Source organism: Chiloscyllium punctatum, chromosome 36 (assembly GCF_047496795.1).
Source record: "Chiloscyllium punctatum isolate Juve2018m chromosome 36, sChiPun1.3, whole genome shotgun sequence".
NCBI classification, from domain to species: Eukaryota; Metazoa; Chordata; class Chondrichthyes; order Orectolobiformes; family Hemiscylliidae; genus Chiloscyllium; species Chiloscyllium punctatum.
The window spans coordinates 42,064,981-42,137,069 of NC_092774.1; the positions used below are offsets into that span (position 1 = coordinate 42,064,981).

A 72,089-nucleotide genomic window follows, 5' to 3' on the forward strand; every position below is an offset into this window, starting at 1 on the left:
GTAATCGTGAAAGAGGGGCGGAAAATCAGGAACAGCGAGCCCCCCCTCTCTGGCCCACTGCCTGGCCCATCATTCCCAGGCCCGGGAGCAAAGCCACGAGAAGGCTTGTAGCCCTCCCCACAGTCAGCGACCTTCGATCTGGAGTACAGGGCTGAGGTGAAACCAAGCTTTTAACAGCAGCCCCTTCAAAACCAACCTAAAGAGGGGCTGCAGACCGACTCGCTCGACGTCGAAGTCCAGGCTGCAGAACGTGCATTTGGTCTGGCACCCGGTAACGTACTGAGATTCCCGAGGGGAGGGCCCTCTCCTGGGGATCTCCGCCAGCGGAGAGCAAAACATCATGGGGAGACCTGATGGCAGCTGAAAGCAAGGCAGTGAAGAGGGGGCAGCATCAACCTGTTAATAACACCTCGGTGCTATTCACAAGGGAACCGGGATGATAACCCTAAGTCTATTCAGATTGTGGGGCACCACATCACAGGGGAGCACCCACCGGGCCAGTGTCGAGCTCTAGGTGAATAGGAGCAGTTTGTCCAGAAGCCCATTGCACTCCAAAACAACCCTCGGCCAGCACCTTCTGTCCTGCATCCAATTGGCAAGCTCCCCCTGAATCCCATGTGGTCTAACTTTACTCATTAGTCTACCATACAGAACCTTGCCAAAAGCTTTACTGAAGTCCAAATAAACCATGTCTATCTATCGCTCTGCCCTCATCAATCTTTATGGCTAATTCATTAAAAAATTCAGTCAAGTTTGTGAGACACGACTGTCCTCTCACAAAAACGTACCGACTATCCCTAATCAATCCTTCCCTCTCCAAATACCCCATCTCCCAGTTGTAAATCCTATCTTCCACAGTCCCCTCTAACAACTTCCCCCACCATCGATGTCAGATTCACAGGCCTACAGTTTTCAGACTTCTCCTCCAGCCTTTCTTAAACAATAGATTAGATTACTTACAGTGTGGAAGCAGGCCCTTCGGCCCAACGAGTCCACACCGCCCCGCCGAAGCGCAACCCACCCATAACCCTACATCTACCCCTTACCTAACACTACGGGCAATTTAGCATGGCCAATTCACCTGACCTGCACATCTTTGGACTGTGGGCGGAAACCGGAGCACCCGGAGGAAACCCACGCAGACACGGGGAGAACGTGCAAACTCCACACAGTCAGTCACCTGAGGCGGGAATTGAACCCGGGTCTCTGGTGCTGTGAGGCAGCAGTGCTAACCACTGTGCCACCGTGCCGCCCACTAATAGCACAACCTTAGCCACCCGCCAGCCTTCCATCTTGATAGGTGATGCAGATATTTCTGCCCAGGGTTCTGCAGTTATCCTCCCTAACGTTCCCACAATTTCCTGAGATACACCTGATCAGGTCCTGGAGATTTATTGACCGTTATATTTCCTAAGATACTTCCAGCACTTCCTCTTCTTCTGTCATGTGAGCTATTTTTCAACATTAACGTCTATTTCCGAGTTCTCGAGCCTCCAGTTCTTTCTCAACAGTAAAAAACTGATGTAAAGTATCCACTTAATATCTCTCCCACCTCCTGAAGTTCAACACAAAGAGGACCTGGTTAATCGTTAAGGGGTCCTGCTCTCTCTTTCGTTGCTTGCTTGCTCATAACATATTAGTAGAATTATCTACAACCTTATCTGCCAAGGCTATCTCATAGTCCCTCTTTGCCTTCCTGATTTCCTCCTTAAGAATGTCCCTCTACTCGTTATACTCTTCAAGAGATTCTGTTGATCCCAGTTGGTCTGTATCCTGATTCTTCTATCTTCTTGACTAGAGCCCCAATATCTAAATTCATCCATTTTTCACTAATATTACAAGCCTGGCCTTTCACTGTAACAGGAGCACATTGCCTCTGAACTTTTGTTATCTGACTTTGAGGGCCTCCAACTTGTCAGCTGACAAGAGGAACCGGTGGATGTGATGTATTTGGATTTTCAGATTAGGTTTGACATGGGATATTAAGTTTAAAAAAAAATTTACAAAATGTTGGGTGTAGTGTACTGGCGTGGATCGAGTATTGAATAACAACTGAAACACTGAGAGCTGGAATAAATGGGTCCATCTGAGGCTGGGATCAGAAGGATCAGTGCTTGGTCCCCAGCTGTTCATGATGTACTCAATGATTCGAATGGGAGAGCCATTTGTAAAATTGCAAAATTTGCAGACGATTAAAAAAAACTCTCTCATTCCCACCAAGCTCTTGGTGAAGGATGAATCAAGGGGATTAAGACAGGCTGAATGAGTGGATTGTAATGTGGATAAGTGTGAGATTATCCACTTTGAGTATCGGAGGCTGAGGAGTGACCTTATAGAGGTTTACAAAATTATGAGGGGCATGGATAGGATAAACCGGCAAAGTCTTTTCCCTGGGGTGGGGGAGCCCAGAACTAGAGGGCATAGGTTTAGGGTGAGAGGGGAAAGATATAAAAGAGACCTCAGGGGCAACTTTTTCACACAGAGGGTGGTACGGGTATGGAATGAGCTGCCAGAGGAAGTGGTGGAGGCTGGTACAATTGTAACTTTTAAAAGGCATTTGGATGGGTATATGAATAGGAAGGGTTTGGAGGGATATGGGCCGGGTGCTGACAGGTGGGACTAGATTGAGTTGGGATATCTGGTCGGCATGGACGGGTTGGACTGAAGGGTCTGTTTCCATGCTGTACATCTCTATGACTCTAAACAGCAATGCAGGGTATTTTTCAAACAGTGAAAGATTGAAAAGTATTGATGTCCCAAGGGGCTGAGGTGACCTTGTTCTTAAGTCACTGAAAGCTGGCGTGTAAATGCAGCAAGCAATAAGGAAGGCAAATGGTATGTCAGTAATGCTTGAGCACAGGACAAACTAATCTTCCTTCAATAACACACAATACTGGTGAGACTACAGTTGATGTATGCAATTTCCGGTCCTCCCTGGGCAGGAATAAGGCCACCACTTACTCAGCCATTGAATGGCCGACAGACTCGATTGGCCAAATGGCCAGTTCCTACTTGTATTTCTAGCGATGTTTGTGAAGGCCTGGTTCAGCCTCAACATTAATTCAGGGGAACTGCATTTGAAGTAAAACACTGTGCATAAGAGAGATCAGGCTGAAACTTTTCAATTTGCACATGTCAGGACTGAAATGCAAGAAAGCCAGTTTCGAGAGAGGAACAGCTAGCTGTACTGCATGAGAGGGGGATGCTGATAGATTGGACCATAGTTGACCTGGAGTTACAACAGGAACTGTTAACTGTCGGTCTGACTGAACTCATAAACCCCGTACAGTACTGGAGTACAATTTGCCAGAAAAGTGCATCGTGATTGGTCAGGATGTTATTGTGGGGACTGTCTGTCTCCATAGCCTTCTTCTGAGTGGGAAAGGTGCAAAGTGCGGATATATTCCTTATTCCAACCAACCAAGATACACTCCTGTGTGTCTGAATGTATGTAGTAGTTAACACACATGGCAAGCTTCACTGATAATCCTAAATTGGTTCCGGGAGTAATTCATACCACAGTTGGGATTCTTGAACAGATGTCCTACAGCAAACTTTCTAATGTTGGATATGGAGATTTGCAAACACTGCTGTGTTGGGAGAACACTGTCCACTGTGGATAGCAGGAGGCACATGCTTCACTCAATGTTGGGGCCTGCGGCCTCCATACCCAGCAACACAACGGCACTGAAATCTAGATATCACATTACTCACTGGTTATGGGAACAAGGATGTTGAGACAGGATGGCCCCTCCTGGGCACTGGAACCAAAGCTGGGCACGGCTGACCCTGAGATCCCATTGACTGGCCCCACTAACAGTCGCACTGGAGAGGAGGTTCTGCTGAAAGGTTTTGAACAGTGAGGAGCTAAACTAAAATGCAGAACCTCCAATGTGGTAATCCCAGGATTACTTCCCCCCCAAATTGGGATTGGTGAATGAAATGAAGGAGTTAAATGTATGGTTTAAAGATTGGTGGAGGAGGACTGCATTTCATTTCATGGCATACTGGCAGTATGGGGGAGAAGTACTTGGTACTAGACCCCTCTTCAGTCACAGAACTTGAAATGTTAACTCTGAATTCTCTCCACAGACGCTACCAGACCTGAGTTTCTCCAGCAATTTCTGGTTTTGTTTGTTTCAGATCACCAACAGCCTTTCCTTGTTTAATTTAAAATCTTCGGGGGGACTTGACAGGATGGACGCAGAAAGGGTGTTCCTCTCGTGGGAGAGTCTAGGACCAGAGGGCACCATTTCAGAATAAGGGGTCGCTCATTGTGACAGGGAAGAGGAGGAAAGTCTTCTCTCGCAGGATAGTGAATCTATGGAATTCTTTACCCCAGAGGGCTGTAAAGGCTGGGTTGCTCAATATACTCAAGGTTCCACACACTGACAATTTTTAATCCGTTCGGGAATCAAGGGGTTATTGAAAAAAGGGCAGGGAGGTGGAGTTGAGGATGATTATGCTATTGGAGTTCCTCACTGGTGAGTGTTGGGACTTGCACGTTCTCCCCGTGTCTGCGTGGGTTTCCTCCGGGGGCTCTGGTTTTCTCCCACAGTCCAAAGATGTGCAGGTGAATTGGCCATGCTCAATTGCACATAGTGTTAGATGGATTAGTCATGGGTGGGTTGCACTTAGGAGGGTCGGTATGGACTTGTTGGGCCGAAGGGTCTGTTTCCACACTGTAGGGAATCTAATCTAATCTACAACTATTCATGTTATATATTAATGATCTAGACAAAGGAACTCAGGGCTGATTTGCCATGCTTGCAGACCACACAAAGATAGTGCAGGGACAGCTAGTGTTGAGCAACTGGGGAGTGGGAAGACTTTGGACAGGCGAGCAGAGGAGGCAAAGAAATGGCAGATATCATACAATGTGAGAACGAAAGAGATTAGGCAATTTGGTAGGAATAAAGGTAGAGACTAATTTCTAATTTGGAAAAGGCTTTTGAAATCTGAAGAACGAAGTACTTGGGAGTCCCAATACGGGATTCTCTTAAGGTTAGTATGCAGGTTCAGCTGGCAGTTAGGAAGGAAATCGTATTGTTAGCATTCTTTTCAAGAGGACTAGAATACAACAGGCAGGGATATATTGCTGAGGCTGTATAGGTGTCCCCCGCTATCCAAAAGTTGAGCGTTCCTATGAAACCTTTGGTAAGGTGAAATGGCGTAAAGCAAAGAAGCATTGATTTCTATGGGAAAAGCTTCACCTTTCTTCGTAAAAGCGAAAATCCTCTTTGGATTTCTTTCAGTTAGCAGAAACAGGTACTAATGTAGGTCTTCCATAAAAACGAAGTAGCGTAAAGTGAACTTTCGAAAAGCAGAGGATACCTGTATAAAACTCTCATCAGATGGTACTTGGAATATTGCGAGCGGTTTGGCACCCTGTCTGTAAGGAAGGCCTTGGAGGAAGTCCAGAGGAGGTTCACAAGGATGATCTTGGGGATAAAGGGTTTATCAGATGAGAAACAGTTGAGGACTCAGGGACTGTTCTCAATGAGTGTTTAGAAGGGTGAGGGCGGAATCACACCGAAACTTACTGAATACTGCGAGGCCTAGATACAGTGCACATAGAGGGATGGGTGGGATGGGGGGGGGGGGGGGGGGGGAGGGGGTGGGGGTCGGGGGCGGGGGTGCGCTGTGGGGGTGCGTGAGCTCACAATGTTTGTGTCTGGAAAACAAAATGACTAAAAGTAGATTCATTTCGAGTTTAAACCGATGAGCCTTTTCTCTCCCCTCCCCAGAAATCGTGGAGGGGAGTTCACGGTGATTGGAAAGCCAAAGCATTTTGACCTCTGCAAGTCACAATTGGCAACCAGTGCTTCATGGTGGCTCCATCACTGTTATGATGGAAAAAGGGGGTTGGTCTTGGAGTGGAGGGGCAGTGTCCCCACCTCTGTGCTACATGGTCTATGTTCAAATCCCACCCCAGTGTGGTGATCGTAACAAGGCTAGCCAAGTGAGGAGAGGACCGAGGGTGCTGGTACATAGTTCTAGTTTGCGTCACAGGGTGGTTAAAAAGGCACTTTAGCATGCTTGCTTTCACTGCACAGACCTTTGAGTGTAAGAGTCAGGCAGTCATGTTGAGGTTGTACAGGACGGTTTTGAGGCCTCTTCCAGAGGACTGTGTCCAGTTCTGGTCGCCCAGTTATAGGAAGGATATGATTAAGCTGGAGAGGGTTCAGATGAGATTTACCATCACGTTGCTGGATATGAAAGGTTTGAGTTACAAAGAAAGGCTGGATAGGCCTGGACGTTTTTCATTGGAGTGTAGGAGGTTGAAAGGAGACTTTATAGAGGCTTATAAAATCAAGAGGAGCATAGATAAGATGAATGGCAGGTGTCTTTTTCCTGGGGTAGGGGTTTTCAAAACTAGGGGGCACATCTTTAAGGTGAGGGGAGAAAGATTTAGAAAAGACATGAGGGGCTTTTATTTAGAGAGTGATTTGTGTGTGGAATGAACTTCTAGAGGAACTAGTGGATGTGGGTATAGTTAGGTTTAAAAGACATTTGGATAAGTACATGGAATAGGGAAAGATTTGGAGGGATATTGGCCAGGAGCAGGCAGGTGGGGTCTAGTTTAGTTTGAGATTATGTTTGACGTGGACTGGTTGGATGGAAGTGTCTGTTTCCATGCTGTGTGACTATGACTCGATGGGGCCTGTTAATCTGATCCAATGTGGGAGCCCTGGCTGACAGATATAAACAGGAGTCAGAAGGCAGGTAGCCGTCCTCAGCGCTGTCGCCCCAGGCAGGTATCGGGGCGGGCTGCCCCAGAGGTGGTCGAAAGGTGCTGAGGGTGGTTAGTGAAGCCGGAAGGTGGGTAGGCCGTCCTGACCGCTGTCACCCCAGGCGGGCACCAGGGCGGGCTGTCCTAGAGGTGGTTGAAAGGTGTGTCAGGGTGGACCGAGAGCTGGAAGGTAGGTAGGGGTGGGCAGCGTTAGAGTGGTCGGAAGGTGGGAGGGGCGGGGGCTTGCTGGGTCTGTATTGTCTGCACTTTTGTATGTAACTGGATTGTTTAATGTACAAATGTCATTGTTGTCTCTTTATATTTTTATATGTGAAACTGGGATTTGAGGTTTGTCCTCATGTCCCTGTAAACTGTTTTAATGGTAGGGTTTGGGGCCTGGCTTTGCTGTTCCTCTCCCTTGTAAAATTGCTGTCTCTTGTATGCAGCTGTAAATGTAACTGTTTGTTGTAAACTGTTTTTGTAATTTGTTTAATAAAATAAAAAAAAATAAACAGGAGTGTCCTGCCTTAGAGTGGCCGGAAGGTGGGAGGGATGGGGGCATGCCAGGTCTGTATCGTATGCACCGTTTATGTAACTGGATTGTCCTTTTATGTACAAATGTCATTGTCACTGTCTTCTATATGTGGAACTGGGATTTGAGGTTTGTCCTCATGTCCCTGTAAACTGGTTTGGGGCCTGGCTTTGCTGCTCCTCTCCCTTGTAAAATTGCTGTTGTATACAGCTGTAAATGTTAACTGTTTTTTACTAGTTGTTTTGTACCTGTTTAATAAAAAAAAACCCAGGAGAGTCAGGGTTCTGTTCACTCAGAGAGCTGGATTCATGTCAAGAATTCTCCATTTGGAGATGGTAGGTGACTTGGAGACGGGATACCAGCCTCCATTGAGTTATTTCACCCAAGGTGCAATGGTTGCGGAGCCACCCCGTCCAAACAGGTTGCTTTCTTCAAGTCCAGTGTCTGCACCTTTCACCTTGTAGAGGAATAAGATCATAAGACATAGGAGTGGAAGCAAGGCCATTCGGCCCATCGAGTTCACTCCACCATTTAATTATGGCTGTTGGGCGTTTCAGTTTCACTTACCCGCACTCTCCCTGTAGCCTTTGATTCCTTGTGAGATCAAGAATTTATCAATCTCTGCCTTGAAGACATTTAATGTCCCGGCCTCCACTGCACTCCATGGCAATGAAATCCACAGGCCCACCACTCTCTGGCTGAAGAAATCTCTCCTCATTCCTAAATTAACCCACTCTAATTTTAAGGCTGTGTCCTAGTCTCCCTGCCTAACGGAAACAACTTCCCAGCGTCCACCCTTTCTAAGCCATGCATGACCTTGTAAGTTTCTATTAGATCGCCCCTCAACCTTCTAAACTAGTGAACACAATCCCAGGATCCTCAGTCGATCATCACATGTTAGACCTACCCTTCCAGGGATCATCTGTGCGAATCTCTGCTGGACAGGCTCCAGTACCACTATGTCCTTATTGAGGTGTGGGGCCCAAATTTGGACACAGTATTCTAAATGGGGCCTAACTGGAGCTTTATAAAGTCTCAGAAGCACATCGCTGCTTTTATATCCCAACCCTCTTGAGATAAATTGGCAGTGTCCTAAACAGTATCGTGTGCTGCATGGCCCGCCTGGTAAAGGACAGGTGTGGGTGCAGACGTCTCTGAAATTGGCTGAGGGGACGGCAAGCTGGCCAAAAAAGAGGGGGGGGGGGAAATCAAATGCTCACATGAGGGTGGGGCAGGGTTGTGAGGTCCTGAGGGAAGTACAAGACAATGCTGCAAAGCCGCAGAGTAGGTGTGGGGGGGTGCTCAGTCAGTTGGATAGGAGAGTTCTCAAATTTGGGAGAGGTGGGCAGGAAGGTCGGGTGAACTTTGGGAAGATACTTCTGTTGGCTGGTGTGAATTACTTGCAGTTGGGAAACTCAGACCAAATATTGGGCTATGATCTGAGGAGGGGTCGCTTGACTAATCAAGGCCTGATTATCTTCGGCCTTTGAATGCAGGGGGAGAGATGCTTGAGTCGGTTTTGTAAGGGAAACGGTTTTGAACGTAAATGGGTCCAGAAAAGGACACAAGACTGGCTCGGAGTCTGAATGAGATTGCTCCAGCAAATTGACTTGGGAAGAGCTGTAATGAGTTAGACAGCTTGAAAGAACTAACCACACCGTTCACAGCAGGACGAGAGACTTTGTGGGCAACGATCCACGGGATTGTCAATCCTGAACAGACGCCAGCACACCCGCATCGTGGAGAAATGGGAGGCAGGTGGGAAGGGATTTCATTCCCAGTCCTGGTGGGAAAATCACCAGTGCATTGACACCGAGGAGAACCTTTTGGAAACGTGGGGACTGTGGAAAGGGACTCGGTTCCCCATCCAAACTGGGGGATTCATCACCACCGTCACACCGGGGAGAGGCCGCCCACCTGCTCTCGGTGTGTGGGAAGGAACTCACTTCCACGTCCAACCTCTTGACACACCAACGCATTTACACCGGGGAGAAGCCGTTCTCTTGCTCTGTGCTTCAGAAGGGATTCTTGGGAGTCACCCAGCCTGCTGAAGCAACGGGGTAGTCACACACCGGAAAAGAGACGGCGCAAATGCTCAGACCGTGGAGCTGGCTTCAAAAGCTCAAAGCACCTGATGGCCCGCCAACGCATTGACACCACCGGGGACAGGCCGTTCAACTGGCTCTGCTGCACAAAGAGCTTCGGAAAGGCGGCCAGCCAGCGGGTTCACCCCGGGCCAGGGTCACTCACCTGCTCTGTGTGCGGGAAGGGATTCACCCAGCCGTCCAACCTGCGGACTCACCAGCGGGTCCACACCGGGGAGTCATTGCTCACCAGCTGTAGGAGTTAGAAGGGGTTTGAAGATTCACCTCACCCTGCCAATACAGCAGAGACTTCACTGCGGGAGAACCTATTCGGAGTGTGGCAGGGGATGCACTGGTTCCCAGCCTGCTGATACCGAGTGGTAGGTACAGCACTCAGGGACCTTTCTCAATAGTCTGACCATCAGGGTGGCTTTAAGGGAATCCCTACAGTGTGGAAGGAGGCACGTTGCTCCATTTGAGTCAGCAATGACCCTCCCAGCCCCGCAGCCCTGCATTTCCCGTGGCCAATCCCCCAAGCCTGCACACCCCTGAACACAGTGGGGCAATTTACCACGGCCAACCCAGCCTAACCCGCACAGCTTTGGACTGCGGGAGGAAACCCTCAGGGACACGGGGAGGGAGAATGGACAAACTCCACACAGAGCCCGGGTCCCTGGAGCTGGGAGGTAGCGGTGCTCAGCGCTGAGCCCTCTGTGCGACCCTTTGCTCTGTGGAGTTGAGGGTCCACACTGACGCGCAGGAGCGAGAGCAGCCGAAAAACTAAAGGGTCTGAGAATGTCCTGTGACAAGGAATGGTGTTATTGTTGCATTTGTTGTGATCCATCGTGAACGCAGATGTGTCTCGGACGCTTCAAATGGTTGGGACTGATTCGACTCCATGTGGGGGGGGGGCAACACATTAGTTTTCCCTCCTGCTAGGAGCACATAACCAGGGGCAGGCTATCCTGTCGTTCAATCTGATCACGGCTGACCGATCAGTTGAACGGCTTTAACCCTCTCCTTCCCCATAACCCCCCCCCTGGTCACCAGAAAGCGCTCTCATCTCCACCTTAAACATACTCAAAGACCGAGCTTCCACAACTCGCTGTGGTTGCGAATTTCAAAAGGCAGGCACTGTCCTCTGAGTGAAAACCATTCGCCTCAGCTCAGCTGTAAGTGGCATCCTCCTTATGTCCTGGGTTCGAGCCAACTAGGGGGAGAATACCTTACCTGCATCTGACCTGCCAATCCCTTGCAGGATGTCGCGACTTTCAAGCCGATCACCCCTCCATCGTCAAAGCCCTTTGAGAATGAAAGGCGGGCTGGCTCATCCTCCCTTCCTGGGAATCACAGGGCCGATCCAAGCGGCTCTTTTACACTCGATTAAATGTAGCCGAGAAGACTGGCCCACCGAGAACTATTAACATTGATTCAATGACAGTAAAACGTGAAGGAGGAGGAGAGAAGAAGGTCTGTAAACATGACCATCTGCTAAGTAACCAAGGTGGAAAGGAAAGTCAGGAGCCTCTCTCGCCCTCCTGCTGCAGGTTGGGGATCAGCAGCTGGGCTGGAGGCTGAGGTTGCTCTGGCACTGTTGGCGAGCTATCTTCGGCACATACAGGAATGGTCGAGGTCAGGCAGCTGTTGAAGGCAGAACCCCCCCCCCCCCCCATCCACCCCCACAACCTCCCACCACCCCCCACCTCCCACCACCCCCCACCCTGGAACACACCCAGAACACAAGAAAGAGTCTTTCGGGGGCTTTTGTTGCACACATCATCCAGACTATAAAAACTGCTGTTCGGGGAGAGATTAGGTTAGAAACAGACCCTTCGGCCCAACCAGTCCATACCAACCCTCTGAAGAATAACCCACCCCAGACCCATTCCCTCTGAATGATGCACCCAACACTATGGGCAATTTTCCCATGGCTAATCCACCCTGACCTGCACATCTTTGTGACTGTGGGAGGGAACCGGAGCACCCGGAGGAAACCCACGCAGACAGGGGGAGAATGTGCAAACTCCACACAGTCGCCTGAGGCTGGAATTGAACCCAGGTTCCTGGTGCTGTGAGGCAGCAGTGCTAACCACTGAGCTGCCCCAGATGGTTGTCTAGATTAGAGTGGTGCTGGAAAAGCACAACAGGTCAGTCTAGCATCCGAGGAGCAGGAAAATCAACGTTTCCGGCTAAAGCCTTCATCAGATTCTACCTCCTTCCCAAGATCCACAAGCCTGACCACCCTGGCCGACCCATTGTCTCAGCATGCTCCTGCCCCACCAAACTCATCTCCACCTACCTTGACACTGTCCTATACCCCCCTTGTCCAGGAACTCCCCACATACGTTCGAGACACCATCCACGCCCTCCACCTCCTCCAAGACTTCCGTTTCTCCAGCCCCCAACGCCTCATCTTCACCATGGATATCCCATCCCTCTACACTTCCATCCGCCATGACCAGGACCTCCAAGCCCTCCGTTTCTTCCTCTCCCGACGTCCCCAACAGTACCCTTCCACCGACACACTCATTTGTTTGGCTGAACTGGTCCTATCACCTTCATCCCCACCCCCATTCACCTACTGTACTCTTTGCTACCTTCCCCTACCCTCCTCTCTGACCGACTCCGTTCCTACCCCCATCCACCTATTGCACTCTTTGCTACCTTCTCCGCTACCCCCCCCCACCCCATTTATCTCTCCAGCTTGGAGGCTCCCTCCATTCCTGATGAAGGGCTTTTGCTCGAAACGTCGATTTTCCTGCTCCTTGGATGCTGCCCGACAGCACCACTCTGGTTTCCAGCATCTGCAGTCCTCACTTTTGCCTAGTAGTAACCCAGCTCCATGGTGATAAACAGCGGCCTACCGTTTACTACTTCACTGCTGAGAGTCCCGTAGGGAGCGGCGTGCCCAGATGTATAGCTGCTGTAGACTGTGCTGCGTGGGCAGTGAGGGTCAGTGAGCCTATTGTGATGACAGGGAATATAATCTCGCATACCAAACACACCCTCGTGGAAATGTGAGGTACGGGAACGTTTCACATGGTTTCTAACGTGCCAAGGGCAAAACTGGAGGCTGTTCTTTTGCCACCAACCAAATCCATTGGAGATAAACCCAGCGGAAGGGATGTCGGGCGATGGTGAACCACACGTGCGTGGGAGTGTGGACGATGGGGAAATTGGGAGAAAGGATGTACCCAGGGAGGCACCAGATGAGAGCCTGTTTGTGGATGGCTCATGGAACTATACAGATGGTTTGCCATGAACAGGATGGGCAGTAGTGAATGCGGAACGCTGTCCGAGTGGGGAGGGTAGAGGCAGGCCTGTCAGCCCAGGTGGCGGAGTTAGTGGCTCTCCAAGGTCCCTCTGTTCCATTACACCCCTTAAGGTCCTACCATTCACCATGAAACTGCTACCGTGATTTGACTATACAAAACACAAGACCTCACACTTATCTATATTAAACTCCATTTGCCATTTCTCGGCCCATTTCCCCGGCTGATCAAGGTCCAGCTGCAATTTCTCACAACCTTCCTCACTGCCCACATTACCATGTATTTTAGTGTCATCGATAAACTTACTCATCATACCTTGTACATTCACATCTAAATCATTGATATAGATGATGAACAGTAATGGACCCAGCACTGACCCCTGAGGCACTCCACTAGTCACAGGCCTCTAGTCCAAGAAGCATCCTTTCACTATTACCATCTGCTTCCTACTGTCAAGCCGACTGTGTATCCAATTCACCAGCTCGCCTTGGATTCCAAGTGATATAACCTTCCAGAGCAGTCTACCATGTGGAACCTTCTCAAAAGGCCTTACTGAAAGCCATATTGACTACATCTACCACCCTGCCTTCGTCAACCTTCCTGGTCACTTCATCAAACACGTTTGTGAGGCATGATCTTCCACACACAAAACCATGCTGACGACTCCTAACCAAACCCTGTCTTTCCCAAACGCGTGTACATTTTATCTTACGGAATCTTTTCAAGTAACTTACCCACCACAGACATTACGCTTACTGGTCTACCTTTCCCAGGTTTTTCTTTGTAGCCCTTCTTGGATAATGGCACAACATTCACTACTCTCCAGCCTTCTGGGAGCTCACACGTGGCTAACGATGATGCAAACGTATCAGCCAGAGCCCCTGTAATTTCCCCTCTAGCCCCTTGCAGTTTTCTTGGATATATCTCATCAGGACCAGGAGATTTATCCATCTTCATACATTCTAATACATCCAACACCATCTCTAATGTGATATGGACTCTCCCAAGATATCACCCCAAGTTCCCAAGTCTTCATGTCTTTCTCCACGGTTAACACAGAAGAATTATTCGTCGAGGACCTCACCTATCTCCTGTAGTTCTGCACATACATGTCCACTTTGGTCCTTGAGGCCTCCTATTCTCTCTCTAGTTATTCCTTTCCCTTTAAGTATATTAAAGAATCTCTTTGGATCCACCCTAGTCTGCTCAGCCAAGGCTACCTCATGCCCCCTTTTCACGCGCCTGATTTCCTTCCTCAGTCAACTCCTGTATCCATTGATCCCAGCTGCCTGTACCTGAGCCATTCCTTCCTTTTTCTGGCCATAGCCTCAATATCTCCCGTCATCCAGGGTTCCCGATTCCTGTCAACCTTGCCGTTCACCCTCACAGGAATATCCGAACCTTGAACTCTAGCTATCTCACTTTTTAAAGGCCTCCCACTTGTTGGAGGTCCCTTTGCCTGCAAACAAACAACTCCAATCAACCCTTGCACACTCCTGTCTAATTCCATCACAATATGGCACGCTCCAATTTAGAACTTGAACCTATGGACTAGTTTTGTCTCTCTTTAGAACTATCTTAAAATTTATGGAGCAATGATCACTGTTCCCAGAGTGCTCCCCCACTGTCACCTCCGTCACTTGTCCTGCCTTATTTCCCAAGAGGAGGTTGAGTTTTGCCCCTTCCATCTACCAGCGGAAACAACCTCCCTACCTTATCTATTCCCGTCATAATTTTATGTGTTTGTGTCAGATTGTCTCATATTCTTCTAAATTCCATGTAGAATTTGAGCCAGGGTCCCAGTCAACCCTCTCAACTCTGGAACCCCAGTTTCATCAGTAGGTGTTGTCAATCAGTGTAGGCAAGGTTTGACATCAATCGCAGTGTAATGGGGTCAGTTTACGCAGACACTGACAACACCTAACTCTTCCCTCAGCGTGAACTCTTGCTCCAGCCTTCCAATGTCTTAAACCTCATAGATTGCCTGATGGGCATCCAGTACTGGATCAACAGTGCCGAGAAACTCCTGAATCGATGTTCCAGGACTGAGATTAATGATCTCCAACAACCCACAACCTTTGTGCCAATTTTGATTCCGACTGTAAAACGATGCAGTGCAGAAACAGGCCCTTCGGCCTAATCCGTCCGTGCCATCCAGCTTTCCGAAACTGGCCTAGCCCCATATGCCTGCATTTGGTCCATATCCCTCTCAACCTTTCCTATCCACGGGCCTGTCCAAATGTCTTTTAAACATTGTAATTATACCTGCCTCTACCGCTGGCAGCTTGTTCTAAAAACACACCAGCCCTCTGTGGAAAAAGTCACCCTTCAGGCCCCTTTTAAGTCATCCCCCTCTCACCTTAAACCTACACTGTGTAGGTTCGGACTCCCCTGCCCTGCTATTGACCTTGCCTATTCACCTCATCTATGCCCCTCATAGAGTCATAGAGATGCACAGACCCTTCAGTCCAACCCATCCATACTGACCCAGATATCCCAACCCAGTCCGGTCCCACCTGCCAGCACCCGGCCCATATCCCTCCAAACCCTTCCTATTCATATACCCATCCAAATGCCTCTTAAATGTTACAATTGTACCAGCCTCCACCACATCCTCTGGCAGCTCATTCCATACACGTACCACCCTGTGTGTGAAAAAGTTGCCCCTTAGGTCTCTTTTATATCTTTTGATCTGACAAACCTCTGCAGGGTCACCCCTGAGCCTCTTATGCTCCTGGGACTACCCAGCCTCTACTTATAACTCCAACCCTCCAGTCTCGGTAACATTCCTGCAAATCCTTATCGCACCATTGCCATTTTCATAACATCTTTCCAATGTCTTGTGCACTGGAGAGGTTTTTTTTTCCCCCCTAATTCTTATCGATTCCAGTTTTGCTCAGGCTTTCTGATGTCACTGGTCAAAACACACAAAATAGGAAAGGGATAGGCCATTTGGCCCTTGGAGTCTGGCCCTCCCTTCGACATGAGCATGGCTGATCATCCAATTCAGTACACTGTTCCTGCTTTCGGCCCATGCCTCTTGATCCTTTTAGCCCCAAGAGCTACATCTGTCTCCTGCTTGAAAATGGTCAATATTTTTACCTCGACCACTTGCCCTGACAGAGAATTCCACAGGTTCACTCCTCACTCTCGGTGAAGAAATTTCTCTTCATCTCAGTCCTGAATGTTCGACCCTGAATGGGTGAACTATGACCCCTGGGTGGCTTCCCCAGTCACCGGGAACGTCCCTTCTGTGCTCACCCTATCCAGGTTCCCGATAGTATTTTTAGATTTCCACGAGAGTGCCATCCATTCTTCTATTGGGGGGGTGGCACAGTGGTTAGCACTGTTGCCTCACAGCACCGGAGACCCAGGTTCGATTCCCGCCTCAGGCGACCGACTGTGTGGAGTTTACACATTTTCCCTGTGTCTGTGTGGGTTTCCTCCCACAGTCCAAAGATGTGCAGTTTAGGGTGGATTGACCATGCTAACTTGTCCATTGTGGCCAGGAATTAGATTACTTACAGTGTGGAAATAGGCCCTTCGGCCCAACCAGTCCTCACTGACCCGCCAAAGAGTAACCCACCCAGATCCATTTCCCTCTGACTAATGCACCTAACACTATGGGCAACTTAGCATGGCTAATTCATCCTAACCTGCACATCTTTGTGACTGTGGAAGGAAACCAGAGCACCAAGAGGAAACCCACACAGACACAGGGAGAAGGTGCAAACTCCACACAGACAGTCACCCGAGACTGGAATTGAACCCTGGTCCCTGGCACTGTGAGGCAGCAGTGCTAACCACTGAGCCACCCCAACTCTTGTCCATGTTTGAACCAAGGCTGTCAACGAGGTCAGGAGTTCAGTAGCCCTCAGTGAAACCCAAATTAAGCATTGACACTCGCTCCCTCACTCACTCACCGGACCCTCCCTCCTTCACTGACCAGACTCTCCCTCCCTCCCTCATTCACCAGACCCACCAACACTCATTGACCGGACCCTCCCTCCCTCACTGACTCACTGGACCCTCCCTCCCTCACTGACCGGTCCCACCGTCCCTCCCTCACTGACTAGACTCTCCCTCCCTCACTGACTGGACCCTCCCTCACTGACTGTACCCTCCCAGTCCCTTGCTCACTGACTGGACCCTCCCTCCCTCACTGACTGGACCCTCCCTCCCTCACTGACTGGACCCTCCCAGTCCCTCGCTCACTGACTGGACCCTCCCTCCCTCACTGACTGGACCCTCCCTCACTGACTGGACCCTCCCAGTCCCTTGCTCACTGACTGGACCCTCCCTCCCTCACTGACTAGACTCTCCCTCCCTCACTGACTGGACCCTCCCTCACTGACTGTACCCTCCCAGTCCCTTGCTCACTGACTGGACCCTCCCTCCCTCCCTCACCTACCAGACCCTCCTAGTCCCTCTCTCACTGACAAGACCTGCCCTCATTGACTGGACCCTCCCAGTCCCTCACTCTCAGACCAGACCCTCCCAGACCCATCCGGTGCCTCCCTCTCTCCCTGACCGGACCCTCCCTCCCTCACTGACCAGACCCACCCTCACTCATTGACCGCACACTCCCTCCCTCACTGACCAGACCCTCCCAGACCCGTCCAGCCCCTCCCTCACTGACCGGACCCTCCCAGGCTCTCTCTCACTGACCAGACCCTTCCTCCATCACTGACCCGATCCTCACTCACTGACCAGACCCTCCTAGTCCCTCTCTCACTGACCGGACCCACCCTCATTGACTGGACCCTCCCAGTCCCTCACTCTCAGACCGGACCCTCCCAGACCCGTCCAGTGCCTCCCTCTCTCTCTGACCAGACCCTCCCTCCCTCACTGAACGGAACCTCCCACCCTCACTCATTGATCGGACCATCCCTCCCTCACTGGACCCACCCTCCCTCCCTCACTGACCAGACTCTCCCTCCCTCACTGACTGAACCCTCCCTCACTGACCGGACCCTCCCTCCCTCCCCTCCCTCACTGACCGGACCCTCCCTGACTCGATGACCAGACCCTCCAAGTCCCTCCCACCCTCACTCACCAGACCCTCCCTCCCTCCATGACCGGATCCTCATCCCTCACTCACTGATCGGACCCTCCCCCTCTCCCTGACCAGACCCTCCCACTCTCCATGACCGGACCCTCCCAGTCCTTCCCTCACTCCTTCACTGACCAGACCCTCCCAGTCCCTCTCTTGCTGACTGGACCCTCCCAGTCCCTCTCTCACTGACCAGATCCTCCCTCCTTCACTGACCCGAGCCTCCCTCACTGACTGTACCCTCCCAGTCCCTTGCTCACTGACCAGAGCCTCACTCCTTCACTGACCAGACCCTCCCTCACTGACTGTACCCTCCCAATCCCTCACTCACTGACCAGAGCCTCACTCCTTCACTGACCAGACCCTCACAGTCCCTCTCTCACTGACCAGACCCTCCCTCCCTCACTGACTGTACCCTCCCAGTCCCTCCCTCACTGACTGTACCCTCCCAGTCCCTCTCTCACTGACTGTACCCTCCCAGTCCCTCTCTCACTGACCAGACCCTCCCTCCCTCACTGACTGTACCCTCCCAGTCCCTCTCTCGCTGACCGGACCCTCCCAGTCCCTCTCTCGCTGACCGGACCCTCCCAGTCCCTCTCTCGCTGACCGTACCCTCCCAGTCCCTCCCTCGCTGACCGGACCCTCCCAGTCCCTCCCTCACTGACCGTACCCTCCCAGTCCCTCCCTCACTGACCGTACCCTCCCAGTCCCTCCCTCACTGACCGTGCCCTCCCAGTCCCTCCCTCACTGACTGTACCCTCCCAGTCCCTCCCTCACTGACTGTACCCTCCCAGTCCCTCTCTCACTGACTGTACCCTCCCAGTCCCTTGCTCACTGACCGGACCCTCCCTCCCTCACTGACTGTACCCTCCCAGCCCCTCTCTCACTGACTGGACCCTCCCTCCCTCACTGACTGTACCCTCCCAGTCCCTTGCTCACTGACCGGACCCTCCCTCCCTCACTGACTGTACCCTCCCAGTCCCTCCCTCACTGACTGTACCCTCCCAGTCCCTCTCTCACTGACTGTACCCTCCCAGTCCCTCTCTTACTGACTGTACCCTCCCAGTCCCTCTCTCACTGACTGTACCCTCCCAGTCCCTTGCTCACTGACCAGACCCTCCCTCCCTCACTTACTGTACCCTCCCAGCCCCTCTCTCACTGACTGGACCCTGCCAGCCCCTCTCTCACTGACTGGACCCTCCCAGTCCCTCTCTTACTGACTGTACCCTCCCAGTCCCTTGCTCACTGACCAGACCCTCCCTCCCTCACTTACTGTACCCTCCCAGTCCCTCCCTCACTGACTGTACCCTCCCAGCCCCTCTCTCACTGACTGGACCCTCCCAGCCCCTCTCTCACTGACTGGACCCTGCCAGCCCCTCTCTCACTGACTGGACCCTCCCAGTCCCTCTCTCACTGACCAGACCCTCCCTCCCTCACTGACTGGACCCTGCCAGCCCCTCTCTCACTGACTGGACCCTCCCTCTCTCACTGACTGGATCACCCCTCCCTCCCTCATTGACTGTACCCTCCCAGTCCTTCGCTCACTGACCAGACCCTCCCTCCCTCACTCACTGACCAGACCCTCCTAGTCCCTCTCTCACTGACCGGACCCGCCCTCACTGACTGGACCCTCCCAGTCCCTCACTCTCAGACTGGACCCTCCCAGACCCATCCAGTGCCTCCCTCTCTCTCTGACTGGACCCTCCCTCCCTGAACGGACCCTCCCACCCTCACTACCCAGACTCTCCCAGTCCCTCCCTCACCCACTGACCGGACCCTTCCTCCCTGACTGGTCCCACCGTCCCTCCCTCACTGACCGGACCCGCCCTCCCTCCCTCCCTCACTGACCGGACCCTCCCTCCCTGACTGGTCCCACCGTCCCTCCCTCACTGACCGGACCCGCCCTCCCTCCCTCCCTCACTGACCGGACCCTCCCTCACTGACCGGACCCTCCCTCCCTGACTGGTCCCACCGTCCCTCCCTCACTGACCGGACCCGCCCTCCCTCCCTCCCTCACTGACCGGACCCTCCCTCCCTCCCTCCCTCACTGACCGGACCCTCCCTCCCTGACTGGTCCCACCGTCCCTCCCTCACTGACCGGACCCGCCCTCCCTCCCTCCCTCCCTCACTGACCGGACCCTCCCTCACTGACCGGACCCTCCCTCCCTGACTGGTCCCACCGTCCCTCCCTCACTGACCGGACCCTCCCTCCCTCCCTCCCTCACTGACCGGACCCTCCCTCCCTGACTGGTCCCACCGTCCCTCCCTCACTGACCGGACCCTCCCTCCCTCACTGACCGGACCCTCCCTCCCTGACTGGTCCCACCGTCCCTCCCCCACTGACCGGACCCGCCCTCCCTCCCTCCCTCACTGACCGGACCCGCCCTCCCTCCCTCCCTCACTGACCGGACCCTCCCTCCCTGACTGGTCCCACCGTCCCTCCCTCCCTGACTGGTCCCACCGTCCCTCCCTCACTGACCGGACCGTCCCTCCCTCACTGACCGGACCCTCCCTCCCTGACTGGTCCCACCGTCCCTCGCTCACTGACCGGACCCGCCCTCCCTCCCTCCCTCACTGACCGGACCCTCCCTCTCTCCCTCCCTCCCTCACTGACCGGACCCTCCCTCCCTCCCTCCCTCACTGACCGGACCCTCCCTTCCTGACTGGCCCCTCCCTCCCTCCCTCACTGACCGGACCCTCCCTCCCTGACTGGTCCCACCGTCCCTCCCTCACTGACCGGACCCGCCCTCCCTCCCTCCCTCACTGACCGGACCCTCCCTCCCTGACTGGCCCCACCGTCCCTCCCTCACTGACCAGACCCGCCCTCCCTCCCTCCCTCACTGACCGGACCCTCCCTCCCTGACTGGCCCCTCCCTCCCTCGCTCACTGACCGGACCCTCCCTCCCTCCCTCACTGACCGGACCCTCCCTCCCTGACTGGTCCCACCGTCCCTCCCTCACTGACCGGACCCTCCCTCCCTGACTGGTCCCACCGTCCCTCCCTCACTGACCGGACCCTCCCTCCCTGACTGGTCCCACCGTCCCTCCCTCACTGACCGGACCCGCCCTCCCTCCCTCCCTCACTGACCGGACCCTCCCTCCCTGACTGGTCCCACCGTCCCTCCCTCACTGACCGGACCCGCCCTCCCTCCCTCGCTCACTGACCGGACCCGCCCTCCCTCCCTCCCTCACTGACCGGACCCTTCCTCCCTGACTGGTCCCACCGTCCCTCCCTCACTGACCGGATCCTCCCTCCCTCCCTCCCTCACTGACCGGACCCTCCCTCCCTGACTGGTCCCACCGTCCCTCCCTCACTGACCGGACCCTCCCTCCCTCCCTCCCTCACTGACCGGACCCGCCCTTCCTCCCTCCCTCACTGACCGGACCCTCCCTCCCTGACTGGTCCCACCGTCCCTCCCTCACTGACCGGACCCGCTCTCCCTCCCTCCCTCCCTCACTGACCGGACCTTCCCTCCCTGACTGGTCCCACCGTCCCTCCCTCACTGACCGGACACTCCCTCCCTCCCTCACTGACCGGACCCTCCCTCCCTCCCTCCCTCACTGACCGGACCCTCCCTCCCTGACTGGTCCCACCGTCCCTCCCTCACTGACCGGACCCTCCCTCCCTCCCTCCCTCACTGACCGGACCCTCCCTCCCTGACTGGCCCCTCCCTCCCTCCCTCACTGACCGGACCCTCCCTCCCTGACTGGTCCCACCGTCCCTCCCTCACTGACCGGACCCGCCCTCCCTCCCTCCCTCACTGACCGGACCCTCCCTCCCTGACTGGTCCCACCGTCCCTCCCTCACTGACCGGACCCTCCCTCCCTGACTGGTCCCACCGTCCCTCCCTCACTGACCGGACCCTCCCTCCCTCCCTCCCTCACTGACCGGACCCTCCCTCCCTGACTGGTCCCACCGTCCCTCCCTCACTGACCGGACCCGCCCTCCCTCCCTCCCTCACTGACCGGACCCTCCCTCACTGACCGGACCCTCCCTCCCTGACTGGTCCCGCCCTCCCTCCCTCACTGACCGGACCCTCCCTCCCTCCCTCCCTCACTGACCGGACCCTCCCTCCCTCCCTCCCTCACTGACCGGACCCGCCCTCCCTGACTGGTCCCACCGTCCCTCCCTCACTGACCGGACCCTCCCTCCCTCCCTCCCTCACTGACCGGACCCGCCCTCCCTCCCTCCCTCACTGACCGGACCCGCCCTCCCTCCCTCCCTCACTGACCGGACCCTCCCTCCCTGACTGGTCCCACCGTCCCTCCCTCACTGACCGGACCCTCCCTCCCTGACTGGTCCCACCGTCCCTCCCTCACTGACCGGACCCGCCCTCCCTCCCTCCCTCACTGACCGGACCCGCCCTCCCTCCCTCCCTCACTGACCGGACCCTCCCTCCCTGACTGGTCCCACCGTCCCTCCCTCACTGACCGGACCGCCCTCCCTCCCTCCCTCACTGACTGGACCCTCCCTCCCTGACTGGTCCCACCGTCCCTCCCTCACTGACTGGACCCGCCCTCCCTCCCTCCCTCACTGACCGGACCCTCCCTCCCTGACTGGCCCCTCCCTCCCTCGCTCACTGACCGGACCCTCCCTCCCTGACTGGTCCCACCGTCCCTCCCTCACTGACCGGACCCTCCCTCCCTGACTGGCCCCTCCCTCCCTCGCTCACTGACCGGACCCTCCCTCCCTCCCTCACTGACCGGACCCTCCCTCCCTGACTGGTCCCACCGTCCCTCCCTCACTGACCGGACCCTCCCTCCCTGACTGGCCCCACCGTCCCTCGCTCACTGACCGGACCCGCCCTCCCTCCCTCCCTGACTGGCCCCTCCCTCCCTCGCTCACTGACCGGACCCTCCCTCCCTCCCTCACTGACCGGACCCTCCCTCCCTGACTGGTCCCACCGTCCCTCCCTCACTGACCGGACCCGCCCTCCCTCCCTCCCTCCCTCACTGACCAGACCCTCCCTCCCTGACTGGCCCCTCCCTCCCTCGCTCACTGACCGGACCCTCCCTCCCTCCCTCACTGACCGGACCCTCCCTCCCTGACTGGTCCCACCGTCCCTCCCTCACTGACCGGACCCGCCCTCCCTCCCTCCCTCACTGACCGGACCCTCCCTCCCTGACTGGTCCCACCGTCCCTCCCTCACTGACCGGACCCTCCCTCCCTCCCTCCCTCACTGACCGGACCCTCCCTCCCTGACTGGCCCCTCCCTCCCTCCCTCCCTCACTGACCAGACCCTCCCTCCCTGACTGGTCCCACCGTCCCTCCCTCACTTACCGGACCCGCCCTCCCTCCCTCCCTCACTGACCGGACCCTCCCTCCCTGACTGGTCCCACCGTCCCTCCCTCCCTCACTGACCGGACCCTCCCTCCCTCCCTCCCTCACTGACCGGACCCTCCCTCCCTGACTGGTCCCACCGTCCCTCCCTCACTGACCGGACCCTCCCTCCCTGACTGGTCCCACCGTCCCTCCCTCACTGACCGGACCCGCCCTCCCTCCCTCCCTCACTGACCGGACCCGCCCTCCCTCCCTCCCTCCCTCACTGACCGGACCCGCCCTCCCTCCCTGACCGGACCCTCCCTCCCTGACTGGTCCCACCGTCCCTCCCTCACTGACCGGACCCTCCCTCCCTGACTGGTCCCACCGTCCCTCCCTCACTGACCGGACCCTCCCTCCCTCCCTCACTGACCGGACCCGCCCTCCCTCCCTCCCTCACTGACCGGACCCTCCCTCCCTGACTGGTCCCACCGTCCCTCCCTCACTGACCGGACCCTCCCTCCCTCCCTCCCTCACTGACCGGACCCTCCCTCCCTGACTGGCCCCTCCCTCCCTCGCTCACTGACCGGACCCTCCCTCCCTGACTGGTCCCACCGTCCCTCCCTCACTGACCAGACCCTCCCTCCCTGACTGGTCCCACCGTCCCTCCCTCACTGACCGGACCCTCCCTCCCTCACCCACTGACCGGACCCTCCCTCCCTGACTGGTCCCACCGTCCCTCCCTCACTGACCGGACCCGCCCTCCCTCCCTCCCTCACTGACCGGACCCTCCCTCCCTGACTGGTCCCACCGTCCCTCCCTCACTGACCGGACCCTCCCTCCCTCCCTCCCTCACTGACCGGACCCGCCCTCCCTCCCTCCCTCACTGACCGGACCCTCCCTCCCTGACTGGTCCCACCGTCCCTCCCTCACTGACCGGACCCGCCCTCCCTCCCTCCCTCACTGACCGGACCCTCCCTCACTGACCGGACCCTCCCTCCCTGACTGGTCCCACCGTCCCTCCCTCACTGACCGGACCCTCCCTCCCTGACTGGTCCCACCGTCCCTCCCTCACTGACCGGACCCGCCCTCCCTCCCTCCCTCACTGACCGGACCCGCCCTCCCTCACTGACCGGACCCTCCCTCCCTCCCTCCCTCACTGACCGGACCCTCCCTCCCTGACTGGTCCCACCGTCCCTCCCTCACTGACCGGACCCTCCCTCCCTCCCTCCCTCCCTCACTGACCGGACCCTCCCTCCCTGACTGGTCCCACCGTCCCTCCCTCCCTGACCGGACCCTCCCTCCCTCCCTCACTGACCGGACCCTCCCTCCCTGACTGGTCCCACCGTCCCTCCCTCACTGACTGGACCCTCCCTCACTGACCGGACCCTCCCTCCCTCACTGACCGGACCCTCCCTCCCTGACTGGTCCCACCGTCCCTCCCTCACTGACTGGACCCTCCCTCACTGACCGGACCCTCCCTCCCTCACTGACCGGACCCTCCCTCCCTGACTGGTCCCACCGTCCCTCCCTCACTGACCGGACCCGCTCTCCCTCCCTCCCTCCCTCACTGACCGGACCCTCCCTCCCTGACTGGTCCCACCGTCCCTCCCTCACTGACCGGACCCGCCCTCCCTCCCTCCCTCACTGACCAGACCCTCCCAGTCCCTCACTCACTCACCGGACCATCCCTCCTTCACTGACCGGACCCACCCACCCTCAGTGACCGGATGCTTCCTCCCTCACTGACCGGACCCTCCCAGTCCCTCCTTCCCTGACCATACCCTCCACACCTCCCTTCCTCCGAGTTGACCATCCCTCACATGCTGACCGGACCCTCCCAGACCCTCACTCACTGATGAGACCCTTCCAGTGCCTCAGTCACTCACTCACCGGAACCTCCCTCCCTCACTCACTGGACCCTCCATCACTGACCAAACCCTCCCTCCCTGACCAGACCCTCCCACACTGACCGGATCCTCCCTCCCTCACTAACCGGATCCTCCCTCCCTCACTGACTGGACCCTCCCTCACTGACCGGACCCACCCTCCCTGCCTCCCTCACTGACCAGACACACCCTCCCTCACTGACTGGACCCTCCCTCCCTCACTGACCAGCCCCTCCGCACCTCCCTCCGAGTGGACCCTCCCTCACACACTAACCGGACCCTCCCAGACCCTCACTCACTCATTGACCGGACCCTCCCTCACTGACCAGACCCTCGCTCCCTCACTCACTCACCAGACCCTCCCTCCCTCACTGACTGACCGGACCAACACTCATTGACCAGAACCTCCCCCACTCATTGACTGGACCCACCCTCACTCACTCACCAGACCCTCCCACCCTCCCTCACTAACCAGACACTCCCTCACTGACCGGATCCTCCCTCCCACACTAACTGGACCGGACCCTCCTAGTCCCTCTCTCACTGATCAGACCTGCTCTCACTGACTGGACCCTCCCTCACTGACTGTACCCTCCCAGTCCGTCACTCACTCTCTGGACCCTCCCAGACCCATTCAGTGCCTCCCACCCTCACTGACCGGACAATCCCTCCCTCCATGACTGGACCCTCCATCCCTCACTCACTCACCGGATCCTCCCTCCCCGATCGGACTCTCCCTCCCTCACTGACCGCACCCTCCCAGCCCCTCGCTCACTGGCCAGACCCTCCCTCCCTCACTGACTGGAACCCCACCTCCCTCCCTCACTGACCAGACCCTCCCTCCCTCCCTCCCTCACTGACTGGACCGTCCCATTCCTTTTCTCACTGACTGGACCCTCTCTCACTGTGTGTACCCTCCCAGTCCCTCCCTCACAGACCGGCCCCTCCCAGACCTGTCCAGTGCCTCCCACCCTCACTGACCGGACTCTCCTCCCTCCCTCACTGACCAGACCCACCAACACTCACTAACTGGACCCTCCCAATCTCTCTCTCACAGACCGGACCCTCACTCCCTCACTGACCAGACCCTCCCAATCTCTCTCTCACAGACCGGACCCTCACTCCTTCACTGAGCAGACCCTCCCAGTCCCTCTGACTGACTGAACCCTCACAGCCCCTCCCTCACTGACTGGACCCTCCCAGCCCCTCTCTCACTGACTAGACCCTCCCAGTCCCTCCCCCAATGACCAGACCCTCCCTCACTGACTGGACACTCCCTGAGCAGACCATCCCGCACTCACTCACCGGACCCTCCTTGACTCACTCACTGGACCATCTCTCCCTCCGTAACCCTCCCAGACCTTCACAACAGACCGGACCCACCCTCCCTCACTGACCGGACCCTCCCAGTCCCTCCCTCACTGACCGGATCCCCCCTCCCTCCCTGACCAGACCCTCCAGTCCCTCCATGCCCCACTGACCGGACCATCCCTCACTTACTCACTGGACCATCTCTCCCTTCCTAACCCTCCCAGACCCTCACTCACTGACCAGACCCTCCCTCCCTCACTCACCCTCCCACCCACACTGACCGGACCCACCCTCCCTCCCTTACTGACCAGACCCTCCCAGTCTCTCCCTCACTGACCAGAACCCCCCTCCCTCACTGACCGGACCCTCCCAGTCCCCCTCTCACTGACTGGACCTTCCCTCCCTCACTGACCGGACCCTCCCCCCCTCCCTCACTGACCGGACCCTCCCAGTCCCCCTCTCACTGACTGGACCTTCCCTTCCACACTGACCGGACCCTCCCTCCCTCCCTCACTGACCGGACCCTCCCTCACTGACGGGATTCTCCCTCCCTCACTGACTGATCGGTCCCACCGTCCCTCCCTCACTGACCGGTCCCACCGTCCATCCCTCACTGACCGGACCCTGCCTCCCTCCCTCACTGACTGGACCCTCCCTCCTTCACTCACTGACCAGACCCGGCCTCCCTGACCAGACCCTCCCCACCTCCCTCACCGGACCCTCCCAGACCCGTCCAGTGCCTCCCTCACTCACTGACTGGACTCCCCTCCCTCACCGGACCCTCCCTCACTGAACAGCCCTCCCAGTCCCTCCCTCACCCACTGACCGGACCCTCCCTCCATCCCTCACTGACTGGACCCACCAACACTCATTGACCAGACCCTCCCAGTTCCTCCCTCACCCACTGACTGGACCCTCACTCACTCACTGGACCCTCCTTCCCTAACCCTCACAGACCCTCACTCACTGAACAGACCCTCCCTGCCTCACTGACCGGACCCTCCCAGTCCCTCCCTCCCTCCCTGACCATCCCTCACACGCTGACCGGACCCTCACTCACTGATCAGACCCTTCCAGTGCCTCACTCACTCACTGACTGGACCCTCCCTCCCTCCCTCACCAGACCCTTCGTCCCTGACCAGACCCTCCCACCCTCACTTACTCACCGGACCCACCCATCCTCACTGACCAGACCCTCCCCCCGCTTCACTGACCAGACCCACCCACCCACCCTCACTGACCGGACCCTCCACACCTCCCTCCCTCCCTGAGTGGACCATCCCTCACACGCTGACCGGACCCTCCCAGACACTCACTCACTGATCAGACCCTTCCAGTGCCTCACAAACCCACCAACACTCATTGACTGGACCCTGCACCACTCATTGATTGGACCCACCCTAACTGGCCGGACCCTCTCTACCTCACTCACCGGACCTTCCCTCCCTGACCAGACCCTCCCACCCTCACTCACTCACCGGACCCTCTCCCACTCACTGACCGGACCCTCCATCCCTCACTGACCAGACCCTCCCACCCTCACTCACTCACCGGACCCTCTCCCACTCACTGACCGGACCCTGCCCCACTCACTGACCGGACCCTCCATCCCTCACTGACTGGAACCTCCCACCCTCACTCACTCACCGGATCCTCCCTCACTAACCAGACACTCCTTCACAGACCGGATCCACCCTCCCTCACTAACCGGACACACCCTCCCTCACAGACCGGACCCTCCCTCACAGCCTCCCTCACTGACCAGACACACCCTCCCTCACTAACCGGACCCTCCCTCCCTCACTGACTGACTGGACCCTCCCCCACTCATTCACCAGACCCTCCCTCCCTCACTGACATGACCCTCCCACCCTCCCTCACTAACCGGACACACCCTCCCTCACAGACCAGACCCACCCTCCCTGCCTCCCTCACTAACCGGACCCTCCCTCACTGACTGGACCCTCCCTCACTCACTGAACAGACCCTCCTCACCTCCCTCCCTCCAAGTGGACCCTCCCAGACCCTCACTCACTGATCAGACCCTTCCAGTGCTTCACTCACTCACTGACCGGACCCTCCCACCCTCACTGACCTGACCCTCCCTCCCTGACCAGACCCTCCCTCCCTCCGTCACCGGACCCTTCCTCACTCCCTCACTGACCGGACCCTCCCAGTTCCTCCCTCACCCACTAATCGGACCCTCCCTCACTGACCGGACACTCCCTCACTGACCGGATCCTCCCTACCTCACTCATTGACCGGTCCCACCTTCCCTCCCCCACTGACCGGATCCTCCCTCACTGACCGGACCCTCCCTCCCTCAGTGATCACACCCTCCCCCTCTCTCTCTCTCACTGACCAGACCCTCCCTCACTCACCCACTGACCAGACCCTCCATCTCTCACTGACCGGATCGTCCCTCACTCACTGACCGGACCCTCCCTCCCTCCCTCACTGACTGGGCCCACCAACACTCACTCACCAGACCCTCCCACAATCACTCACCGGACCCTCCCACCCTCCCAGTCCCTCCCCTTACACTGACCAGACCCTCCCGTCCTCATCAGACTCTCCCACCCTCCCAGACCCTCACTCACTGACCAGACCCTTCAAGTGCCTCCCTCACTCACTGACTAGATCCCACTCCCTCACTCACTGACTGGACCCTCTCAGTCCCTCTCTCACTGACCAGACCCTTCCAGTCCTTTTCTCACTGACAGGACCCTCCCTCCTTTACCGACTGGAGCTGCCCAGTCCCTCCATCACTGACCGGACCCACCATCCCTTACTCACTCACTGGACCCTCCCTCCCTCCCTGTCCAGATCCTCCCACCCTTCCTGACCGGACTCTCCATCCCTCACTGACCGGACCCGCCCTTCCTCCTTCACCGACCGGACCGTCCCTCCCTCACTGACTGACCAGCCCTCCCTCCCTCAATGACTGGGCCCACCAACACTCACTCACCAGACCCTCCCAGTCCCACACTCACCGACTGGATCCTCCCTCCCACACTCATTGACTAACTGGACCCTCCCAAACTGACCGGACACTCCCTTCCTCACTGACTGGACCCTCCCAGTCCCTCCTTCACTGACCGGACCCTCCCAGTCCCTCCCTCACTGACCGGACCCTCCCAGTCCCTCCCTCACTGACTGGACCCTCCCTCCCTCCCTCACTCAATGACTGGGCCCACCAACACTCACTCACCAGACCCTCCCACAATCACTCACCAGACCCTCCCAGTCCCACACTCACTGACTGGACCATCCCAAACTGACCGGACCCTCCCTCCCAGACTCATTGACTAACTGAACCCTCCCAGTCCCTCCTTCACTGACCGGACCCTCCCAGTCCCTCCCTCACTGACCGGACCCTCCCAATCCCTCCCTCACTGACCGGACCCTGTCTCTTGCACTTAGCGACCAGAGATTTGCAGTCTCCGGGCATGCTCGCTGTTCTCCCACTGGGCGAGGGGACGATTGGCATTCTACACTGCTCATGCTCTGGGTGTTTCCTTTTACTTCATGTACAGGATGACGGCGTGGCTGGCCAGACCCAGCATTTATTGCCCCATCCCCAATTACCCAGAGGGCAGGTAAGAGTCAGCCACATTGCTGTGGGTCTGGAGTCACGTGTAGTCCAGACCAGGTAATGATGGCCATTTCCTTCCCGAAAGGACATTAGTGAACCAGATGGGTTTTTCCAACAATCGACAATGGTTTCATGGGCATCAGTAATTCCAGACTTTTTAAAATTCCACCACCTGCCATGGCAAGACTTGAACCAGAACATTACCTGAGTCCCTGGATGAACAGTCCGGTGACAACACCACTCAGCCCTTGTTTCCCCTGAGTGGAGGCATTAACTCAGTCCCAACACTGGGAAGCTTTATTATTCAGCCATAGGATATGGATGTGTCTGGGCAGTGTTTATTGCCCATCCCTAATCTGCCCAGAGGACAATTAAGAGTCAGCCACTTTGCTGTGGGTCTGGAGTCGTATATCAGCCAGACTGGGTAAGGATGGCAGATTTCCTTCCCTAAAGATCATTCATGAACATACTGGCAACAGCCCTTTCGCTTGATCTGAGAGTTAGGAGAATTCATTCAGTCACAACAGGAGTGGAATTAGATTAGATTACTTACAGAGTGGAAACAGGCCCTTCGGCCCAACAAGTCCACACCGACCCACTGAAGCGCAACCCACCCAGACCCATTCCCCTACATTTACCCCTTCACTTAACACTACGAGCAATTTCGCATGGCCAAATCAACTAGCCTATACATTTTTGGACACGGGGAGAATGTGCAAACTCCACACAGTCAGTCGCCGGAGGCAGGAATTGAACCTGGGTCCCTGGCGCTGTGAGGCAGCAGTGCTAACCACTGTGCCACCGTTCCGCCCATTAGATTTAATCTTCAAGAATTAACCACATTACTGGGGCTCTGGAGCCATACGAAGGTCAGACAGCAGATTTCCTTCCCAAAAGCTCCCACATGGTGACTTGCAATCATATAAACAGTTATCATCGCGCTATCTTTTAATTCCAGTTTGAATAAAAAAAATCAAATTCAAACATCACCCATGGGATCAAACCCATGCCCCCAGAACATGAGCCTGTGATTCCCAATTACTAGTCCAGTAACAGCATCAGTTCTGCCTGGATTGAGTCATAGACTGCAGAAACAAGCCCTTTGGCCCAATCCATCCATACCAACCAAAATTGAACACAACACTCTATTCAGCCTCACCCTGTAAGTCAAATCCTCCGACCCTGGTAACATCCTTGTAAATTTTTTCTGAACCCTTTCAAGTTTCACAACATCCTTCCTATAGGAGGGAGACCAGAATTGTATGCAATATTCCAACAGTGGCCTAACCAATGTCCTGTACAGCCGCAACATGACCTCCCAACTCCTGTACTCAATACTCTGACCAATAAAGGAAAGCATACCAAACGCCACCTTCACTATCCTATCTACCTGGGACTCCACTTTCAAGGAGCTGTGAACCTGCACTCCAAGGTCTCTTTATTCAGCAACACTCCCTAGGACCTTACCATACCATTAAGTGTCTAAGTCCTGCTAAGATTTGCTTTCCCAAAATACAGCACCTGACATTTCTTCACTTCCAAGGACCTTGCCATTGAGTGTAGAAGTCCTGCTCTGATTTGTTTCTATTCAATCAACTAGTTGTTTTAAGACATTCCTGAGTATTGTCACTCCTTCCTGCTACGTACAGACTTCTGCTCCAAACCTCGGAGGCTCCATACGGATTCTCACCCCTCACTGAGATTTCAAAAGTGAAAGCAAAAACCGACCAGACTATAATGCAGGGTCGTGATGTGGAGGATGATGCTTCAGACCAGACCAGACCCCCTCAAAATATATTCACAAGGTAGGCTGGGCACTAACGTTTTCTTACTTTAAAGGTACATGCGAGGCGCTGGGTCCCAGTTGCAATGCGATTCCTCAAACTACTCGACCTGGCGCAAAACACAATTTATTCAAACCCTCCAGTTAAAATACACCAAAAGAAAGAGGAACTTGGAATAATTTAACCCTACCGGAAAACTTAACAGAATAATAGATTATTCTACTGAACAGTAACTGTTCCAATATCGTAACATCCCACAGACACACCATGGTAAAAAGGTAAGTTCAGAAAGCAGATTGTCGAACGTGTAGTTCTCCAATCCAGGGGGAAAGAACAGCAAAAATACAATTCTGAGAGTGAGACAGCAAGAGGGAGAGAGCAAGAGAGGGACAGAGAGAGAGGATAGCAGCTGGGAGCAATTCCTTGTCTTCCAGGGTCAACAGGGCTGTTTCTGCCATGATCTTTTCCGGTGCCTGGGTCAAAGCCAAGCAGTCCATCAAGCTTAAAGAGAAGTGCCAGGACTGCAGAGGTTAGATGTGATCCATTGGCTGTGGGATCACTTAGTCCTTCAATCACTCCTTATGCTGTTTGGCCTGTAAGTAGCTCGGTTTGGTTGCTTTACCAGATGCATTCCAGCTGCAATTCGATTGAGCAAACTACCAGTCTTGAAGCAAAAACACATTTTATTCAAAACACTATAGTTAAAATACAACAAAAGAAAGAAATAGTGATAACTTAACTCCCATTGGAAAACGTAACAGAATCATAAATTATTCAACTATTAAACAGCAACTGTTCCAGTATAGTAACATCCCGTAACCACACTCTTGGCAAAGGCAAATTCAGTAAAATAGATTGTCTCATTTGCAATTCTCGAGTGCAGAAGGAAATAAAACATCAAGATGATTCACAGTGAGAGAGAGTGAGTAGCAGGGAGAGATGTACTGCAACTTCCAAACACAGCTTCAAGACCCCAGCAATGGGTACTGAAAAACTAACACTAAAAATCCTGGTTCTGTGGGAGCTTGACCCCACCCATTCAGACTGCTTCTATTGTTTGAACATTTTAAGAAAAACCTAAGACCTCTCAAACTGTTTATTGGCTCTGTGTAGATTGATTGTCAGCCCTTGTCTCAACCTTTCTTCATTAAAGACAAAACAGGACAGAAGTACACTTGATAAAGCCATCATATCGTCACAGGCCACATGTGGCATACAATATACACTTTTGGTCACTATTTCTGTTACAATTTGAGATACCGAGGATGGGTAGGAAGGGGCGGTGGATCTTATGAGGAAGGGTTGGATAGGATGGGCCTGTCTCCTTTAAAGTTCAGCAGCACTTATTGAGACACACAAAAGATCCTGTCGGGACTCAACCAGGTGGGTGCTGAGAGATAGTTTCCCCTTTCCCCTTGACCAGAACCGGAAACAGTTCGTTTAAGTCAAGAGTCGAGCAAAAATGTTTTTAAAATTCATTTATTCACTTGCAGGATGAGGTCAGCGCTGGCTGGAACAGCATTTATTGCCCTCTCTCTAATTGCCCAGAGGCAGTTAAGAGTCAACCATGGTGCTGTGGGTCTGGAGTCATGTGTAGTCCAGACTGGGTAAGGATGACAGTTTCCTTGCCTAAAGGACATTCGTGAACTAGATATGCGTTGCCAACAATCAACAACTGATTCTTAATTTCAGATTTTACTGTGTTCAAATTACACCAGCTGCCGTGGTGGGATACAAACCCGGGGCCCCAAAACATTACTCGGGTCTCTGGCTTAACAGTCCAGTGATAATACCACTAGGTCATTGCCTTCCCTGAAAATGGTCGAGAGTCTGGATATTTCACAGGCCAGGGCAGATAAATCCGTGACTAACGTGGAACTCCGAAATTATTCGGGGGTTGGGAGGCGGCAGTGCTAACCGTGCCACCCTCAGCATATCCTTGGACACTATGGGCAATTTAGTACGGCCAATCCACACTACTCCTTGGACTGTGGGAGGAAACCAGAGCATCCCCACATTGACACGGGGAGAAGACAGTCGACCAAGGGTGAAATTGAACACAGGTGCCTGATGCTGACCATTGCTTCTCATACTGACTAGTCTGCAGCCTTGATGTCAAAGGCAAAGGCAAAGGCAGTCATCTCTTGCATTTGTTTATTCATGCAGTGGGTACGAGTGTCACTGGCTGGGCCAGTATTTATTAGTCATCCCTCGTTGCCCTCGAGAAGGTGGTAGCGAGCGGTAGGCAGAAACAATTCCATTCTGGAGGGAGCTCCAGAATTCTGGCCCAGGGACAGTAAAGGAACATTGGTACAGTGACTCAGTGGTTAGCATTGCTGCTTGACAGCTCCAGGGACTCTGGTCCGATTCGTTGATACGCATTGAATCCACCATCTGTTGAACCCAGGTGCCCGGAACTTGACCTGGGTCAACAGTCCACGATAACACTGCCAAACCATTGCCTCCCCAGGGGGTTTGTGCCTCTGATTCAAGGAACAGAAAATTAACTTCCACCTCCGAGCACATGAACATCAGGAGAAACAGACTCGAACTTTCGGAATGAACAGCGTTCAGTCTGATGTAACTGACTGTACGGCCACAATGACAGAATCCATCCCCAGCGGTCACTTGTGAATTTGCTGGTGTGTCAACAGGGTGGACAGCCGAGTGAATCCCTTCCTGCACTCGCAGCAGATGAATGGCTTCTCGCCGGTGTGTACTAGCTGGTGTCTCCGTAGGTGTTGTGACTGACTGAATCCCTTCCCGCACTCGGAGCAGGTGAACGGCCTCTCCCCGGTGTGAACGCGCTGGTGGGTCAGCAGATTGAACGACGTTCTGAACCTCTTTGCACAGTGAGAGCAGATGAACCGTCTCTCCTCGGTGTGAATTCGCTGGTGGGCCCTCAGGTCCTTCGAGTTTTTAAAGCCGTCGCCGCAGTCAGAGCACTTGAAAGATCTCTCATTGGTATGACCTCCACGATGCTTCAGCAGGCTGGTCAACTGAGTGAACCCCTTCCCACACACTGAGCAGGTGAACGGCCTCTCCCTGGTGTGCACTCGCCGGTGTGTCATCAAGTTGGACGACTGAGTGAATCCCTTCCCACAGTCGGAGCAGATGAACGGCCTTTCCCCGGTGTGCACTCGCTGGTGTGTTAGCAGGTTAGAGGGATCACTGAATCCCTTCCCACACACGTGGCAGATGAATGGCTTCTCCCCGGTGTGAGTGCGCTGATGAATCTCTAGCTGCGATGAGCAATGGAACCCTTTCCCACAGTCCCCACATCTCCGCAGTTTCTTCATGGCACAAGTCTCCTTTTGTTTCTCCAGTTTCAACAATCAGAAGAAGCTTCCTCCACCCTCAGAAAACATGGATTTTCTCTTCTTGCAGGGGATGGTAAGATTTTTGTGTTTAACTGGAGAAAGTTCTTTCCACAGTCAGTTCACTGGCACACTCTTACTCAGGGGAGGCAGTGGTAACCCAGAAGCCCAGCTTAGTGCTCTGAGGACGCAGATTCAAATCCCACCACGGCAAACAGTGACACTATATTCAATGAAAATCTGGAAACTGGAAAATAAAACCGGTGTAAGGGTGACCGCGATGGTTGTAACATTTCACTGAGTTCGTTAATGTCCTTCAGGGCAACAATCTACCATTCACATCTCCTCTGGCCTACTTGTGACTACAGACCCATGGCAACGTGGATGATCCTTAACAGTCCTTTCGACAATTAGAGATGGGTAAGAAACCCCAGCTTGGCCAGCAATCCCCCACATCCAACGAATGAATGAACGAACAAGTCTGTGTAACTGGTTGAAGATCTTTCCACAGTCAGTTCACTGGAACACTCTCCACTTGGGTGAGCGCCTGCCTCGATGCTTTCCCAGCCAAACTAATGTCTGAACTCTTTGCCCAGTGAATAATATTTCTCCTTCCACCTTTCGAGGCTGACGATAGCCAGGTCCTGACAAATCGAGTGGCCTTGATGTCTCCTATTGAAACCCTGCAAAAACAGTTCACAACTGAGAGTATTGGATCGAAGTTCACGATTGATTGACATCTACACAACTTCCCCCCCCCCCCCCCCCCCAACTCTTTTATCCTGAGAACTTTGAACGGTTCCTCCCTGTGACGAGAACCCTGTCCTCCACCCCTCCTGGGGGATCTCAGCACCAGTGTGACCTTCTTACTGGTGGCATGTTCTTCCTCTTCTTTGAGAAGACTGGCCGTCTCAAACTTCCATTCAGGACAATCTTAAGGTCATTCGTACAGTCACAGCAAGACACAGCATGAACACAGACCCTTCGGACCAGATATCCTAACCTAATCGAGTCCCACTTGCCAGCATTTGGCCCATATCCTTTCCTAATCATGTGTCAATCCAGATCATTCACCATGCTGCCCTAACAGCACCCATGATCTCTCAAGAACCTGCCCATCCTAACCATCTTTGCTGAAACATAAAAAAAATGCCAGTACTGTCCACTATATAGTTAATGATAGAAATTGCTTCAGAAACTCGGGAGAACAGAATTCTGAAGAAGTATCACTGGACTCAGAACTTTAACGTTTCTCTCCACTGCTACTCCAGACCTGCGGAGATTCCCCAGTAATTTCTGCTTTTGCTTCAGATTCCCAGTTCTTTGTTTTAGATGGCTAATGGCATTCCCAACACTGATCCTCACACCATTCACGGTAAATGACGATCCAGATCATCAACAGCTATCTCCACAATTTCTATCTAAAAATAACCAGTTGGAAATAACTCATCTCATTCTCATTCTCTTGAAGCAAATGAAACCACAATGCATCCTAATTGCTGCACCAACCGTGCCAGTCCTTGGGTGGCCATTAGCACCCAGCTGGGCCCCAGCTATGCCTGGCAATATCAAACAATCCCTCATCAGTACCTACACAGGCACCGTGCCCCAACACTTCCACCAGTACATCGATGACAGCATTGGTGCAGTGTCCTGCACCCAGGCTGAACTGGAACAGTTTATCAACATCACCCACAACTTCCAACCCGCCCTCAAATTCACTTGGTCCATCTTGGACACCTTCCTCCCCATACTTGACCTCTCCATTTCCATCTCTGGTGACAGTCTCCAGACGGTCGTTTACTTCAAACCCACAACTACCTGGACTACACCTCCTCCCACCTAGGATTCGGCAAAAACTCCTCCGAAGAGTAATCCACCCACACCTTTTCCCAACATTTACCCATGACTAATGCAGTTAACCTACACATCCCTGAACACTGGACAATTTAGCATGGCCAACTCAACTAACCTGCACATTGTTTTGGTTTGTGGGAGAAAATCGGAATACTGGGAGGAAACGCTGACACTGGCTGAATGTGGAAACTCCACACAGACAGTCATACAGTCATAGAGATGTACAGCACAGAAACAGACCCTTTGGTCCAACTCTAAGATTTGCTTTCCCAAAATGCAGCACCTCGCATTTATCTGAATTAAACTCCATCTGCCACTTCTCAGCCCATTGGCCCATCTGGTCAAGATCCTGTTGTAATCTTCGCTGTCCACTACACCTCCAATTTTGGTGTCATCTACAAACTTATTAATTGTACCCTTTATGCTCACATCCAAATCATTTATGTAAATGACAAAAGGTAGAGCACCCAGCACCAATCCTTGTGGCACTCCACTGGTCACAGGCCTCTAGTCTGAAAAACAACCCTCCACCACCACCCTCTGTCTTCTACCTTTGAGCCAGTTCTGTCTCCAAATGGCTAGTTCTCCCTGTATTCAGTGAGATCGAACCTTGCTAATCAGTCTCCCATGGGGAACCTTGTCAAATGCCTTACTGAAGTCCATATAGATCACGTCTACTGCTCTGCCCTCATCTATTCTCTTTTGCTACTTCTTCAAAAAACTCAATCGAGTTTGTAAGACATGATTTCCCACGCACAAAGCCATGTTGACTATCCCGAATCAGTCCTTGCCTTTCCAAATACAAGTACATCCTGTCCCTCAGGATTCCTTGTCCACCACCAAGGTCAGGCTCACTGGTGTAGAGTGCCCTGGCTTGTCCTTACCACCATGTTAGCCAACCTCCAGTCTTCCAGCACCTCACCTGTGACTATCAATGATACAAATATCTCAGCAAGGGGCCCAGCAATCACTTCTCTAGCTTCCCACAGAGTTCTAGGGTACACCTGATCAGGTCCTGGGGATTTATCCACTTTTATGCATTTCAAGACATCCAAAACCACCACCTCTGTAATGTGGACATTTTTCAAGATGTCACCATCTATTTGCCTACAGTCTATATCTTCCATATCCTTTTCCACAGTAAATACTGATGCAAAATACTCATTTAGTATATCCCCCACCTCCTGCAGCTCCACACAAAGGCCACCTTGCTGATCTTTGAGGGGCCTTATTCTCTCCCTGTTTACCCTTTTGCCCTTAATATATTTGTAAAAATCTTTTGGATTCTCCTTAATTCTATTTGCCAAAGCTATCTCATGTCCTCTTTTTGCATTCCTCATTTCCCTCTTAAGTATACACCTACTGCCTTTATACTCTTCTAAGGATTCACTGGATCTATCGTATCTTCCTTCTTTTTCTTAACCAAACCCTCAATTTCTTTAGTCATCCAGCATTCCCTATACATAGCAGCCTTCCCTTTCACGCTCACAGCAATATACTTTCTCTGGATTCTTGTTATCTCATTTCTGAAGGCTTCCCATTTGCCAGCCGTCCCTTTACCTGCGAACATCTGCCTCCAATCAGCTTTTGAAAGTTCTTGCCTAATACCGTCAAAATTGGCCTTCCTCCAATTTAGAACTTCAACTTTTAAATCTGGTCTATCCTTTTCCATCACTATTTTAAAACAAATAGAATTATGGTCGCTGGCCCCAAAGTGCTCCCCCACTGGCACCTCAGTCACCTGTCCTGCTTTATTTCCCAAGTGTAGATCAAGTTTTGAACCTTCTCGAGCAGGTACATCCACATACTGAATCAGAAAAGTTTCTTGAACACACTTAAATTCCTCTTCATCTAAACCTTTAACAGCATGGCAGTCCCAGTCGATGTTTGGAAAGTTAAAATCCCCTACCATAACCACCCTATCATTCTTACAGATAGCTGAGATCTCCTTACAAATTTGTTTCTTAATTTCTCTCTGTTAGGGGATCTATAATACAATCCCAATAAGGTGATCATCCCTTTCTTATTTCTCAGTTCCACCCAAATAACTTTCCTGGATGTATTTCTGGGAATATCCTCCCTCAGTACAACTGCAATGCTATCCCTTATCAAAAATGCCACTCCCCCTCCTCTCTTGCCTCCCTTGCTATCCTTCATGTAGCATTTGTATCTTGAACATTAAGCTGCCAGGCCTGCCCATTCCTGAGTTGAAAAATGTGGTGCTGGAAAAACACAGCAGGTCAGGCAGCATCCGAGAGCAGGAGAATCGACATATTAGGCATAAGCCCTTCTTCAGGAATGAGGCTGGTGTGCCAAGCGGGCTGCGATAAAGGGTAGGGGGGAGGGAATCTGGGGGAGGGGCACTGGGAATACGATAGGTGGAAGGAGGTGAGGGTGAGGGTGATAGGCCAGAGAGGGGGTGGGGGGCAGAGGGGTCGGGAAGAAGATTGCAGGTCAAGAGGGTGGTGCTGAATTTGAGGGTTGGGACTGAGATAAGTTGGGGGGAGGTGAAATGAGGAAGCTGGAGAAATGTACATTCATCCCGTGTGGTTGGAGGGTTCCGAGGCGGAAGATGAGGCTCTCTTCCTCCCGGCGTCGTGTGGTCGGGCGATGGAGGAGGCCAAGAACCTGCATGTCCTTGACGGAGTGGGAGGGGGAGTTAAAGTGTTCAGCCACGGGGCGGTTGGGTTGGTTGGTGCGGGTGTCCCAGAGGTGTTCCCCGAAACGTTCCACAAGTAGGCAGCCTGTCTCCCCAATGTAGAGGAGACCACATCGGGTGCAATGGATACAGTAAATGATGTGTGTGGAGGTGCAGGTGAATTTGCGACAGATATGGAAGGATCCATTGGGGCCTTGGAGGGAGGTGAGGGGGGAGGTGTGGGCACAAGTTTTACACTTCTTGCGGTTGCAGGGGAAGGTGCCGGGAGTGGAGGTTGGGTTGGTAGGGGGGGTGTGGACCTGACAAGGGAGTCGCGGAGGGAGTGGTCTCTCCGGAATGCTGATAGGGGTGGGGAGGGAAGTATATCCCTGGTGGTGGGGTCTGTTTGGAGGTGGTGGAAATGACGAAGGATGATACGATGTATCTGGAGGTTGGTGGGGTGGAGGGTGAGGACCAGTAGGGTGCTGTCCTGGTGGCGGTTGGAGGGGCGGGGTTCAAGGGCAGAGGTGCGGGAAGTGGAGGAGATGCGGTGGAGAGCATCGTCAACCACGTCAGAGGGGAAATTGCAGTCTTTGAAGGAGGCCATTTGGATTGTTCGGCAGTGGAATTGGTCCTCCTGGGAGCAGATGCAGCAGAGGCAAAGGAATTGGGAATACGGGATGGCATTTTTACAGGGGGCAGGGTGGGAGGTGTAATCTAGGTAGCTGTGGGAGTCGGTTGGTTTGTAGTAAATGTCTGTGTTGAGTCGGTTGCCCGAGATAGAAATGGAGAGGTCCAGGAAGGGGAGGGAGGAGTCTGATACGGTCCAGGTAAATTTCAGGTCGGGGTGGAAGGTGTTAGTAAAGTGGATGAACTGTTCAACCTCCTCGTGGGAGCACGAGGTAGCGCCAATACAATCATCGATGTAGCGGAGGAAAAGGTGGGGGGTGGTGCCAGTTTCTGCAGCTACACAAATGCCACTTCGCCTCCTCTCTTGCCTCCCTCTCTATCCCCTAATGTGATCTTTTGGAACCCGATGTACCCCTCATTGTTTAAAGCCACTCAATACCAGAAACTTGGCTGTTCGTGCTATGTTCCCCTGAGAATCCATCACCCCCTACATTTTCCAAAACAGCCCCTGAAGACTCATGTACTAACTGCCTATCTCCCTTACCTATCCTGGAGTTAACCCATCTATGTGACTGTATCTGCAACTTTCCCCCTTCCTATAACTGCCATCCATCACATCCCCTTGCTCTTGTAAATTCCTCAATGCCTCTGTCTCTCCAACCGATCCATTTGATCTGATAGTGATAGGATCCGCAACCAACGGCATTTATTGTAGATATAATCCTCAGTAACATAAACTCTCCCTAAAATTTGCAGCACCCACACACTCAGACATAAATTTCATCACAGTCACACTTGACCAAGCTTTCACTCACTCAAACACACACACTCAAACACACACACACACACACTCTCTCTCACGCACACTCTCAGTCTCATGGACGCACATGCATATACGTTTATGGGGTGAATTTGTATCTGCAGAATTATATTTGACAACACATTCTATTTTTCTCAAATGCACAGTCTGCACTCAATTATTACATGTAATATTTTGTAAATTCCACTTTGGAAACAGAACAGTCTGACTCAAGACTGGGACACAGACAGACTCACCTCACACCTTTAGAGATTAATTAGATTTCCTACAGTATGGAAACAGGCTCTTCAGCCCAACAGGCCTATAACCGACCCTCCAAAGAGTAACCCACCCAGACCCATTCCCCAACCCTCTATTTACCCCTGACAAATGCACCTAGCCCTATGGACAATTTACTATAGCCAATTCACCCTAACCTGCGCATCTTTGGATTGCGTTAGGAAACCGGAGCACCCGGAGGAAACCCACGCAAACACGGGGAGAGTGTGCAAACTCCACACAGACAGACAGCATTTAATGCATTGTCCGAGATGAGATGTCACCTTTTGTTAAAAAAACCCTAAGTTGTGTTGGGAACGTGTCTTAAAAAGAAGTTCTGGAATTTACACATGAATGAAACGAAACTTGCAAACCATTCTAAAAGGTGAAAGACCTCACAATCCAGGGTTTGGTCAACACAGAGAAATCTTGACTATCCAGGCGACACGGGTGGGGAGCATTTTGATGGGATAATTGAATGCGAGCCAAGCGTCGGGAGATCGCAATCTTGCTCAGATAACCGAGGTTCTCCTGTAGACCACTGCATGACCCTGTAATCTTCTGCTGTAAACTCTGCGTCTTATGATCTTAACCTCCACAACCACCTGATGGAAGCAGCCAGCGCTGAAAGGCTAGTGCTTCCAAATAAGCCTGTTGGACTGTAACCTGGTGTTGGGTAATTATATTTTTTTTAAAAACAAAACTTTGCAAAATGCTGGCACCTCCACATCATGAAGATCCCCAGGAAGAGTTGGGCATTTTGTGCTGAATGATCTTACTTCCAGCAGTGGGTGAGCCAGGAACGCTTGTGGCCACGCTGCTTCCCCCAAGCCCCACACTCTGGACTCTTGACCTGCAGCATCTGCAGCGCTCACTTCCGCCTGGTCAAACCTCAAACCACCAGCCAACGGCTGGAGGGGGAGGGGGAGGTGGAGGTGCACGACTGCGCAGACGCCGGCTCGGTCACGTGGCCCGGCGCCGCCCGCGTTACCACGGCAACCCGCCGCCATCTCGCGGGCGGCCCCTGGGCCGGCGCGCGCTTGCGCCGTCATCTCACTCCCCTCCCCCCCCCCCCCGGGGCTCCGTCGGCGGCGGTGAGAGACACACACCTGGTCACGGTCAGCTTTCGGTGCTCAGAGGCCGCGGGGGAGGGACCGACCCTCGTCTCAATACACGCACACAGACGGAGAGAGAGAGGTTTCCCTCGGAGGAGGAGGAGGAGGAGGGACAGGAGAGCGCTGGGGCCGCAAGATGGCGGCCGGTTGCCACGGTAACGGGGCCGATTTATTTTCCTCCCCCCCCCCGCATCGTTCGCGTCGCGGAAGGAAAAGCCACCCATTGCCGTTTACCTTGGAGGAGCTCCTCCCCTTCCCACTCCCACAGACGTCCGCTGACCCGCCGGGATTTTTGTTTTTTGTTTCCGTCTTCCCCGCCGGTCCCTCCGCCTTCGTCTCTCCAAACCGCCGCCGGCCCCGCGAGGCGGCCGGAAGTAGGCGGGCTCCAGCCGCCGTGGGGGCGGGGCGGGGCGGGGCGGGGGAAAGAGAGAGAGAGTGACAGCTGCCTGCGCCAATGGGACACCCGGGTACCGTCCCGGCTGTCACAATGGGAGCTGCAACCAATCAGGGAGCGTCGTCCGCGGGGCGGGACATCGGCTGGAAAAGAGTCAGGGTTGTTGTTGCATCATAGCATCCCCAGAGTCTGGGAACAAGCCATTTGACCCAACAGGTTCTGGATGAGAGCGGGGCTGGAAAAGCACAGCAGGTCAGGCAGCATCCGTGGAGCAGGAAAATTCACGTTTCGGGCAAAAGCCGAATAGAAGCAGGGTACGTGCAGTGTGGAGAAATGAGTGGAGAGAAAGTAGCATAGAGTACAATAGGTGAATGGGGGTGGGGATGGAGGTGATAGGTGGAAATGAAGAGAGGCAGTGGGGCAAGTCATGGGGACAGTGCTGAGCTGGAAACCTTCGCATAAACCAAATCATCCGCTGACATTTCTGTCACCTCCAAACAGACCCCACCACCAGGGATATATTTCCCTCCCCACCCTTTTCCGCCTTCCGCAAAGACCGTTCCCTCTGTGACTAGCTGGTCAGGTCCACACACCCCTCTGACCCACCCTCCCATCCTGGCACCTTCCCCTGCCACTGCAGGAATTGCAAAACCTGCGCCTACACTTCCTCCCTCACCTCCGTCCAAGGCCCCAAAAGAGCCTTCCACATCCATCAAAATTTTACCTGCGCATCCACCAGTATCACTTATTGCATCTATTGCTCCCGATGCGGTCTCCTACATTGGGGAGACTGGATGCCTCCGAGCAGAGCGCTTTAGGGAACATCTCTGGGACAGCCACACCAATCTACCACACCGGTCTGTGGCCCAACATTTCAACTCCCCCTCCCATGGAGGTCCTGGGCCTCCTTCACCGCCGCTCCCTCACCACCAGACGCCTGGAGAAAGAACACGTCATCTTCCGCCTCGGAACACTTCAACCCCAGGGCATCAATGTGGAGTTCACCAGTTTCCTCAATTCTCCTTCCCCCACCTTACCCCAGTCCCAAACCAGTCACATTTGACCCAACAGGTCTAAACTGACCCTATGAAGAGTATCCCACCCAAACTTGTTCCCCTGCCTTGTTTCTCTGCATTTACCCCTGACCAACACACCTTTGAGCACATGGCCAATTCACCCTAAACTGCACTGTTAACTCAAAAAGAAAATCTTGGAGCACATAAAAATTTTAATATTAAAACTTACTTTATTTCGATTAAGCCAGCTCGAGATCAATAGTCTATAGTCCAGAGTTTTAATCAAGATATCCCTGTTTGGGCTAATAAGAGATCTCGGATTTTTAGCAGCATATTTTATAGCCCTTACGTGCATAACAATTTTGTATTTTTTCATTTCCCACAATATAATGTTTCCACCTCTAATTAATAGTCCCAGAATTAAAGTTAGATGATTAATAGATTTTAGTCTTGTTCTCACAGATCAAAGACGAGGCTATTGTTTTAAAATGTTTCTTCGTCTTTTTGCGTCAAAAGCAGATAAAGCTAAACATTTATCTGTATTCTATTCCTTTGTTTTGTCTGAGAAAGCAGACCTACTAAAGTTATGCCAAGAGTCTCGCATTCTTTATTTCAATCTCATGGTCGCTGTGACTTCCATTTTAAACTCGTCAGACAAATTATTATTGCGAGGTGGAGATTTAAAATGGAGGCCTTCAATCGTTGATTCCCCAATCTTTGGCTTGTGAGTGGAAACTGGAGCACACAGAGGAAAGCCCACACAGTCATGGAGGTGGAGAATGTGTAAATTCCACACAGGCAGTCACCCAAGAGCAGAATTGATCACTGCCCTGAATATTTCATATTTTAAAGGTAGCATATGTACAGGGCCCGAGTATCAGAGCTGTGTAGAAGAATCAGAGGGATGACTGCCTTACACACGAGAATCTCTAGATTCCTCAGGGAACCTCCCAGTGGGGAGCAAACACCAGAAATGGGCTGCATCTGAGTTTAACCAGTTGTCTGCAAGCAAAATGCAAACTATTTGGAGAATCTCAATTGGGATTTGAATCAAACCATCTACAAGATTCAAGAGCAGCTTCTTCCCTGCGTTTATCAGAGTTTTGAATGGACCTCTGTAATGTTAATGTTGATCTCTCTCACTGCACCTTATTGGCAGCTGTAACACTGTTTCCCGATGTCCATTCTTACCCTGTTTAAAGTATGATTTACCTGTACAGCACATAAGGCAACAGGTTTCTCTGAACCTCATATGCATGACAGGGAGTAAATCAAATCCTTAAATCTATACAGTGTGGAAGGAGGGCATTTGGCCCATCAAGTCCATACAGCCCCTCTGAAGAGCACCCCATCCAAACCCATCCCTATGACCCTGCATTTCCCATGGCTAAACCACTAAGCCGTCACACCCTTCTACATAACGTGTATGTTTTAGAATGGCCAAGCCACCTGACCTGCACATCTTTGGACTGTGGGAGGAAACCAGAGCATCTGGTGGGATGCAGTTGCTCAAGGCTGGAATCGAACCCAGGTCCTTGGTGCCGTGAGGCAGCAGTCAGTGCTAAACACTGAGCTACCATGCTCAGTTGTAAAGCCTTACTGTCTGCTGACTTTGATGTGTAGCTGTTTGAAGTAACGATGGTGTTGGAGAATGGGAGCACACACCTTCATGTCTGTGGTGTTGGAAAAGTGCATCAGGAAAGAAATAGTGAGCAACATCCCCACCTGGAAGGGATTGAGCAGGTCCCCAAATCGAGGCAAGAACACACACCCAGATGGGGCCTCAGGGCTGGATAGGGTCTCAAGGAGGGTGTGGGGGAGGGATTTCAGAGTAAATACTATGGCTCCAAGAGCAGGTCAGAGGCTGGGAATCCTGCAGCAAGTGGCTCACCTCCTGACTCTCCCCTAGTAACCGGTCTCAGCATTAAACTACAATTCAGCAGTATGATGGAATACTCCCCAATTGCTTGGATGGGTGCAGCTTCAACAACAGCTCGACACCATCTTTGTCAGTGCAGACCACCCCCCCATCCCAAACTTGATGAGCACACAACACTCAGTCCCTCCACCACTGACACACAGTGGCAGCAGCATGTAGCATCTGCAAAAACTCCAGCAGCAACTCTCCAAAGTTCCTACCACAGTACCTGCTACCCTTACCATCTTGGAAGGATGAGGGGCAGCAGATGCAAGGGGGGAACACCATCTCCTGCAAGTTCGCCTCGGAGCCCCCCAACACACAGACATGGCATCCCAGTTGGGAATGAAATGAGCCATTCCTTCAGTGTTGCTGGGCTCAGAATCCTGGGACTGCCTCCCTAGCAGAACACTTTGGGGTATCCAGACATAAAATTGGAGTGGGGGTGAGTGCAGTGGTTGTAGAAGGCAGCTCACCACCACATGCCCGACAGGGTGGCACACTGGCTCAGTGGTTAGCCTTACTGCCTCACAGCGTCAGGGACCCTTGTTTGATTCCAGTCACAGGCGACTGTCTGTGTGGAGTTTGCACATTCTCCGTGCATCTGCGTGGTTTTCTCTGGGTGCTTCGGTTTCAAGTCTTCACAAAAGATTATGGTATTAGTCAGCCCTTACCAATCATCTCTCGGACCTGAACAGGGTGCAGAATACCAAACATTGTCCCCAGTTAGAATGTACTTGTTAACTATCTTTTAACTGGGCTATTATCTCTTTAAGAAACTAACAAACACCGCTTATGTGAAGTTGCATGAATGAACTCACACGGTCAAATAGTAAACAAATCTCACAATCCAGCTGCAGTAATCAGTAAAACATCCTTTATTCTTTTATTAAGTGCATGTTAACCTTGCATTTTTTCCTAATATTTCCCAACTTAAAGACAATAGGACTGACACCGCTTAATGATGAAAGCAGATCAGACAGACACTCTTAATCTGACCAGGAGTAGCAACCAGCATTAAACACATACAGTCACAGAGACAGAGATGTACAGCAGGGAAACAGACCCTTCGGTCCAACCCGTCCATGCCAACCAGATATCCCAACCCAATCTAGTCCCACCTGCCAGCACCCGGCCCATATCCCTCCAAACCCTTCCTATTCATATACCCATCCAAATGCCTTTTAAATGTTGCAAATTGTACCAGCCTCCACCACTTCCTCTGGCAGCTCATTCCATACATGTACCACCCTCTCTGTGAAAAAGTTGCCCCTTAGGTCTCTTTTATATCTTTCCCCTCTCACCCTAAACCTATGCCCTCTAGTTCTGGACTCCCCCACCCCAGGGAAAAGACTTTGCCTATTTACCCTATCCATGCCCCTCATGATTTTGTAAACCTCTATAAGGTCACCCCTCAGCCTCCGACGTTCCAGGGAAAACAGCCCCAGCCTGTTCAGCCTCTCCCCAAAGCTCAAATCCTCCAACCCTAACAACATCCTTATAAATCTTTTCTGAACCCTTTCAAGTTTCACAACATCTTTCTGATAGGAAGGAGACCAGAATTGCACGCAATATTCCAAAAGTGGCCTAACCAACGTCCTATACAGCCGCAACATGACCTCCCAACTCCTGTACTCAATACTCTGACCAATAAAGGAAAGTATACCAAACGCCTTCTTCACTATCCTATCTACCTGCAACTCCACTTTCAAGGAGCTATAAACCTGCACTCCAAGGTCTCTTTGTTCAGCAACACTCCCTAGGACCTTACCATTAAGTGCGTAAGTCCTGCTAAAGGTTTGCTTTCCCAAAATGCAGCACCTCACACTTATCTGAATTAAACTCCATCTGCCACTTCTCAGCCCATTGGCCCATCTGATTGAGATCCTGTTGTAATCTGAGGTAACCCTCTTCGCTGTCCACTACACCTCCAATTTTGGTGTCATCTGCAAACTTACTAACTTGTACCCCTTACGCTCACATCCAAATCATTTATGTAAAATGACAAAAAGTAGTGGACCCAGCACCGATCCTTGTGGCACTCCACTGGTCACAGGCCTCCAGTCTGAAAAACAACCCTCCACCACCACCTTCTGTCTTCTACCTTTGAGCCAGTCTGTATCCAAATGGCTAGTTATCCCTTTATTCCATGAGATCGAACGTTGCTAATCAGTCTCCCATGGGGAACCTTGTCAAATGCCTTACTGAAGTCCATATCGATCACATCTACTGCTCTGCCCTCAATCTTCTTTGTTACTTCTTCACAAACTCAATCAAGTTCGTGAGACATGATTTCCCACGCACAAAGCCATGTTGACTATCTTGAATCAGTCCTTGCCTTTCCAAATACATGTACATCCTGTCCCTCAGGATTCCCTCCAACAACTTGCCCACCACCGAGGTCAGGCTCACTGGTCTATAGTTCCCTGGCTTGTCCTTACCACCCTTCTTAAACAGTGGCACCACGTTTGCCAACCTCCAGTCTTCCAGCACCACACCTGTGACTATCGATGATACAAATATCTCAGCAAGAGGCCCAGCAATCACTTCTCTAGCTTCCCACAGAGTTCTAGGGTACACCTGATCAGGTCCTGGGGATATATCCACTTTTGTGTGTTTCAAGACATCCAGCACTTCTTCCTCTGTCATATGGACATTTTGCGAGATGTCACCATCTATTTCCTTACAGTCTGTATCTGCCATGTCCTTTTCCACATCTGCTCCCAATCAGCCTTTGAAAGTTCTTGCCTAATACCGTCAAAATTGGCCTTCCTCCAATTTAAAACTTCAATTTTTAGATCTGGTCTGTCCTTATCCATCACTATTTTAAATCTAATAGAATTATGGTCGCTGGCCCCAAAGTACTCCCCCCACTGACACCTCAGTCACCTGCCCTGCCTTATTTCCCAAGAGTAGGTCAAGTTTTGCACCTTCTCTAGTAGGTACACCCACATACTGAATCAGAAAATTGTCTTGTACACACTTAAATTCCTCTCCATCTCAACCTTTAACAGCATGGCAGTCCCAGTCTATGTTTGGAAAGTTAAAATCCCCTACCATAACCACCCTATTATTCTTACAGATAGCTGAGATTGCCTTACAAATTTATTTCTTAATTTCCCTCTGACTATTAGGGGGTCTATAATACAATCCAAATAAGGTGATCATCTTTCTTATTTCTCAGTTCCACCCAAATAACTTTCCTGGATGTATTTCCGGGAATATTCTCCCTCAGCACAGGGAGGGATAAGGGATAATGCTATCCCTTATCAAAAATGCCACTCCCTCTCCTCTCTTGCCTCCCTTTCTATCCTTCCTGTAGCATTTGTATCCTGGAACATTAAGCTGCCAGCCCTGCCCATCCCTGAGCCATGTTTCTGTAATTGCTATGATATCCCAGTCCCATGTTACTAACCACATCCTGACTTCATCTGCCTTCCCTGTTGGGCCCCTTGCATTGAAATAAATGCAGTTTAATTTATCAGTCCTACCTTGTTCTCTGCTCTGTCCCTGCCTGCCCTGACTGTTTGACTCACTTCTGTTCTCAACTGTACCAGTCTCAAATTGATCTCTTTCCTCACTATCTCCCTGGGTCCCACCCCCCCACCTTACTGGTTTAAATCCTCCCAAGCAGCTCTCACAAATCTCCCTGCCAGTATATTAATCCCCTTCCAATTCAGGTGCAATCTGTCCTTCTTGTACAGGTCACTTCTACCCCAAAAGAGATTCCAATGATCCAAAAATGTGAATCCTTCTCCCATACACCAGCTCCTCAGCCATGCATTCATCTGCTCTATCCTTCTATTCCTGCCCTCACTAGCTCCTAGCACTGGGAGTAATCCAGATATTATTACTCTCGAGGACCTCCTTTTTAAATTCCTGCCTAACTCTCTGTAATCTCCCTTCAGACTCAACCTTTTCCCTTCCTATGCCGTTGATTCCAATGCGGACAATGACCTCCTGCTGGCCCCTCTCCCCAGTGAGAGCATTCTGCACCCTCTCGGAGTTATCCTTGATCCTGGCACCGGAAAAACATCATACCATTCTGATTTTTCGCTGCTGGCCACAGAAATGTCTGTCTGTACTTCAGACTGGAGAGTCCCCCTAATGCAATCGATCTCTTGGAACACAACATACCCTCATTGAAATGTTTTAACCCATTTCCTGACTCCCAGGACAGAAGCCCCTTAAACCTTTGTGTACTGTAGTTAAAACAATGTAACACCATAGTAATGGAATTTTAATGCTTCTAACAACTGTGTATGAAAAGGGGAGTGTAAGAACTGCATTTCAGGATTTATTGCCACTTCAAACTTGTGCTCCTTGCAGTTTCTGAATAAAGAGATGAATTTTATCACTCACCAATTTTGGTCGTTATTTGAACACAATCCCACAGGCTGTTGAATGATTTTATTCATCTGAACTGAAATACAGAGACTCCAGAAGAGGAGGAATCATCCAGGTCATACTGTGTCAAAGAAACAGAATAAAAACAGTTTTGTTGCCAAGTTACCATGGTATTGACAGATTTTTAGGGTTAAGGAGAGCAGGCAGGAACATGGCATTGAGTCTTGAGAGGAGGTCAGCTGTGATTGAATCAAATGGTGGAGCAGGCTTGAGGGGCTGAATGGTCTCCTCCTGTTTCTCGTTCTAATGTAATATATCAGGGGAGGTATTGGAGTGTGATTGTGATATTAAATCAGGCTCCATGGGCAGAGGGAGAGGGGATATAAAAGTTAGCCTACGTATCCTTGGACATATTGGGCAGTTTTAGAATGGCCAATCCACCTAACATGCATGTCTTTGGAGTGTGGGAGGAAACCAGAGCAGCTGGAGGGATAACACGCAAAATCCACACAGATAGTCGCTCGAGGCTGGAATTGAACCCAGGTCCCTAGTGCCATAAGGCAGCAGTACTAACGCTACCATGCTCAGTTAAGTGAGGGCTCCTGGTCTGCTGACTTTGATGTGTAGCTGTTTGAAGTAACGGTGGTGTTGGAGAATGGGAGCACACACCTTCATGTCTGTGGTGTTGGAAAAGTGCATCAGGAAAGAAATAGTGAGCAACATCCCCACCTGGAAGGGATTGAGCAGGTCCCCAAATCGAGGCAAGAACACACACCCAGATGGAGCCTCAGGGCTGGATAGGGTCTCAAGGAGGGTGTGGGGAAGGATTTCAGATTAAATACTATGGCTACAAGAGCAGGTCAGAGGCTGGGAATCCTGCAGCAAGTAGCTCACCTCCTGACTCTTCCCCCAGTAGCCTGACTCATCATGGACAAACTACAATTCAGGAGTGCGATGGAATACTCCCCACTTGTGTGAATGGGTGCAGCTCCAACAACACTCAAGAAAATTGACACCATCTGTCTCAAAGCAGCTTGCCCCTCCCCCCACCCCCCAAATCCCAAACTTTGATGTGAGCCATTCCTTCAATGTTGAAGGGGTCAAAATCCTTGGACTCCTTCCCTAGCAGGACACTGTGTGGGGTGTCCCTCCACCAAATTGGAGGGGACAATGGTAGCAGTGCAGGGGTTCAAGAAGGTGGCTCACCACCGCATGCCCAACAGGCCGGCATAGTGGGTCAGTGATCATGGTGGGTCGGCATGGACGAGTTAGACCTTTTGGTCCAACTTATTTGTGCCGACCAGATATCCTCAATTAATCTCGTCCCATTTGCCAGCATTTGGCCCATACCCATCCAGATGCCTTTTAAAATGTTCTAATCGTACCACCTCCTCTAGCAGCTCAATCCAAACACGCACCACCCTCTGTGTGAAAAAGTTGATCCTCAGGTCCGTTTTAAACCTTTCCCCTCTCACCTTAAACCTAAGCCCTCTAGTTCTGGCAGCCTGGTTCATGCAGTCAGCATGAACCCCCCAGCCTCGAGGTGATTCCCGAGCGGTGAAGCCCAGCACCATCTGGAGTCACGTGGGGTGGACTGGGTTTGAAGGAATGCTGTTCTGATCTTTTTATAATCTCTATATTTTAATTTAGTCTGTAATGTTAGACTTTTTATTTCTTTATTTGTCTAAAATTTTTTCTTAAGAATTTGTACTGAAGAATCTGCACTTGGGTGCTGTAAGTGGCAACTTTTAAACTCGTGAGAGTACGTGTGACAATAAAGCTAATTCTAATTTTCCTTTCCCTTTCATCCTCAACTTAGGTGCTGCAGCTTTAGGCTCCCCCAGCCTGGGAAAAAGTCCGTGGCTATTCACCCTATTCATGCCCATCGTGATTTTATAAACCTCTATCAGGTCATCCCTCAGCCTCTGACATTTCAGGGAAAAACAACCCCAGCCTGTTCAGCCTCTCCCTTTAGCTCAAACCCTCCAACCCTGGCAACATCCTTGAAAATCTTTTCTGCACCCTGCCAAAGCCAACTTTTTTTTTTATTAACGGCACTAAGTAATGGCAGCACAGTGGCTCATTGGTTAGCATGGGAGTCTTACCGTTCCAGGGATCTGGGTTCGATTCCAGCTTCAGGCAACTATCCGAGTGGAGTTTGCAATTTCTCCTGCGTCTGCGTGAGTTTCCACCTGGTGCTCCAGTTTCTTCCCGTAGTCCATTTGCTAAGATTTGCTTTCTGAAGATGCAGCACCTCATATTTAGCTAAATGAAACTGCATCTGCCACTTCTCAGCCCATTGGCCCATCTGGTCCAGATCCTGTTGTAATCTGAGGTAACCCTCTTCGCTGTCCACTACACCTCCAATTTTGGTGTCATCAGCAAACTTACAAACTGTACATAAATGACAAAAAGTAGTGGACCCAGCACCAATCCTTGTGGCACTCCGCTGGTTACAACCCTAATGGTAAGGTCCAAGGGAGTGTTGCTGAACAAAGAGACCTTGGAGTGCAGGTTCACAGCTCCTTGAAAGTGGAGTCGCAGGTAGATAGGATAGTGAAGGCGGCGTTTGGTATGCTTTCCTTTATTGGTCAGAGCATTGAGTACAGGAGTTGGGAGGTCATGTTGCAGTCATACAGGGCATTGGGCGAAAGTGGGTTCTGCAGATGCTGGAGAGGAGAGTCAACAGTGGAGTGGTGTGGGAAAAGCACAGTCATCATCCTTCCTGATGAAGGGCTTTTGCCCAAAACGTCAATTTTCCTGCTCCTCAGACGCTGCCTGACCTGCTGTGCTTTTCCAGCACCACACTAATCTGTACAGGACATTGGTTAGGCTACTTTTGGAATATTGCTTGCAATTCTGGTCTCCTTCCTATCGGAAGGACATTGTGAAACTTGAAAGGGTTCAGAAAAGATTTACAAGGATGTTGCCAGGGTCAGATGATTTGACTAATAGGGTGAGGCTGAACAGGCTGGGGCTGTTTTCCCTGGAGGAACTTTCAAAAGTTGAGCGGAGTAGACTGTTTGCAGGTAAAGGGACGACTGCCAAGTGGGAGGCTTTCAAAAGTGAGACAAAGAGTTTAAAGGCATTACGTTCCTGTTAGAGTGTGAAGGGTAAGGCAGGTAAGAGTCAGGAACAAAGAATGAATAAAGATACAGAGGCTCTGGTGAAGAATAGGGAGTTTGTATATAGAAAGCTGGGATCAAGTGAATCTCCGAAAGACTATAAAGGGGACTAGTGTCATTCTTAAGAGGGAAATCAAGAGGTCAAAAAGGGGATATGAAATAGCTTTGGCAGGTGAAGTTAAGGATAATCCAAAGATATTCTACATTGTGGAGGATGAGATTTCTGAATACTTGGAAGTATATGGCAAAATAGGGCATGGATTCATCAAGGGGAGGTCTTGCCTGACAAAGCTGCTAGAATTCTTTGAGGAAATAACGAGTAGGTTAGAACAAGGAGAGTCAATGGATGTTATCTACCTGGACTTCAAGAAGGCCTTTGACAAGGTGCTGCACAGGAGGCTGCTGAGTAAGGTAAGGTGTCAAAGGCAAGGTGCTAGCATGGATAGAAGCTTGGCTGTCTGGTGGAAGGCAGAGAGTGGGGAGAAAACGGTCCTTCAGAGGATGGCAGCCGGTGACAAGTGGTGTTCCGCAAGGCTCAGTGTTAGGGCCACAATTTTTCACTCTATATATTAACAATCCAGATAAAGGAACTGAGGGCATTCGGGCTAAGTTTGCAGATGATACAAAGATATGTCGAGGGGCAGGTAGTATTGAGGAAGCAGGGAGGCTGCAGAAGGATTTGGACAGGTTAGGAGAGTGCGCAAAGAAGTGGCAGATGGAGTACAATGTGGAAAAGTGTGAAGTGATGCACTTCGTTAGGAAGAATAGAGGCGTGGACCATATTCTAAATGGGGAGAAAATGTAGAAATCTGAAGTGCAAAGAGACTTGGGTATTCGAGTCCAGGATTCTCTCAAGGTAAACTTGCAGGTTGAGTCAGTAGTTAGGGAGGCAAATACAATGATGGCATTTATTTTGAGAGGACTTGAATATAAAAGCAGGGATGTCCTTTTGAGGCTCAATAATGCTGTGGTCAGGCCACATTTGGAGTAGTGTGCGCAGTTTTGGGCCCCACATCTCAGGAAGGTTGGACTGGCCCTGGAGTGTGTTCAGAGGAAGTTCATGAGAATGATTCCAGGGAAAAAAAAACAGCTTAACATATGAGGAACATTTGAGGACCCTGGGTCTAGACTTGGTGAAGTTTAGATGGATGAGGGGGGATCTAATTGAAACATACAGAATACTGAATTGGCCTGGACAGCGTAGATGTTGAGAAGATGTTTCCATTAGTAGGAGAGACCAGGACCTGAGGGTGAAGCCTTAGAGTAAAGGGAAGGCTTTTTAGAATGGAGATTGGGGAAACTTCTTCAGACAGAGAGTGGTGAACCTATGGAATTAATTGCCACGGAAGGCTGTGGAGGCCAGGGCACTGAGGATATTTAAGACTGAGATAGATAGGTTCTTGTGTATCAAGGGTTACAGGGAGAAAGCGGAGGAAGGGGATTGAGAAACTTATCAGCCATGATTAAACGGCGGAGGAGACTCGATGGGCTGAATGGCCTAATTTCTGCTCCTGTGTTTTATGGTCTTACAAGTACATCAGTAGCAAAAGAGTGACTCGGAAGAGGATAGGGCACCTTAAAAATTAGTGAGGGCATCAACGTGTAGAATCACAGGAGATGGGAGAGATACTAAACAAATAATTCAAGTCAATTTTTACTGTGGAGAAAGAAATGGAGGCTAGGGAACTTCTGGAAATAAATATTGATGTCTTGAAAACAGTACACTGCAGAAGGTGCTGGAGGTCTTTAAAAAAAACTCATAAAAGTGGATAAATTGTCCTGGAAATTTATATCCAGGATCAAATGTATCCTAGGATGTTAAGGAAACTTAGGGAAGCAGAGACAGATAAATATCTCTCACTAGCAGAGATATTTGTGTTAGCTGCTGACAGGGGGGAGGTGCTAGAGGACTGGAGGGTGGCTAATGTTGTGCCTTTATTTAAGAAAGGTTGGAAAGAATAAATATTGACTGGGAACACTATAGTATGAGTACTATAGATGGGTCAGTTTTTGTCCAGTGTGTGCAGGACGGCTTCCTGACACAATATGTAGACAGACCGTCAAGGGGCGAAGTCACATTAGATTTGGTACTGGGTAATGAGCCCCGCTAGGTGTTAGACTTGGAAGTAGGTGAACACTTTGGTGATAGTGATAACAATTCTGTTATGTTTACTTTAGTGATAGAAAGGGATAGGTGTACACCACTGGACAAGAGTTACGGCGGGGGGAAAGGTAATTACAATGTGATTAGGCAAGATTTAGGAAGCATAGGATGGGGGAAGGAAACTGCAGGGGATGGACACATTAGAAATGTGGAGCTTATTCAAGGAAAAGCTCCTGAGCGTCTTAGATAAGTATGTACCCGTCAGGCAGGGAGGAAGCTGTAGAACGTGGGAGCCGTGGTTTACGAAGGAAGTGGAATCACTGGTCAAGAGGAAGAAGGCGGCTTATGTTAGGATGAGATGTGAAGGCTCAGTTAGGGCGCTTGAGGGTTACAAGATGGCCAGCAAAGACCTAAAGAGAGAGCTCAGAAGAGCCAGGAGGAGACATGAGAAGCTGTTGGTGGATAGAAAGCCTTAGGGTTTACCCTGATCCTATAGGTATTTAAAGAATAAAAGAATGACGAGAGTAAGATTAGGGCCAATCAAGGATAGTAGTGAGAAGTTGTGTGTGGAGTCAGAGGAGATAGGGGAAGCACTACATGAATATTTTTCGACAGTATTCACTTTAGAAAATGACAATGTTGTCGAGGAGAATCTTGAGATACAGGCTACTAGACTAGGTGGGGTTGAGGTTCACAAGGAAGAGGTATTAGAAATCCTGCAGAGTGTGAAAATAGATAAGTCCCCTGGGCTGGATGGGATTTATCCTAGGATCCTCTGGGAAGCCAGGGAGGAGATTGCTGAGCCTTTGGCATTGATCTTTAAATCGTCATTGTCTACAGGAATAGTGCCAGAAGACTGGAGGATAGCAAATGTGGTTCCCCTGTTCAAGAAGGGGAGTAGGGATAACCCTGGTAATTATGGACCAGTGAGCCTTACTTCAGTTGTTGGTAAAGTGTTGGAAAAGGTTATAAGAGATAGGATTTATAATCATGTAGAAAAGAATAATTTGATTAGGGATATTCAGCACAGTATGTGAAGGGTAGGTCGTGCCTCACAAACCTTATTGAGTTCTTTGAGAAGGTGACCAAACAGGTAGATGAGAGTAAACTGGTTGATGTGGTGTATATGGATTTCAGCAAAGCATTCGATAAGGTTCCCCACAGTAGGTTATTGTACAAAATGCGGAGGAATGGGATTGTGGGAGGTATAGCAGTTTGGATCAGTAATTGACTTGCTGAAAGAAGACAGAGGGTGGTGGTTGATGGGAAATGTTCGTCCTGGAGTCCAGTTACTAGTGGTGTACTGCAAGAGTCAGTGTTGGGTCCACTGCTGTTTATCATTTTTATAAACGACCTGGATGAGGGCGTAGAAGGGTGGTTTAGAAAATTTGCAGACGACACTAAGGTCGGTGGAGTTGTGGATAGTGACGAAGGATGTTGTAGGTCACAGAGAGACATAGATCAGCTGCAGAGCTGGGCTGAGGGGTGGCAAGTGGAGTTTAATGCGGACAAGTGTGAGGTGATTTACTTTGGTCGGAGTAACCGGAATGCAAAGTACCTAGCTCATGGTAAGATCCTTGGTAGTGTAGATGAGCAGACAGATCTCGGTGTCCAGGTACACAGATCCTTGAAAGTTGCCACCCAGATTGACAGGGTTGTTAAGAAGGCTTACAGTGTTTTAGCTTTTATTAATAGAGGGATCGAGTTCCGGAACCATGAGGTTATGCTACAGCTGTACAAAACTCTGGTGCAGCCGCACTTGGAGTATTGTATACAGTTCTGGTCACTGCATTATAAGAAGGATGTGGAAGTTTTGGAAAGGGTGCAGAGGAGATTTGCTAGGATGTTGCCTGGTATGGAGGGAAGGTCTTATGAGGAAAGGCTGAGGGACTGGAGGCTGTTTTCGTTCAAGAGAGAAGGTGAGAGGTGACTTAATAGAGACATATAAGATAATCAGAGGGTTAAATAGGGTGGACAGGGAGAGCCTTTTTCCAAGTATGGTGATGGCAAGCACAAGGGGGCATAGCTTTAAATGGAGGGGTGATAGATATAGGACAGATATCAGAGGTAGTTTCTTTACTCAGACAGTAGTAATGCTTTGCCTGCAACGGTAGTAGATTCGCCTACTTTAAGTGCATTTAAGTCATCATTGGACAAGCATATGGATGTACATGGAATAGTGTAGGTTAGACAGGCTTCAGATTGGTATGACAGGTCGGTGCAACATCGAGGGCCGAAGGGCCTGTACTGCGCTGTAATGTTCTATGTTCTAAGACTGAGAATTATAGACCTGTCTGACATCAGTTGGGGGGAGTAAGTTGATGGTGGGGATTGAGAGATTGGATTTACATGATTTTAAGAGGCAAGATCTGATTAGGGACAGTCAGCATGACTTTGTGCGTGGGAAATGGTGTCGCACAAAGTTGACTGAGTTTTCTTTTGAGGACTTAAGCCAAAAGATTAATAAGAGCAGAATGGTAAATGTTGTTTACATGTTTAACAACATTCTGCATGGTGGATTCATTAGTGAAGTTCGATCACATGGGTTTCAGGGAGAGCTTACCAACTAGATACCAAATTGGCTTGACGGTAGGAGACCAGAGTGTGGTCAAGCCTTATTTTTAGAACTGGAAGCCTGTGACCAGTGATGTTCCAAAGGGATCGTGGCTGGGTCTGCTTTAGTTTGTCAGTGAAATAAATGATTTGGATGAGAATTGAGGAGACAATTTTGTTTAAGATTAGTATGGAAACAGGTCCTTCGGCCCTCCAAGTCCACACTGACCCTTCGAACAGTAACCCACCCAGACCCATTCCCATATTCACCCCTGACTACGGGCAAGTTAGCATGGCCAATCCACCCTAACCTGCACATCTTTGGATTGTGGGAGGAAACCAGGGCATGCAAACACGGTGAGACTGTGCAAACTCCACACAGACAGTCACCCAAGGCAGGATTCAACCCTGGGTCCCTGGCACTGAGAGGCAGCAGTGCTAACCACTGAGCCACCACACCACCCCCTGGTTAGTAAGTCTGCAGATGACACCAAGATTGATGGTGTAGTTGACAGTGAAGCAAGTTCTCTAAGGTTACAAAGGGATCGTGATCAAATGGCTGTGGGCTGAGGAGTGGCATATGGAGTTTAATTTGGATAAATGTGAGGTACTGCATTTTGGGAAAATAAACTGGGGAAGGACTTGTACAATTAATGGTAGGGTCCTGGGTAGTGTTGTTGAACAGAGAGACCAATGGAGTCAGTACATAGTACTTTTGAAAACAGTGTCACAGGTAGACAGGGTGGTTAAGAAGGCACACTCAGCTTCATTGCTTAGACCATTGAGTATAGGAGTTAGGATGTGTTGCTGGAAAAGCGCAGCAGGTGCACTTTTCCAGCAACACATTTTCAGCTCTGATCTCCAGCATCTGAAGTCCTCACTTTCTCCTATAGGAGTTAGGATGTCTTGTTGAGGTTATACAGGATGTTGGGGAGGCCACTTTTGGAATACTATGTACAGGTCTGGTCGCTCTGCTATTGCAAGTCTCCTTCCAAACACCAAACCCAGTGAAGATTCACCATTACCTCCACAGTAAAGCTTCTTGCTCAGGCTGACTTAGCTGCAACCAGTTTCCTTCCAGTGAATTCCTGCATTGGTGAGGGCTTCTTCTGGAGTACCGTGTCCAGTTCTAGTCACCCTGTTATAGGAAGGATATTGTTAAATTGGAGAAGGTTCAGAAAAGATTTATCATGATGTTGCTGGGACTTTAAGTTGTGAGGAGAAGCTTGGGACTTTTTAAACTGGAATGTAGGAGGTTTGGTGGTGGTGGGGGGGGGGGGGGGGGGGGGAGAGGAACCTTATAGAGCTTTATAAAATCACGAGGAGCAGAGATAAGGTGAATCACAAAGATTTTTTTCTCCCTAAGTTAGGGGAATTAAAAACAAGGGGCATCTTATTAAAGTGAGAGGAGAAAGATTTGAAAGGGTCTGAGGGGCAACTTTTTCACATGCTTTGTGTGTGGAGTGAACTGCCAGAGGAAGTGGTAAATGCAGGTACAGTTCCAACATTTAAAAGACATTTGGATAGATGCACCAAAGTTTTGGAGGGATATGGGCCAGGAGCAGGCGGGTGGGACTAGTTTAGTTTGGGAAACTTAGTTGGCATGGATGGGTTGGACTAATGGGTTTGTTTCCATGCTGTATGACCACAGACTCTACAAGGGGTAACGTCCTCGCCGAATCCGATCTATCAGGTCTACTCAGGATCATATATATTTCAAATAGGATTAGTTCTCGTTCTTCTGAACTTCAATAGTTAAAGGCACAACCTGTCCAACCCTTCCTCATCAAATGACCCCTTCATCTCAGAAAGGAGTCTAGTGAACTTGCTTCGAATGCAATTATATCCTTTTTTCCAAATAAGCAAACCAAAGTGGTGTGCGCTATTCCAGAAACGTAAAGACAAGATGTAGCCAAACAACGTGTACTTTTCTCTCCTTCCCGTATTCAGCATTACGCTTATGTGATGAAGTCGAAAGAGCGTATTGTCACTTTAAGAGAGAGAGGTGCCTTTTCGGAGCTGAGAAATTGCAACAGTGCACGTATCTATGACTAGCTGAAAGGTGCAGAGAGAATGCTGAGAATTGATAATATGTGACCTTCAGCATGGGGTTGTGTTTTGATGTTAAGGCAAGTGGATTTGAATTGAAGCAATTCATTCAAAATGTGCCCTTACCAAACATCAATTGGATTTGACTTCGATTGGTCCAATGTTGCCAATACAATGGGAGGGTACAAGTCGTTGGGGTGTTAAAAAGGACATTTGAAAATTGGTTAGAGCTAACTGTCCACTGAACATGAGAATACATGTCATCTGAAAGGGCTCTCAACGCTCTCAAAGAAACTCCACTATTAAAAGGGACCAAGGCAATTTACCGCTGAAAATACTTGCAGTAAAAAGACAACAGCCCAGAAAGCCAAGACAGCAGAATCAGACAGACGGAAGGAAGACACAGCATAAGAAACGGTATGGACTTTGAGAGATTAAATTTATTTAATATTTGGTCATTGCGTTACTGAAGCAGCATTCTAATATAGTTGGGGTCAGATAGTGATTGGTTAAGGAAAAGGGGGCTCAGGTTTGTTAATAGTTTTTATTTAGTGTTCACTGTTAGAGCAAGGAAAATAAATTGTTATTTTTTTTTCTTTAAGGCGCGGAAAGCAGGGGTTTTCTTTCATTCAGTCACACTTTGAGCAGATTATGAGGGGTGGCTAACTTTTCTGGGTGCTTTCGTTTTAATTAACAGAGGGGTTCCATCTCTGCACCATAACACTTACCTGGGTTTTAAAAGTTGCAGTTAAGAAGCCAGAAAGTTTCAAGATGCTCTCGAAAATGCAGGTACACCTGCAGCATTTTGAAGACAGGTACGTGAATAGGAAAGATTTAGAGGGATATGTGCCAAATGCAGGCAAGGACTAGGTTAGCTTGGGAAACTTACTCAGCGAGGATGTGTTGGACCAAAGGGTCTGTTTTCCACAATGTATGAACCGACATGATCTCACCAATGTCCTGGACAGCTGCAATGAAACTTCTTTATCCCCATGTTCCACTGCCCTTGCAATAAATGCCAAAATCCTGTTTGCCATCCTTATCACTTATTATACCTGCGCGCTAACCTTTGGTGATTCATGAACCAGGATGCCCAGATCCTGTTGTACCACAATATACTGAAAAATCTCTCCCTTCAAGTAGTATACTGAGTTTCTATTCTTTCTGCCAAAGTCCAACAAGCTCATTTTATAGAGTTAACTCCTTGTTAATGGGCACACAACCAACCCAGAGTGCTTTGCCAACCAGAATCTCTGATATGCTCCTGCTACACCACTGTGGCCACATAATATATCGATGTTGTCAGTATTGCGGGAAAAAAAAACTAACATATTATTGAAGGTTTTCATCTTATGCAAGGACAAGAAAAAGACTGATTCCTGGGATGGCAGCACAGATGTACAAAGAGAGACTGGACTGGTTAAGACTGAATGGTCTGGAGTTAAGTAGAATGGGGGGAGGGGGAGGGGGAGGGGGAGGGGGAGGGGGAGGGGGAGGCCCTCATAGAAACCTCTACAATTCTAATGTGACACTGTAATTGCAGGATGTTCTGGATGACTGGGATGGCCAGAACCTGTCGAAGGACGTTAGGTAGGTCATTTGGGACTGTGATGAGGAGAGATTTCTTCACCCGGAGACTGGGTGAGGCCATAGGTTTCTCTGCCTCAGAAAGCAGTTAAGGCCAAAACGTTGAATGTCTTCAAGAAGGCGTTAGATATAGACCTTGGGGCTAACAGGATCAAGGAGTATGGGGTGAAAACAAAGGGTACGGAGTTGAGTTGAATTGTCAGCCATGGTCACATTGAATGGTAGACCTCATACACCACATTGAATGGGAGGTCTTCCATTTTGGAAAGTCAAATCAAGGGAGGAGTTTCATGGTGAATGGTCAGGCCTTAAGGGGTGTAGTGGAACAAGGGGCCTTGGCGTTCAGGTGCCGCGTTCTCCGAAAGTGGAGACACAGATAGACAGGGCAGTGAAGGCTTTAGGCACACTGGCCTTCATCAGTCAGGGCACTGAGTATAGAAGCTGGGAAGTTATGTTGCAGTTGTACAGGACATTGGTGAGGCTGCACTTGGAGTATTGTGTTCGGTTTTGGTCACCTTGCTATAGGAGGGATGTTATGAAACTGGAAAGAGTCCAGAAGAAATTTTCAAGGATGTTGCCAGGACTCTCTGGTCTGAGTTATAGGGTGAGGTTGGACAAGTGATGACTTTTCTCTTTAGAGTGTAGGAGACTGAGGCGGGGGGGGGGGGGGGGGGGGGAGACCTTATAAAAATGTACAAGATCCTGAGAAGCATGGATAGGGTGAGTGCACTCAGTCTTTTTCCTCAGGGTAATCGCAGACTCAAAGGCACCAGTTTAAAGTTAGAGGGGAAGGATAAAAGGGAACCTGAAGGGCAACTTTTTTTTTTACACAGAGGGTAGGACGCAGATGGAATGAGCTGCCAGCAGAAGTTGTTGAGGCAGGCACATGAACGATATTTAAAAGGCATTTGGACAAATGCATGGATAGGAAAGGTTTAGAAGGATATGGGCCACGTGCAGGGAAATGGGGGTAGTGTCGATGGACACTTAGGTCAGCATGGACCAGTTTGGGCCAAAGGGCCTGACTCTCTGAATAGAAGTAGTCTGAATGGGTATGGTCACGCTTTTGGAGAACTAACAATCTTAGTTTCTTAGGTTTTCAGTCACAGTTGCTGCAGTACATCTCTCACTGCTACACTCTCCATGAGTTTTCCCATGGTGCTTTTTCTCCTGGGCTGCTGGAGTTGCAAGTGAGACAATCTGTTTTCTGAATTTGCCTTTTGCCAAGGTGCAGATTAGAGTGCTGCTGGAAAAGCACAGCAGGTCAGGCAGCATTAGAGGAGCAGGAAAATCGACATTTCGGGCAAAACACCCTTCATCAAGAATGGTGAGGTATGTTTATGGGATGTTACTATATTGAAACAGTTAAATAGTAACAGTTACTGTACCTATTATTTTGTGAAGCACTTCCGGTGGCATTACAGCTAAGCCAATTGTTTTCTTTTATCTTTCATTGTAATTTAATTGTAGTGTTTGAATAATTGTGTTTTGCTCAGCATTGAGCAGCTTGACCAATCGAATTGCATCTGGAATGCAACACCTTACATTTACCTTCAAAATAGGAAAAAGTTAGTTTAACTTAACATATTTTGAGGGGGTCTGGTCTGGTCCATAACTCAGAACAGGCTGAAAACCCTTTTCCTGTTCTTATTTTCTAAGTTTCTATTAGAAATACATATGAAAATGATAAAAAAAACCGTACTGCACAGTGTTAAAATATCATGGTGATTATCATAGAATCCCAACAGTGCGGAAACAGGCCACCACCCTCCAAACAGTAACCCACCCAGACCCATTCCCCAACTCTATTACTCTACATTTATCCCTGACAAAGGCACCTAGCCCGCACATCCCAGAACACTACGGGAAATTTAGCACGGTCAATTCACCCTAACCTGCACATCTTTGGACTGTGGGAAGAAAATCGGAGCACCCAGAGGAAACCCACGCATACATCAGGGGAGAGAGTGCAAATCTCCACACAGACAGTCACCTGAGGCACTGCGAGGCAGCAGTACGAACCACTGAACCTCCGTGCTGCTCCAATAAACAGCTCCCGTCTCCCGGAAGCTAGGTGAAGACACTAACCACGATGCTAACGAATAAGCACTGCTGATTAGAGTCAGAGATGTACAGCACGGAAACAGACCCTTCAGTCCAACTCATCCATGCCAACCAGATATCCCAACCCAATCTAGCCCCTCCTGCCAGCACTTGGCCCATATCCTATTCGTATAACCATCCAGATGCCTCTTAAATGTTGCAATTGTACCAGCCTCCAGCACTTCCTCTGGCAGCTCATTCCATACACATACCACCCTCTGTGTGAAAAAGTTGCCCCTTAGGTCTCTTTTATATTTTTCCCCTCTCACCCTAAACCGATGCCCTCTAGTTCTGGACTCCCCGACCCCAGGGAAAAGACTTTGTCTATTTATCCTATCTGTGCCCCTCATGGATTTTATAAACTTCTATAAGGTCACCCCTCAGCCTCCGACGCTCCAGGGAAAACAGCCCCAGCCTGGTCAGCCTCTCCCTACAGCTCAAATCCTCCGACCCTGGCAACATCCTTGTAAATCTTTTCTGAACCCTTTCAAGTTTCACAACATCCTTCTGATAGGAAGGAGACCAGAATTGCATGCAATATTCCAAAAGTAGCCTAACCAATGTCGTGTACAGCCGCAACATGACCTCCCAACTCCTGTACTCAATACTCTGGCCAATAACGGAAAGCATACCAAACGCCGCCTTCATTATCCTATCTACCTGCGACTCCACTTTCAAGGAGCTATGAACCTGCACTCCAAGGTCTCTTTGTTCAGCAACACTCCCTAGGACCTTACCATAAATCCTGGTAAGCGTTACTTTCCCAAAATGCAAAATCTCAAGTTTATCTAAATTAAACACCATCTGTCACGCCTGAGCCCATTGGCCCATCTGATCAAGATAATGTTGTAATCTGAGGTAACCTTCTTTGCTGTCCACTACACCTCCAATTTTGGTGTCATCTGCAAACTTACTAACTATACCTCTCGTGCTCACATCCAAATCATGTATATAAATGATGAAAAGTAGTGGACCTGCAATGATCCTTGTGGCACTCCACTGGTCACAGGCCTCCAGTCTGAAAAACAACCCTCCACCACCACCCTCTGTATTCGACCTTTGAGCCAGTTCTCTATCCAAATCTAACCTTTCTAATCAGTCTCCCATGGGGTACCTTGTCGAATGCCTTACTGAAGTCGATATAGATCACGTCTACTGCTCTGCCCTAATCAATCCTCTTTGTTTCTTCTTCAAAAAACTTTAATCAAGTTTGTGAGACATGATTTCCCGCACACAAAGCCATGTTGACTATCCCTAATCAGTCCTTGCCTTTCCAAATACATGTACATCCTGTCCCTCAGGATTCCCTCCAACAACTTGCCCACCACCGAGGTCAGGCTCACTGGTGTAGAGTGCCCTGGCTTGTCCTTACCACCACATTAGCCAACCTCCAGTCTTCCGGCACCTCACCTGTGACTATTGATGATACAAATATCTCAGCAAGAGGCCAAGCAATCACTTCCCTAGCTTCCCACAGAGTTCTAGGGTACACCTGATCAGGTCCTGGGGATTTATCCACTTTCAAGACATCCAGCACTTCCTCCTCTGTAATCTGGACATTTTGCAAGATGTCACCATCTATTTCCCCACATTCTATATCTTACATGTTCTTCTCCACAGTAAACACTGATGCAAAATACTTGTTTTGTATCTGCCCCATCTCCTGCAGCTCCACACAAAGGGCGCCTTGCTGATCTTTGAGGGGCCCGATTTTCTCCAGAGTTACCCTCTTGACTTTATTTGCAAAACCCCTTTGGATTTTCCTCATCCCTATTTTCCAAAAGCTGTCTCATGTCCCCTTTTTTGCCCTTCTGATTTCCCTCTTAAGTATACTCCTACTGCCTTTATACTCTTCACTTGATCAATCCTGTCTATACCTGACATATGCTTCCTTCTTTTTCTTAACCAAACCCTCAATTTCTCTAGTCACCCAGCATTCCCTATACCTAACCACCTTTCCTGTAAATTCCGAATGGTAGCAGTATCACCACTGATATGTGTGGATGACTGATAGTTAATTGCTGAGTTTTGTTTAGATTTAAACCAGGCAGGTTGAGTGTGATTAGTCATGACATTGCGCTGTGGAATAAACCAGGAAATGGCTTATATACGGACCTTGTCCCGTTGAAACAGGTGCAGTGTGTGTCAGGGCTGTTTCTGCCTGTTGAGAACAGGGTCCTGTGGATTAACACATGCAAGTGTGCCAAATTGCCAGCCCAAGTGACAATCTTAAATTAGTAGTTGGCCTAACTTGTAGCACAATCAGGAGTAACCAGCAAATAGTACAACCACAGAATCACAACTGGGGAAAAAAAAATGGGATGAGATTAATTTAGGATAAACGTAGATGATAAACATGACTCTTTCTTCTCAATAAACCACACCATTGCCATAGGAACAGGTCACCATCATGTAGGCCAAAGGCTTCAGTCAGGACCATGCGTCGCCACGTTGATTGACGGGCGGGGCTTCAGGGTCAGCGGTTCCCAACTTTGGTCTTGAACACTGGGAGGCACTCCTCATTTCCAATTTAGTACATTCCTCACTCTGCTCCTTGACACGGATACATACAATAGGCAGTTAGGGTTGTACGGCATGGAATCTCAGTCCAACCCGTCCATGCCAACCAGATATCTGAAATTAATTGAGTTCCATTTGCCAGCACCTTGGCCCATATCCCTCTAAACTCTTCCAATTCACGCCTTCCCATCCAGATGACTTTTAAATATTGTAATTGCACCAGACTCCACCACTTCCTCTGGCAACTCATTCCATATACGCACCATCCACTGCATGAAAAAGTTGCCCCATTGTTCCCTTTATTATGTTTTCCCCTCTCACCTTAAACTTATGCCTTCTAGTTTTGGGCAGACCTACTCTGGGGAAAAGACCTTTGCTATTCACCCTATTTATGCCCCTCGTGATTTTATATATAAGGTCACCTCTAAGCTTCCAGTGCTCCAGAGAAATTAACCCCAGGCTTTTCAGCCTCTCTATAGCTCAAACCCCACGTTCCTGGCAACATCCTTGTAAGTCTTTTCTGCACCCTTTACTTTCTGTAAAAGGACATCACATAATTAAGATATGGTGCAATGGGGAATGACGAATGCAGTTAAAGCACAGGCCAGTCCTGGTCCCACTAAGAGGACAAGAGAGGGCCTTAATGGTTTCCCCTCCGTGTGCCTGTTGAACTTTTTAATTCATTCCTTTATTTTCCTAGTTTTAACTACGAAAGACTTTAATGCAAACCATTACCTATTTCTGTACTTATCTATTATTCTGAAAAGCAATGCTTAACTTGTTAACTCTTGTTTCTTCGTACCTTGTACCGAAGCATGAGGTACCTGAGATAGCACCATGTGTGGCGACACTACACACTTTTCAATGCACTCCCATACTTCTGCTCTTGTGTACACGTGAGAATAAAATCTCAATCTGAAATCTATGGCCTGGTTCACGTGCAGCAAATGGCATTTGAATGGCCAGGGTTTGCTGTCCCATTAAATTGTCACTTCATTGCCATCGCTTTTGGCACAGTAAGGAATGAAAAGGATGAGAAAACCGGGGTGTGCGTGCGCACGTGAGTGAAAGTGAATCCAGATTGACATAAAGATGTTCCTTCCTGGGCTCTGGGACCAGCGCTGGAGGACAGCTGACCCTGAAACCCAGCCCACCAATTGTCCCTGGAATGTTGGCGGAGGTGCATGCGACCCAGGCCCCCCACAGCCGCAATGACTGAACCTGAAGAGGCGGGAACAACTGCAAGGGGTTTATTTATGGTGGGATGTCCAGGCAAAGAGGGTGGTGGAAAAGGCATCGATTCTGTGGTGGAAGATAGTTGGGGTTGGGTGGGATGTGGCTGATTTAAAATTAAGCAAACCTCACGAACTGGTTGGTGGGGGGGTTGGGGGGGTTGGGGAGGACAGCACATCCAGTGATGAGGGGATCAGTCATAGAGATGTACAGCACAGAAACAGACTCTTCGGTCCATGCTGACCAGATATCCAAAATTAATCCAATCCCATTTGCCAGCACTTGGCCCATATCCCTCCAAACCCTTCCTATTCATATACCCATCCAGGTGCCTTTTAAATGTTGTCATTGTACCAGCCTCCACCACTTCCTCTGGCAGCTCATTCCATACACGTACCACCCTCTGTGTGAAAAAGTTGCCCCCAGGTCTCTTTTATATCTTTCCCCTCTCACCCTAAACCGAAACGCTCTAGTTCTGGGCTCCCCCCACCCCAGGGAAAAGACTTTGTCTGTTTACTTTATCCATGCCCCTCGTGATTTTATAAACCTCCATGAGGTCACCCCTCAGTCCCTGATGCTCCAGGGAATTTAGCCCCCAGTGTATTCAGCCTCTCCCCACAGCTCAAACCTTCCAACCGTGGAAACATGCTTTTCGGAAGCCTTTCAAGTTTCACAACATCCTTCAGACTCCCTCAAGGCAACATCCTCAATGAGGAGGGAGGTTGTCAGAGTGGGTTTGGGGAAACTTCGGCAGGAACTCAACTTTCCTTCTATCAATTTCTACCCTGTACCTGTGGTGACAACATTGTACAGAACTTGTCTTTTTTTTAAAAAAAACAGGGTCAGAGAGGGGGAAAGAGTTTCAGGTGGTAAGCTGAAACAAACATTTGACTGACTCGATCCATCAGAACCTGCTCATCCAACCTCCCTACAAACCAAAACCGCCACACCAATGAGAGAACCCTTGCTTCTAACGATCCGATGTACGAGTGGTAACTTTTAAAGGTTGACAGAGCTAGCAGCACGGTGGCTCACCGTGCCAGGGACCCGGGTTCGATTCCAGTCTCGGATGACTGTGTGGAGTTTGCACATTCTGCCCATATCTGCGTGGATTTCCTCTAGCTTCTTCCCACAGTCCAAAGATGTGCAACTTAAGTGGACTACTGGTGCTAAATTGCCCGTAATGTCCAGGGATCTGCAGGCTAGCCGGATTAGCCATGGGAAATGTACAGTCATAGGGATATGGTGTGGGGGAGGTGGTCAGTGTGGAGTCGCCGGGCCAAAAGGCCGGTTTCCACCCTATAGGGATTCTAGGATTCTCTGACTTCACACTGAGGAGGTTGTCATTCAGTTCCTCTCGCTGTGTGACGAGATTTCAACAGTTGTTCAACCTACTGTGCCATGGGATTACACTCACACAGAAGCTGTTCCCCTGCTCCCAGTGTGGGAAGGACTCCGTCAGTTCGCTGCTCCATGCATACACCAGCGGGTTCACAAGAACAGGATCTGCATCATGCTGTTGTTGAGTCCATTCGTCACATCCAGGGCAGAACCCTGCCTCATTCTGATAGCTGGCTCTAACTCTGCTTCTGTTAATGAGCTCAATAAGTGACCTGGAAATCAATACTCTGACTCTGTTAAATAAATCAACTGTGTTTAACGATGTATGTGCCAAATCCTTGTGGTCTCTCAGGTTGCCTGACTAGCTCTTTCGTGCACCTTTTCAGGTTGTTAGAAATCTTGTGGAATCCTTGGCTTCATTAACAGAGACGACAAACAGAAAATCAAGGGAGTCACTCTGAACCTTTGCGATGTTGTGGCTTCCTGTCAGCTGGGCATGTTCTGTCCAAATGCAGGTGCTACAGTTTCAGAAAGATATGGAGGCAGTAGAGAGTGTCCATAGAGAGACACAGCAGGGAAGTAGACCCTTCGGTCCAATCTGTTTGTGCTAACCAGACATTCCAATCTGACCGGCTACCATTCGCCAACATTTGACCCATATCCCTCTAAACCATTCCTATTCATACACCCATCCACATGCCTTGTAATTGTACCAGCTTCCAACCACTTGCTCATGCCATACACACACCACCCTCGGAGTGAAAAAGGTACCCTTCAAGTCCTTTTCAAATCTTTCCCCTCTCACCTTAAAACTATGCCCTCGAATTTTGGACTCCCCTATCCTGGGAAAAAAGACCTTGTCTGTTCACCCTATCCATGCCCTCCATGATTTGATAAACCTCGATGAGGTCACCCCTTGGCCTCCGATACTCCAGGGGCAAAAGGCCTTAAGCTTACTCAGCCTCTCCCTATAGTTCAAACCCTCCAGTCCCGGCAACATCCTGCTTAATAATTTCTGAAGCCTCTCCAATTTAATAATATCCTTCCTCTAGCAGCGTGACCAGAACTGAACACAGCACTCCAAAAGTGGCCTCGTCAACATCCTGCACAAGTGCAACATGACATCCCAACTTCTATCCTCAATGGTCTGAGCAATGAAGGCAAGCATGATAAATGCCTTCTTAACCACCCTATCTCCCTGCTGTGCAGATTTCAAAGAATGAAGTACCTGAACCCCCAGGTCTCTTTGTTCAGCAACACTCCCTAGAGACCTACCATTAACTGTACAAGTCCTCCCCTGGTTTGCCTTAGCAACAGCATCACACCTCAAGCTGGTGTAAATTAAGCTCCATCTGCCACTCCTGGGCGCACCGGGTCCAGAAAACGAATCATGGGAACTCCGGGACGAGGAACTTCAGATAAGTGGATGGATTGGAGAAGCTGGTGGGCATCGCTTTGGAGAAGATTTGGTTAAGGAGGTCTGGACGAAGCAGACTGAGAGAAACTGCTCCCAGCGGTGGAGACCATCGGGAAGCTGAGGGTAATACTCCGAGGTGATTGACAAAAGGAGGTGGCGTGAGAGATAGCCGTTTTCACATAGCGAGCAGGCCGGGTATGGCATGCACGGTCAGGGAGGGTGTTCAAGGGCGATACAACCATGGCTTTCCCCAAGAGGACTGGATCAGTATCTGAAGAAGAAACATGCTCAGGACCCATGAGCTCAAGGCAGGGGAGTAGGGTTGCTCCAGGAGCGCCAGCAATGAATACAATGGGCCAAACATTTGCTTGTACAATCTTAGGATGACGGCTGATGACAATGGTTGAGTGACTAGGTTATTCTGCTATCGGCATGGTATTGTGAAACTTGAAAGGGTTTATAAAAGATTTACAAGGATGTTGCCAGGGTTGTAGGGTTTGAGCTATAGGGAGAGGGCTGAATAGACTAGAATTATTTTCTTTGGAGCGTCGGAGCCAGAGGTTTATAAAATCATGAGGGGCATAGATAGGGTGAACAGACAAGGTGGGAGAGTCCAAAACTAGGGGGCATAGGTTTCAGGGGAGAGGAGCATGATTTAAAAGGGATAATGTTTTCATGCAGAGGGTAGTGTGTGTATGGAGTGAGCTGCCAGAGGAAGTGGTGGAGACAGGTCTAATTACACCATTTAAAAGGCATCTGGATGGGTATATGACTAGGAAGGGTTTGGAGGGATATGGGCAAAATGCTGGCAAAAGGGATGGGATTAATTTGGGATATCTGGTCGGCATGAACGAGTTGAACCGAAGGTTCTATTTCCGTGCTGTGCATCTCTATGACTCTAGTTCTCCAGGAGCCCAGGTTACTGTTCTGGGTTCGAATCCCATGATGGTGAAATTGGAATTCAGTCTACATCTGGAATAAAAGGTTAGCATCAAGGCAACCATATAATTGCTGTTGACTGTCCTTTTGGGAAAGGAAATCTATCATCCTTACCCCTGGTGGCCTACAGCTTCTCAATCACCACTGGACTCCGAACTGCTCTCTGAAATGGCCAAGCAAGTTCAAAGGCAATTAGGGAGAAGATGTCATTAACCTTGAACTGGTCCAGTTAAGCGTGAAAAGGTCCCTTTGACCTTGAACAGGTCCATTTAGCAGTGACCTTTTCCCATGAAGTAGCGTCAACTGAAATGAACACGGACATGTATGTGGGCTGCTGATGCTCAGTACATTTAACATCCTGTGTAAACTATACCCAGTTAAGCATAGTTACAACATTCTGTGTGTTCACGATCAGCTCAGCACTGTGTCACCTTTGAACTGTCACTGGAATAATAATGATGAACCCCGGGCTAATTGTTCTGTGGACAAATTAGAAATTGCCTGAGAAATTCAGCAGGTATGGCAGAGTCTGTGGAGAGAAAGCAGTTAACTTTGCTTTGTCTCAATAGAGTCAAGATTAGAGTGGTGCTGGAAAAGCACAGCAGGTCAGGCTTCCTGATGAAGGGCTTTTGTCCGAAACATCAATTTTCATGCTCCTCAGATGCTGCCTGACCTGCCGTGCTTTTCCAGCCCCACTCTAATCCAGACTATAATCTCCAGCATCTGCAGTACCCACTCCTGCCTTTGTCTCAATAGATGCTGCCAAACCTACCGAATCTTTCCAGCAATTTGTGTTTTTTTTTTGTTTTAGATCTTCAGAACCTGCAGTTTTGTTTTATTTTAATGTTCTGTGGAAACAAATCACGGCAGATGGTGAAATCTGAATTCAGTAAAATCCTGGAACTAAAAAGCAAGGCTATTAAGACCATAAGAGAGAAGTGCAGAATTAGGTTATTCTGCCCAAAGAGCCTGCTCCACCATTCAATCATGACTGATTTGTTTCTCAACTCTATTCTCCTGTCTTCAGTGTAACCCTCAATCTCCTTACAAATCAAGAACCTATGCCTGTCTTAAATGCCCTCAAAGAGTTGGCCTCCACAGCCCTCTGCAGCAATGAGTTCTACAGAGTCACCACCCTCTGGCTGAAGAAATTCCTCCGTATCGGAGTTCTAAAGGGCTGTCCCTTCGCTCTGAGGTTGTGGCCAACTTCAGTTCTTGGTCTCTCCTCAGAGTGGATTCACCTTCTTCGCGCCCACTCCATCCAGGCCTCTCATCCTTCTAAACTCCAGCAAGTAC

General features: G+C 50.7%; 1 long non-coding RNA gene across 1 annotated transcript; it reads left to right on the top strand.

The window, feature by feature from the left end:
• The first annotated feature begins 42,091 nt into the window (after window positions 1–42,091).
• On the top strand, window positions 42,092–49,836 carry LOC140460993 (uncharacterized). Its single transcript, XR_011954439.1, has 2 exons — window positions 42,092–42,302; window positions 49,384–49,836. It is a non-coding gene; the product is annotated as an uncharacterized lncRNA (long non-coding RNA).
• Window positions 49,837–72,089: the final 22,253 nt, after the last annotated feature.